General features: G+C 40.5%; 4 protein-coding genes across 6 annotated transcripts in view; 3 read left to right on the forward strand and 1 right to left on the reverse strand.

Moving 5' to 3' along the window:
* Ccng1 (cyclin G1) overlaps nt 1–5,515 on the forward strand; it is a 7,064-nt gene extending 1,549 nt beyond the window's left edge. The window contains exons 3-6 of the mRNA XM_052758506.1: nt 1,565–1,818; nt 2,350–2,428; nt 2,695–2,793; nt 2,985–5,515. Of these exons, the coding sequence (XP_052614466.1) occupies nt 1,565–1,818; nt 2,350–2,428; nt 2,695–2,793; nt 2,985–3,176 (624 nt within the window). The 3' untranslated portion in view covers nt 3,177–5,515. The remainder of the gene's footprint in view (nt 1–1,564; nt 1,819–2,349; nt 2,429–2,694; nt 2,794–2,984) is intronic.
* An 8,502-nt stretch (nt 5,516–14,017) lies between these two features.
* Nucleotides 14,018–21,614, reverse strand: Nudcd2 (NudC domain containing 2). Its single transcript, XM_052758509.1, has 4 exons — nt 21,123–21,614; nt 19,522–19,570; nt 18,953–19,104; nt 14,018–14,665 (listed from the first exon to the last, which is right to left on the reverse strand). The coding sequence occupies exons 1-4, from the start codon at nt 21,309–21,311 to the stop codon at nt 14,582–14,584; spliced, it is 474 nt and encodes a 157-aa protein (XP_052614469.1). The 5' UTR covers nt 21,312–21,614; the 3' UTR covers nt 14,018–14,581.
* Nucleotides 21,615–21,842: 228 nt separating this feature from the next.
* On the forward strand, nt 21,843–51,070 carry Hmmr (hyaluronan mediated motility receptor). 2 transcript variants are annotated; one of them, XM_052758507.1, is made up of 18 exons: nt 21,843–21,948; nt 26,178–26,276; nt 27,106–27,185; nt 29,649–29,696; nt 30,955–31,143; nt 32,375–32,461; nt 32,551–32,651; nt 34,834–34,908; nt 35,676–35,851; nt 36,250–36,398; nt 37,488–37,702; nt 42,688–42,804; nt 44,334–44,480; nt 44,784–44,936; nt 45,034–45,133; nt 48,098–48,274; nt 49,238–49,400; nt 50,108–51,070. In XM_052758507.1, exons 1-18 carry the CDS (start codon nt 21,903–21,905, stop codon nt 50,125–50,127), a joined length of 2,142 nt encoding a protein of 713 aa, XP_052614467.1. In that variant the 5' UTR covers nt 21,843–21,902; the 3' UTR covers nt 50,128–51,070. The 2 variants fall into 2 exon arrangements, with proteins under 2 accessions (XP_052614467.1, XP_052614468.1); XM_052758508.1 differs by lacking the exon at nt 48,098–48,274.
* Nucleotides 51,071–57,286: 6,216 nt separating this feature from the next.
* The window catches only part of Mat2b (methionine adenosyltransferase 2B), a 17,555-nt gene continuing 3,651 nt past the window's right edge, over nt 57,287–71,190 (forward strand). The window contains exons 1-4 of one of the 2 annotated variants that reach the window (XM_052758511.1): nt 57,287–57,479; nt 65,475–65,669; nt 68,321–68,435; nt 69,130–69,282. In XM_052758511.1, coding sequence (XP_052614471.1) covers nt 57,450–57,479; nt 65,475–65,669; nt 68,321–68,435; nt 69,130–69,282 — 493 coding nt within the window. In that variant the 5' untranslated portion in view covers nt 57,287–57,449. Of the gene's footprint in view, nt 57,480–59,627; nt 59,801–65,474; nt 65,670–68,320; nt 68,436–69,129; nt 69,283–71,190 lie in introns of those variants that run through there. The other variant, XM_052758510.1, reaches the window with a different exon arrangement.

Below are 71,190 nucleotides of genomic sequence, written 5' to 3' on the forward strand. Positions count from 1 at the left end.
GCAGAGGGCCGGAGATGGCTCAGGGGTTAGAAGTGCTTGCTGGTCTTCCAGAGGACCTGAGTTCAGTTCCAAGCACCCAAGTGGGCAGCTGGGATCTGATGCAAACACCACCCATATACACATGGATACACATTAAAATCAATACTAATAAAAAAAAAAAGCTGTCAAATTGCTGGTTTAGAACTGGTATTCAAAAGCCATGTTCGAATGTTCTGGTACAAACACCACCCATATACACATGGATACACATTAAAATCAATACTAATTTAAAAAAAGCTGTCAAATTGCTGGTTTAGAACTGGTATTCAAAAGCCATGTTCAAATGTGGTAATACTTCTTTCTCATAATCAAGAGTAGTAATATATCACTTACTAGTTGTATACGGAAAGAGGAAATTGTCTAACATCAAACAATTAATTGTAGTACTCCAGTAGGAAAATATGGCTGTATTTAAAAACCTTCCTTGAGCCAGCAAAACGGTTCACCAGGTAAAAGCACCTGCTGCACATGCCTCAGATAGTCAAATCTGAGTCCTATCCCTGGAACACTCAGTGAAAAGAGGGAACCAACTCCCAAAAGTTGTTCTCTGACCTCACACATGTGCCATGGCACACACCTCTCCTCTCATCCACCTCTCCCTCACACACACACACACACACATACACACACACACACACACACACACACACACACACACACACACACACACAGTAATAACAGTAAAAAATGAAGGGCCTGGTATAATGGTGCACACCATTAATCCTAGCACTTGGGAGTCAGAGACAGGTAGGTCTTTTTTTAGTTTGAGGCCAGCCTGGTCTACATAGTGAGTTATAGGCCAGCCAAGTCTACACAGTGAGACCATTTCAAAAACTAAAATTTTAAAAAAAATTAGAAATCTTTCTAAAAACTACTTTATGGATTTTATATATTTGCGTGTGTATGGGCACACTCATGCTACATCATGTGAGGACCACTGCAGAAATTAGGTCCTGGGGATTGAACTCAGGTCAGGGTTGGTGACCAGCAACCTTACCACTGAGCCATCTCATTAGCCCTAATCAAAGCCTTTTTTGATGGACTGAATATTTCTATTCACCTACACATGTTCATAGATTTAAAGATGTTTGTTAAAGTCAGAATGTTAGGTTGTGGTTAAGAATTACGATGTATTTCTTAATCACTACCCATATGTAAAAATCCTAATTCCTTTAGCCAATTGGCATTTCCAGCTTCAGTTTGCATGCAATAGAAAAGGAAGCATCGTCTGAAGGAGGATCATCTGTAGAGTTATTCCCCAATAACTGACGAAATACTTTTGTGGCTTTCAAAGTTTAACTGTTAAAACTGAAGCTATCTACCCTATCTACTAAGTCACTGATTTCAAGGAGGGCATATAAGACTGACAGGCTCCTGTCCAAGTAGGGTAGATGTTAAATCCCTTGTAGCTAAGATATGTGTTGCAGATACACTTTCATAATGGTGGCTCTGAGTCCTAGATTTCCCTTTGTGTTCTGTTTATTGAGACATGGTAAAGACACACTGCTGTTGTTTGTGTTTGTAGGTACAGGCGAAGCATCTTGGGTGTGTTGGACTGAGCTGCTTTTACTTGGCTGTCAAATCGATAGAAGAGGAAAGGAATGTCCCATTGGCTACTGATTTGATCCGAATAAGTCAGTATAGGTTCACGGTTTCCGACTTGATGAGAATGGAAAAGATTGTGTTGGAGAAAGTATGTTGGAAAGTCAAAGCTACTACTGCCTTTCAATTTCTGCAACTCTATTACTCACTCATTCAAGAGAACTTGCCATTTGAAAGGTATGTGAACTTGGTTTTGAACAAAAACAGGTTTGGAAATCAAAAGGGTACTGTTCAGCTGTTGCATACAGTTGGTATCCTCATAGAATTCTTATTATCAAAATAAGTGTATGGCACCTGTGGTCCCTTGGACTTTGCTGCCTAACAGAAGTGAGAAGACAGCTGTCAATAGTTTATTAAAGGCCCTTTCTTAAGATTAAAGGACACTTCAACTTCATACAACCAGAAAATAAACATCTCACACAAATTTTAGAAAGACATTCATAAGATGCAGAAATTTTTATTGAAATATATAATCATATTTGTGATATACTACTGTTCCCTTAATGATTTTTTTTTACCAGACTAATTTAAAACTCATGCTTAAGAAGTTTCTATCACTAATAGAAAAGAAATTCCTTTTCTGAAAATAATTTTCTATAAGTGTATATGAGTTTCATTTTTAAAACTGACTTTAATACATTTCTAAAACTGTCTGCCAACTAGATATAATATTGTCTACATAAAATCAATCCCATTTTCTTTTTAAAGGAGGAACGATATTAATTTTGAAAGACTAGAAGCCCAACTTAAGGCATGCCACTGCAGGATCATATTTTCTAAGGCAAAGGTAAATATTTTATAAGATTAAGTATAGTTACAGAGACCTATTTTTATGGTCGACATTTACTTTTTTTTTTTTTTTTTTTTTTTTCTGGTTTTTCGAGACAGGGTTTCTCTGTGTAGCTTTGCACCTTTCCTGGGACTCACTTGGTAGCCCAGGCTGGCCTCGAACTCACAGAGATCCGCCTGGCTCTGCCTCCCGAGTGCTGGGATTAAAGGCGTGCGCCACCACCGCCCGGCGGTCGACATTTACTTTATATTTATCTTTTTCAGCCTTCTGTGCTGGCATTGTCTATCATTGCTTTGGAGATCCAAGCACTAAAGGATATAGAGTTAACAGAAGGAATCGAATGTATTCAGAAACATTCCAAGGTATGTCAAAGTTGTAGCATCAATCCACTGTATCCACTGTACTCTTAAAGCAAAGTAAGATGCCATGTATTGATGGGAAGCTTAAGTGGTCCTCCCCTGGTTCTCTTTGGATGAGGAAACACGTTAATGGGATTACATCTATTACTATAAATACAGTGAGACTCTTAATAATTCTTTGTATTTATGTACAGATAAATGGCCGAGATTTGACCTTCTGGCAAGAGCTGGTATCCAAGTGTTTAACTGAGTATTCATCAAACAAGTGTTCTAAGCCAAATGTTCAGAAGTTGAAGTGGATCGTGTCTGGGCGCACTGCCCGGCAACTGAGGCACAGTTACTACAGAATAACTCACCTCCCAACAATTCCGGAAACGGCTTCTTAGCTGGCAAATCTGGTTGTTATCTTCGCTATACAGAAAATTTTCCATTGTGATAATTTCCTTCTACAACTGAAGAATTGAAATACTGTCTTCAATATAAACAATATGGGATTAAAATAGTAAGGGGAAAAATGACTGTTGATCTAGTTAGTGAATATCGAAAGGCATTTACCATGTACAATGCACAGCAGTCTCAAGAGAAAGGACTTAGCAAACCTCCATATGTTAACACTTTCGTCAAATTATTAGCTTAGGAAAGAGAAATCTCCAAACCTGAATTAATAAAAGTAGTTAATGAAATAATATTTTTTAAATTACATATCACCTCACTGTAGCTTATTTAAAGTTACGTAAACCCAAGCAGAAGGATGAAACAAAAAGTTTGACCCACAGATGAACAAATTCATGTCCTTTTGTTGATTAAGAAAACATAGTATGCACTTGGGTGATGTACTTACAAAGTGATACAGGGCAGAGAGTCTCCACATTAGGTTTCTGGAAATTGCTGAGGTGTCTCAATTCTATATTTAATATTTTATCTTTAAGCAGTTGGTCCATTACAAAATAATTATATGCTTAAAATATATAAACTTGATCCCTGATACATATACATTTTTGCCATCTAAATTTCTTAATCATAGCAAAGATTTATCTTTTTTATGATTAAAGCTAAATGTTGCCAGGCGTTGTGGTGCACACCTTTAATCCCAGCACTCAGGAGGCAGAGGTATGTGGAAGGTGGATCTCCGTGAGTTCAAGGCCAGCCTGATCTACACAGTGAGTTCCAGGACAACTAGAGACTGATATAATAGAGACAGCCTGTCTCAAAAACACCAAAAAAAGAAAAAAAAAGTAAATGTTGCTGGAAAGATGGTTCAGCAGGTAACGGTGCTTGCCCCCAAGCCTAACAACCTGACTTCATTCCCTAGGACCCACATGATGGAAGGAGAGAGTAAACTTCCATAAGTTCTTCTCTGACATATGCACATGCCTCACACACACACACCTCATTGCAACACAATACATATATGATCATGCATCTTAGATAACATCAGTTCACCTTTAGTAGCTCCAAGTATGTAGGCAGATTTCTGTTAAATTGGGTTTATGTTGTTTGCTTAGGCAGTAGGATTGCAGTAGCAACAACAACAACAAAACGTTCCTGAAGTCTATCTCTGCCACTCTGACCATGAGTTTCCTACGGTACAGAATTTAAGCTATGAAACCTCAGCACATCAGCACGTTAGCAGAATGGTCTCAGTGTTAGGAAAACTGATTCCAGGTTTGGTAGAGCTATGCTTAGATTTGAATTCACCCACGAAACATTCAAATCAAGGCTAAAGATATAAATGTGAAGTAAAACTGTGAACATTCATTTTAACATTGATCTAACTTCCTAGATTGGATCAATATATATTTAGGTGGTATTGAAAATGGTAAACTACTTAATTTAAATCTCAAAATTTAAATTACAAGGTTTACATCAAAACCAACATTTCACAAATGCACTTTTACGGTATTATAAAGGGGTAATTTAAGCAGTAAATGGTTTCTTGGCACCCATAACCAAGTAATAGCTAATTTAGAGGTGGGATTTTTATTGCTATATGAGAATTACATTTAAACTTGTGGTTGTTTTATATAAAGCAGATCTCACAAGTTTTGAAAATTCAGTATTTCTTTTAGAGAATAGGTTGTTTGTATCCATAATAAAAGAATAATTCTAGAGAATTGCTGCTTCAATCTAGTCCCATTTGAAAAAATTTGTTTCTACTGTATTAATAACTGGATGAATGATCACTCTGAAAATGTATTTATTGCACTGAAATTAGTTCAGTCTTGATAAAGCACTCCAGAAGTTGTTTTTTTTTAAAACCACAGACAGTTTTTATAAAACTGCCTCTACTTCTAATGTATTTTGTTTTAAAAGAAAGAGAGTAATTTGCAAAACTTCTACTGTGTCTTAAGGGAAGTAAGGAGGCACTCCATAAGACCACCGAGGTTGTGTTCAGATTCTCAATGCTGGCCTTGAATGTATCATCTCCACTGTTAAATTGTAGGCTGCTCCTCAGTGCACTGTGCAGCCTGAGTCCACCCAGAGTGGCTGTAACTGTTTTGACATGTAATGGATAGTGACTACTGAAAAATAAACCAAAGAACAGGAGTATTTCATCCTTAACCTTTGTAAACCATGTTTCATGGATAACTTTTCAGTTCTTTCTGAAGGCTGATATGTCTCCATTTGAAAACAATGTTGATTTTGAGTGACTGAAGTAAACTAACCAACTACCATTATGTTTTGACTAAGGAATATACCTTTCAATAAAGTTGTTGAAATGCAATCCTTCCCTGGGTGTTTCTGTTTCTTTTGTAAGTACTTTAGCAATATTATACAATAAGCTTTCTTTATATTGTTTATTAATTTTACTAAAGTAAGATGCACAGAAGCAGAAAGGGGTTGGGGATTTAGCTCAGTGGTAGAGCGCTTGCAAAGGCCCTGGGTTCGGTCCTCAGCTCCAGAAAAAGAAAAGAAAAAAAAAAAGAATAAGCAGAAAGAAAATTTCTTTTAAGAGTGTAGCTATCAAGTTGGGCATGGTGGCACATGCCTTTAATTCCAGCACTGGGAAGGCTGAGACTGGTGGATCTCCAGAAGTTCAATGCCAGCCAAGGCTTCATGGTGAGACCCTATCTCAAAAAATACAGTCCCACTATCACCTGGTTTCCTTTTGTTTCTTTTTTTTCTTTTTCTTTTTGGTTTTTTATGACAGAGTTTCTCTATGTAGCCCTGGCTGTCCTGGAACTCTGTAGACAGGCTGGTCTTGAACTCACAGAGATCCACCTGCCTCTGCTTCCTGAGTGCTCAGATTAAAGGATTAAAGGCTTGTGCTACCACGCCTGGCTAATTACTTTCTAATTTAAACACACACACACACACACACACACACACACACACACACACACACACACACACAGAGGATAAGTATTAAAGGTATACTAAAAAGCTGTATTTATGCATTATTGTTAATCAGGTTTTTAATTTAGATACACCACTGCTATGGATATTATTCACCATAAAAATTTACCCTTAGATCCCACCCACCTGAGGTTTTAAACAAACCATTTTACCCAATTAAATAATATCCAAGCATGGTGGATGCTACTGATGCTATTATGTTAACCTGCTTGGATCAAGTGGTATTGAAGAGAAACTATAATTTTGAACTCCATATTTGAAAATTTTTTATTCTTTGACCGTTTCATACATGTAATATAATGAATTTTAGTCACTTTCACCACCATTCCCATTACACTCTTTGCATCCCCTCTTCCTGGTAAAATCCCTCCTACTACTTCCCGTGTGTGTGTGTGTGTGTGTGTGTGTGTGTGTGTGTGTGTGTGTGTGTGTGTGAGTGTGTGTGTGTGTGTGTGTGTGTGTGTGTGTGTGTGTACACCCACGCACATTGCTTACAAGAGCATGTCCGAGAAGAGCATGCCCTGACTCCCTTCTATGATGAACTGTGATGTGGAATTGTAAGCAAAATAAACCCTTTCCTCCACAACTTGCCTTTGGTGTTTATCACAGCAATAGAAACCCTAAGTAAGACACACCCCTCCCCCTAGTCACCACTGTCAACAGTCCCTTAGGGATGGGTGGGGCCTCATGAACCCTTTCCTTTTCCAAGATAAAAAGTTTATGGACCCAGTTCTTACAGCACTTAGAGTTATAAAGTGGGCACTGTGAGGAAATCACATTAGCTCCCCTTTCCAAGTATCTGAACTTTGTGTATTTCCAAATATAAGATCGTGAGTCTTTGGTATTACTATAACTCACCTCATGTAAGTCCTGAACTGAATGAATGTAACAGTTAACAAATGCATCAGAAACACAAAAAGTCAAGTGATTTGTACCCAGTAGTACATACATGTATGGTGATATTTTATTTGTACTGAAATGTGATTTTATTTGTGTGTTAATAAATAAAGTTGCCTACGGGTCAGAGCTAATAGCAAGCCATAGCAGAAGCCAGGTAGTGGTGGTGCACACCTTTAATCCAGATCACATGACAGACAGATCTCTGTGTGTTCAAGGATACAGCCAGCATGGAGACACATGCCTTTAATCTCAATACCAACCACAGAAGACCTGGAGGTCTGTATAGACAGGCAGTGACAAGGAGGACATGTGGTTGGGTTTACAACCAATGAGAAGGCAGAACAGAAAGTCAATAAAAAGACAGACACACAGGAAGTAGGTCTCTTTCTGAGGGGAAGGACGATAGCTGCAGCAAAGGGTAAGTTTTAAGTCTCAGCTCTTAGCTACTGCTCTGACCTCTTGGGCTTTTAACTCTGTATTTGGCTCTGTGTTTCTTATTTAATAAGATGGTTACATCTACATACATGGTTTTAGGGGGTAACATTAAAATTCAAGAGCTTCTGACTCCAGAGCCTTTTGCTCTTAGGATTCTCATATTCTGTCCCAAAGTGAAGAATTAACTCACGTGAAACTGTATGATCCCCATAATCCAAATCATATTCTGTGCACTGCCATGATAGAATAATATAGGACTTTCCCTCTTTTATAATAACAAAATGGTTTTTAATCAAATATGCCATTACAAAACAACCTAGCAAAAATGTGTCAAGTTTTATATAGCCTTAAATGCGAAACTTACAATTTTCCTAATCCAAAACCAGATGAGATGATTTTTTTCCCTTTAGTTCAATAAATAGACTTGGGAGCAATCAAAACTGCTGAAGGAGGATAGTTCACAACCAAAGAATCACTAAATTCAGGATATTCACCAAATATCAAAAACATATGAAACAAATGCCCAGCAATGAGAGGAGAAATCTTCAACTATAGTTGGAAAACTAGACATTACTCTTGGAAATCCATGGAACCACTAGAAAATTAGTGGTGATATAAAGCTGAATACCAGTAAATGACTAATTGACTAAGCACTACATCCTAAAACAGCATGTGAACCTTCTCAGGTGAGTAAGGAACATTCCTCAAGACAGACTAGACCTTGTGCTGCAGGCCGCAAGAAGATGAAATAGAGATTCAGCTGTATATGATAAAGCTATACCTTGAAGGATCAAGGAATCCTTCTAGAGGAGAAGTCAAATACCAATGAACATTTGATGTTATTCGGCTTTTAATATATCAGCTGTTTCCTGCTATCAATATTCTTGTGTGCTCATACTCCTAGGCCATAAAGGCAAACAGTATAAGCTTCTCAGACCTTCTGCTGATCTGAACTAGGTAACACCCCTACAGAGACAATGCCTGTCTCCTAGGAGACAGGCAGATGTATAAATGCATAGCTTTGTTTCTTGTGCAAATGAAACTCACACCATCCCTTTCCTTCAGGCCTAATGGCATTGCAGAGCTACTGACTCAGGACAAAAGGGGTTTTTGCACAACCAGGTGAAGACTGGGGCAGAATTCCTGACTTGGCTGGCTGAGGAAAGAGCAGCAAGGAAAAGGTTTTGCAGATTGTAGGTAGATTTGAGTCAAGAGAGTAGGAGAGGAAGGAAAGATGGAGGATGGAGAAATGGAGGACAAGGATGAGGTTGAGAGCATAAGAGCTTAGTTATTACTAGGACTATGAGGGGGCAGGAAAAGAAGGGACAGAGAGAAGCTGCGTGTGAGTACGGAACTGAAGCTGTGTAGACAGAATTTTGTCTTACAGAAATAGAGTGAACAGATGAAGGAGCATGGTGTACAGATTCGTTTCCCTCAGATTACCCCCACGCCAGCCATAGTCTCTTCCCCAGGACTCTGGGAGAAATCTTCTCACGGCAGGCCCCTGGGAAAATTTCGATATCCTTGGGTCTTAAAGACTAAAAAACTGAAAGCATACAAAGCATGTTTGCAGAAAAACAGTAGAGTAACAGGCAAAATTCTAAGAACTTAAAAATGAAACTGCAGACTTCCAAACAATTTGTGGTTCTAAGGATAAGCCTCAAAATAGAAAGTAATTTAAACAGAGTGAAAATGAAGTAGCACCATGTGTGGAATGTGCTAAATCAGTACTTGAACAGCAAATTCCAGTCACTGCACTATTGACTATGATGGTCTTGAGAGCCAACAAAGCTTCTACTTTAAGAAACCGCGGTGGGAGTCTGAGTGAAACCCAAGCGAGCAGAAAGAAGCAAGTTGTGGAAAAGAAGGGGTGATGAAATTAAAAACAAATTAACATAGAGAAAAATCAAAACCCAAAACTGGTTCTTTGAAAAGAGCAATAGCTCGTACTCTAGATTAACGCCGGTATTAGAGAGAAGAGATACTACTACAGACCCTGGAAGACATTAAAAGGGATCGAGGGCTGGTGAGGTGGCTCTGAGAGCAAAGGTGCTTGCTGACAAGCATGATGACCTGAGTTCAAGCCTCAGGACCCACACGAGCGGAAGAGAGAACAGATGTCCTCTGACGTCCACAAGTGCTGTGAAACGTGTCTGAATGCACATTCAAAATAAATGAGTTCAAAAAGGAAAAGGGGCATAAAGAAGATACAGTGAATAACTCTACCTACAGAGTTATATTAAATAAGTTGTTGTGGAATATTTGATCACACTGTATGAAGATGTCTCTTTTACCTCACCTGCCTCAAGCACCTTCTGATTAGTTTAATAAAGAGCTAAACAGCCAATAGCTAGGCCAGAGAGGATAGGCGGAACTTCCAGGGAGAGAGAAGAACTCAGGGTAAGAATCTGAGAGCAGGGAGATGCGCCATCCAGATGCAGAGGCGGATGTATGGTATGGAGGAGAGGTAACAAGCCACTTGGCAGAACATGGATTTATATAAACGGGTTAATTTAAGTTTTAAGAGCTAGTTGGGAACAAGCCTAAGCTAAAGGCTAAGCTTTCACACTTACTAAGAAGTCTTTGTGTCATTATTCGGAGCTGGCGGTCGGTCCATAGGAAGTACGGCTACCGTCAGTTCAAATTACACATGTCCAAAGACACAGAAGCCACCTAGACTGCCAAAATTTATGGGGCTGGAGACATGGCTGAGTGAGTGGTTAAGAGAACTTGCTGCTCTCTTGCAGAAGACTCGGATTCGGTTTCCAGCACCCACATGGCAGCTTACAACTGTCTACAACTCTCGTTTCAGAGCATCCAATACTGTTATGGCCTCTGTGAGCACTATACATATGTGGTACACATACACACAGACAAAATACTCATACACATAAAATGAAAAAAAATGCTTAAAAAAAAAGAACTGCCAAAATTTAACTGAATTACATAATTTGAATAATTTCTGATATTTTAAAAACTCAATTTTTAAAAACTTAAAGGGAAAACTCATTAAGATTTTAAAGGGTTCACAAGACTTTAATAAAAGCTCTCTTCTAGAAAGAACTGTTTCACAGTTCAGTTTTATCAGGCCAGAATTAGCACATTAAGCCAAGAGGAAGATAATATATTAGATGAAGAAAAATTATCAGTATCCCAAATGAACACAAATCTGAAATGAATGTAAATATATAAACTGGATGATACTCACGACGCAGGGTTGGGGCATGCACGTTACAGAGAAGGCAAGGAGGTCAGTTTTCTGTTATCACCATGTAGGTCTCAGGGATCAAACTTGGGTCACCCCTCTTGGTGACAAGTTCTTTTACCACTGAATTATCTCATAGTCTCTTTGTGTTTTGGGTTTGCTTTTCTGTGAAGGCAAGTTACAGCTAGAATTCTTGTGTTTATTGAGCATTTGTGTATCATCCTTAAAGATAAAGAAATGTTTATTTGCTGAGCGGTGGCTCCATGTCTTTAGTCCCAGCACTTGTGAGGCAAAGACAAGCAGTTCTCTGTGAGTTTGAGGCCAGTCTGGTCTATGGAGCAAGTTCCAAAAAGAAATGTTTATCAAATCTGTGTAACATGAGTGCCCCAACTTCCCACTCACTCATCCCCCACATACAATGGACAAATGTACAACATAAATAACTACATATATATGTATATATATCCACAAAGATACCAGTCACTTATCACTAGAATGATTAGCAAATGATCAAAATGCCAGCTAAGAACAGCTAAGTGTAGGCACCAATGTGGAGAAACTGACACCCTAAACAACATAGGTAAATGTGCAGCTGCTTTGGAAAACAGCCTGGCAGTTCTTCAAATGATTAAATTAAGGCACATGTGGTAGTTTGAAAGAAAATGGCCCCCAAAGGGAAAGGAACTATTAGGAGATGTGGCCTTAATGGAGTAGATGAGATCTTATTGGAGGAAGTACCACTGTGAAGATGGGCTTTGAGGTCTCATACAGGCTCAAGCCACACCCAGTGTCTCAGACCACTATCTGTTGTCTACAGGTCAAGATGTAGGAATCTCAGGTTCTTCTCTAGCACCATGTCTGCCTGCATGCAGCCATGTTCCTCCATGACAATGGACTGAACCTCTGAACTGTAAGCCACCCAATTAAATGTTTTCCTTTATAAGAGTTGCCATGGTCGTGGTGTCTCTTCACAGCAATAGAAACCCTAAGACAGCATATAACATAAATGATCTACTATGTAAGTGTCTTACGATTAATACTGCAATGACAAAACACCATGACCAAAAGCAACCTGGAAAGGAAAGGCTTATTTGACTTACATAACCTGAATCACAGTTCACTAAGGGGAGCCAGGGTAGGAACTCAAATCCAGCTGGAACCTGGAGGCAGAAGTTGATGCAGAGGCCATGGACAATGTTGCTTACTGGCTTGCTCCCCATGGCTTGCTAAGCCTGCTTTCTTATATACCCAGGACCATGACCCCAGGGATGGCACCACCCACAATGGGCTAGGCCTTCGCCCATTAATAACTAATTTAAAAAAAGCCTTAATGGCTTGACTATAGCCAGATCTTAAAAAGGCTTTTTTTTCAATTAAGGTTCCCTCTTGTAAGATGTCTCTAGCTCAAGTCAAGTTAAAATAGAAGTGGCCAGAACAGTAAGAAAATACCTTAAGCACATAAAAGCCAATAGCACAAACATTTATAGCAGCATTATTCAGCAGAACCAAAACAGGGAAATATCTAAACATACATCTTAAAAACAGACTAACAGTATAAGGCCATATAAGAGGATAGCATTCAGACATAAAACAAGCATGGGTGAATTTTCCAAAGACCACAAATTCTATGGTGCCGTGTACATGAAACGTCTTGGACGACGAGATCTGTGCAGAAGAGCTGGCTGGGGCAAGAAGGCACGACAACTGAAGTATGCAAGACTTTTATTTGGGATGACGAAACTGCTTGAAAATTCACTAAGCCGATGGCTGTGTACTCTGGGCATGTTTAATTATATACTTAGTAAGGGTGAGCCTATAATATGTAAACTGTCTCAGCAAACACCTTTAAAAGGTTGCATATGATTTTGTTTACATTCTTTATTCTAAAAGAAACAAAATTATAGAGAAGAGCTATAAGCAGAGACAGTGGTTTCTAGAGATGAATGCCAATAGTGTGACTACAAAGAAAAAATTTCAGTACTACTCAGGTAACTGCACTATTTTAGGGTAAATGAGGAGGTGTTTTCAAATCTATACATGTGCTAAAATCCACCAAATTATACATTAAAAAATGATAATTTTACCTGTAAGTTTATTCAAAGTATTATTTAAAAGTATTATATCAAAGAGAACAAATTAAAGAAAAGAAAGCCTCTTCCTCCAAGAATTCGTACTTCAAGATAGTAAGGAATGTAAGCAAAATGGAAGGCATACAGTAGGCCAGCTGCTGAAGTTCAGTGCTGGGGCTCGGTCACTGAAGACAACTCTGCTCAGCACAGCCTCACACATGGAGGCGCTCACGTGGAGATGGCCTCTAGCAGGTTGTCAAGTACAGTAAGAGTGATGGAAACCAGACTATCAAAGTAAGTTCTAAATATACCAAGAGAGAACTAAAATAAATCCCATGGGATATTGTGAACCCATGGTTTCCAATATACATGTGAAGGTTTGACGTGTGCATGGTAAACACACTCCAGCACGCACACCTTGTTTTTAAAAACATTTACTCACTAAAGGGAACTGGATTTTTTTTGATTCTTGGACTGGGGCAGGGAGTACCTAAGTCTGGTGAGTAAGAAATTGCTCAAATAATGATGGAAACATGTCAAAGGACACAGAAGCCACCTAGACTGCTTTTCACTAGCCAAATTATACAATTTTTAAGCATCAAAGTAATGAGAATACTTTTTACCCACTGCTTAAAACAGTAAATAAATAAAAGGTCTGGTTAGAACACAAGAGGTGTTTTAAAACTACTCTCTCACAAAACACCTAAAAATAAGTATTACAGTGAAGAAACCTAGCAAATACTCCCTTATTGGCTGACCATCACTCACCATCAGCAATAGGGTGGAATTCTTAATTCATGAGAGGAGACAGTATTGAGGACCATTCCAGACAAACCTCATTCTGAAGAATCAACAGACAAAATTCCTGTCATTTTCAAAAGCACAGCAGCTAAGGCAGGCACAGGTGCATACCCATAATCATAGTAGCTGGAGGACCAAGGCCAAAGGATCACCATGAGTTAGAGGCCAGGCTGCCCAGCAAGATTCTCTTGTGGAAAAATGTCAAAGCAGTAAAAGACAAAGAAAAACTGGGATCTTGTTTCAGACTGCAGTGAGCTCCAGACCCAACTGCCGGGCTTTCGTACTTAAAGGACACTGCTGGGTCAGTTCAACACGAACGGCGGCGTCAGGTCTGACGACTAGGCAGCAGTGCCACGCCCAGGCTGATTTTTTTTAACTTGAATGACTGCACTGTTGAGAAAACATACTTCTGGGAATCAAAACAAACCACCACCACCACCACCAAGGAAAAACCAGAAGATTGAGGTGACAGCATCATGTCGATTTATTAAAAAACAGTACAAGATTTTTAAACTGTTAATACTTGTAAGCTTTCTACACATTAGCCAAAGCTCTTCTGTATACTTTTGTCCTTCCTTAAACTTTCTCCAGCACACTGTACTTCCCTGTATGGACTAGTATATTTAGACAAAGGGGTGCATAATTCTTACTTAGAAGTTTACTGAACATCATTCCTGCATCACACCAAAAAAAGGAAAAAAAAATCCCTGAAGGCACTTTTTCATTTCATATGATTTATAATCCAATGCTTTTGTAGTAAAAATACAATTAAATATGAAATTAGTAAAATGTAGCATATAAAACTTAACGCAGAACCAGAAAAGTTACCATCTAGCCACAGGACAGCTGCTATAGCTCCTATGTAAATCATCTCTCAATGGAATCTTTTAGAACCATACTGAAATACATTGTGCAATATGCTAACTGTAGACATCCGTATTTTTCATCCTTCATATCATCTGCTGCATTAAGTTGTCAGCACCTACTGGGATCCACAAGATGGAACAAAACTAAAGAATAGCAGTCATTTCTCAAGGTTTGAGAAATCTGGTCCACCCTTTGTGTAGTTCCCTGAGATTTCTGCTCCACTGAAGTCAAAACCAGGATTCTGAAAGACAGAAAATAATAATAAGTTGTTGAATTCACAATTGACACAAAAAAAAAGATACCAAACTTCACTGTAAGCACCTAAGGGGAAATGAAAACTAAAAGGCGCCTTTCAACGTTCAGATCTGTAAATATTGACAAGAGTGGTGTAGATGTGACAATACCAGTGGCTGTACAGTGAAACATGTATTTCAATTTGCTATCTGCATAAAAAGATTCCAAAAGCTTTTTTTTCTGGGGGACAGGAGGTATTACAGATTGAACACAGGCCCAGGCCTCCTTCAAGCTAGGCAAGTACTCTACACTGAAGTATACCCATTTTAAATTTAATTTTTTTTCTTCTTCTGAAACATGGTAGAGCTATGTTGCCCAGGCTGACCTTGAACTTGCAGTTCTCTAGCCTCATCCTCCTAAGCAGCTGGAATTAAGGGGAATGTCACCAAACACAGCTAATAGCTGGCAATTTTTTGAAGCTTACTATAAGGCATGGAGAATTCTAAGAGCTATATGTATATTAGCATATTGATGCACGTTATATATTATGAAGTACTACTTCAAGCTTTAGACTTCTCTGGGAACAATTTCATTTGTTTAATGGACATTTACTGAGCCCCTAATACTTGGAAAATACCATTAAACAAATGCGGATTTCAAAAGTAAACAAATTAAAGACCTCTGTTCTAGGAGCTTATACTGTAGCAGGAAAACACAAACAGCAAACCATAAGTAACAAACACAGAGCTCAGCAAGCTTGACTTGTACAGAAGCAGGCAGTGATCACTTTACACTATGCAGACTACATGACTCCTGTCATAAACACTTGATTATAAGAAACTGCTGGGGTTGGGGATTTAGCTCAGTGGTAGAGTGCTTGCCTAGCAAGCGCAAAGCCCTGGGTTCGGTCCTCAGGTCCAGACAAAAAAAAAAAAGAAACTGCTATACAGCACTATTCGTAATAGCCAGAACCTGGAAACCTCCTAGATGCCCGTCAATGGATAAAGAAAATGTGGCACATATACACAATGGAGTACTCAGCAGAGAAAAACAATGACAGCATGAAATTTGCAGGCAAATGGATGGAACTAGAAAATATCATCCTGAGTGAGGTAACCCAAACCCAGAAGGACAAACAAGGTATGTACTTACTCATAACTGGATACTAGATATAAAGCAAAGAACAATCAGACTGCAACCCACAGAACCAGGAAAGCTACATAGCAGGGGGGACCCTAGGATGACTGTGGCTTATAGTAAGTTTTGTTTTTACTCAATCACTGGGCAAGCCTCAGTGAAACATTTCACTATTAGGATAAGAATTTGTACTGTATCAAGCTGGTAATAGAAAAAAAAAATAGTTACTGTAGCCAGGTGGTGGTAGTCTACATTTTTAATCCCAGCAGTGGAGGCAGAGGCAGGCAGATCTCTATGAGTTCAAAGCCAGTGCTGTTCTACAGAGCAAGTTCTAGAACAGCCAGGGATACGCAGAGAAACGCTATCTCAAAACAAAACAAAAAACCAACCAATGAAACAACAAAAAAGTTACTGTGGCTGAAAAGATGGCTCAGCAGTTAAGAGCACTGGCTACTCTTGCAGAGGACCCTGATTCAATTCCCAGCAACCACATGGTGTCTATAATGCCAGTTCCAGGGGATTCATCAGCCTCTTTTGGCCTCCTCAGGCACCAAGAAGACTCATGGTGTACACACACACACACATACACACGCATGTGGGCAAAACACTCACACATATAAACTAAATAAATCTAAATTTTAAATATTTAAATGAATTTTTAAAGTATGCTTCTCCTGTTAACTTAGTGGCAGGGAGAGAAACTGTCCTGAATATGTAAGCGGCTTAGACCAGGGCTGTTGAGGGTGTCAATTAAGGCAAGGGTCCTGGACAGATGAATAGAGTGATACAATTAAAAACATTTGAAAGTATTTGGTGACTTGCAAGTTTGGGGCAAAGGACAAGAAGCAACTTCTAATAGATGAGAGGGATCTACCAGTCAAGTGGGGTATCTAAAAGGGAACAAATAGGTTTGGGAAGCAATATGGCATACAATGATTTAGAAACAAAATGAATTTGATGAATCCCTTTCTGAGGAAAGAAGGACTTAGGAATACTGGTGTGTGCAGCTCTCAACGTGGACTCGGAGGACAAGGATGACAAGGGTAGAGCACCCAAGCGAGAGCTCTCTTTGTAGTGGTCAGCCTTTTACTATGTTGTTTCCCTCTACACACCTTGTATGCCATCATCCTAATAATGAAATCTGAACCCAATATATCACACCTGAAAGGAGATAAAGGCTTAGATAAAAAAAAAAAAAAGAAAGAAAGAAACTGCTATATATAACATACTACTAAGTGAACAAAGGTATGTCTCTGTAAAAACTTTACCTGCAGAGACATACAGCAGACTGAATTTCCCCAGGCTACATTTTGCCAACCCTTGGCTTAGTGTGTTAAAGCTTGTAAGTGCTACAAAAAAGATAAACAGGAAGTACGGCAGCAGAAAGAGAGAGAAGATTATAGACTTAAGTGGGATAGTTAAAATGTGATGAGCTGAAAGCTACAAGAAAATAAACATGCCAGTCAGAATCAGCAGAGCCAGGTATGTTGGTGCACACCTTCAATTCCACTAGTTGGGCAGCAGAACGCTGTTCAAGGCCAGCCTGATAAATATATAAAGTTCTAGCCTAGCCAGACCTACACAGGTAGACATTGTCTCAAGAAAACGAAACAAAATTACAATGAGAGAGAGAGAGAGAGAGAGAGAGAGAGAGAGAGAGAGAGAGAGAGAGAGAGAGAGAGAGAGAGAGAGAAACAAAAAAACAAAGGAGGGGTAAGTGAGAAAGTAACTGACCAATTATCCCATTAAGCGAAGGAAGAACTTGGAGAATTCTGAGAAGAAAAACGCATTGGTCTGACTTTCACTATTCAAAGACTTCTTTAATGACTACTTTAAGATGACTGCTTGGGTAAGAGTCTAGGAGGCTAGTTAGCAATTTACTGAAGTAATCCAGACCAAGTACTATCAGATCCAGCGGTGTGAAGTGGTAAAACTCTGAATGTAAGTAGAAGACAATGCTAATAAGATTTCCTAGGAGTTGTCAGTAACCTGCCTGGTGGGCGGAAGGGCCTGTGTGTATCTACCTATGTGTGTCTGTGTAGGACTAAAGTCAGTATTAGGTGTTTTCTTCAATTGCTTCCTAATTCTAGGTAGTCTAGAGAGTCAGCTTGCCCCAGGGATCCTTTGTCTCTGCCTCACGAGTGTTGGATCAATGGTAGCCACCACACCTGCCTACCTTTTGCATGGATTCTGGAGATCCTCCAGTAGGTCTCTGGTCCTCATGCTTGCATCTCAAGTGCCATATCCACTGAGCCATCTCCAAGCCCCCACCACACACACCTTTAATCTTAAACAACTAATTTGCATTAACTAATATGAAAAGTAGAATAAGTTTGGGAGTGAAATTAGTTTGTTCACTTTGGACATGGAGTCTGACAGATAGCTAAATGGAGATGTTCAAAAAGTAACTGGAAATGCAGGTTGAAAGTTTACAAGGCAAAGTCTAGGTTATAGACATATTCTTGGAAATGAGCATGATATAGATAGAAATTATCCACTAAACTTTTAAAAGTCCAGTGGTTAAGTAATTAGAAGTCCAGTAGTTAAGTAATTCCTCTCCCAAATATCTATCTTGGAACATTTAAGCAGTTTCAGAGATGTATATATAGGTTTGTTTAAAACAGAGAAAAACAAGGATACAGTATCAAAGGAAAGAGAGAGTTTTATACATGCAAATGAGAGAAATAAAGCAGTTAGAGGGGAGGAGTTTTAGCCGTAGGTACAATTGGGAGAAGAGGCCAAAGTTACACTATTAAAGGAAAAAGCACCACGAAAACAAGCAAGGTAGGAATCCCCACCTTTGTTACAAATTAAACAGACAAAAAGGCCAAGAGATGAGAATGAGGCAGAGGTATGAGGTGGGGGAACAGCAACGCAGGGATCTCTCATCTTTTTATACTATGTACACTACAGTGGTCCAGTTATTTAGATTTATTATTCATGAATTATTGATGTGCATTCAGCAATCTTAAGTCTCACAGCAATGAATATATTTGTGAAATTTAAAACCCACACACTAGGCTATTTTCTTGCCATTCACTTTAAACTTCACCCAGAAGGTTTTTTTTAAGTACTTTGTATACTACAATATGAGGGAAAACCTGTGATTTTGGGTCATGTAACTGTACGTACTCACACCAGCATCCATCTGACTTACTTCTTTCTGGAACCGCTCTAATGTAAGTTTTCTCTGCATTTGGTCTTGCACCCAGGGATCAGCTGCATATTCAGATTCTAGAAGAGAAGTCCAACAGTTTGCAGCGTCTCTCTTGGTCTTTGTCAGGACAATGCGGACCATTTTTCTATCCTCTTAAGATAAAAATAAGAAACAAGTTACAGAGTCATTACAGAAAGAGTTAATCCTTGTATTTTCTAAAGACTGTTAGGTAATTCTGATATACAGTTGTTCCCAACACTTTTCTCCATCTTCCACAGCTACAAGGACAAGAAGATTTAAAAAAAGAAGAAACGTTATCACAATCTAAATTTTTTTTAAATGATTTATTTTTTTATTTTATGTGCATTGGTTTTTTGCCTGCATTTATGTCTGTATGAGGGTGTCGAATCACTCTGAGTTGGATAACAGTTGTGAGCTGTCATGTGGGTGCTGGGAATTGAACTGGGGGCCTCTAGAAGTAGAGCCAGTGCTCTTAACCACTGAGCCATCTCTCCAGCCCCCATAATCTAACTTTTTAAAGTTAATGTATCATAATAGATTATTCTTACCCAAAGTCCATGTTCCTTCATCAGCGATTGTAGAATCAAATAATTTTCCCTGGAAAATAAATATAAGGTACTAAAGATACAACATTAAATTTTATACATTCTCATAATGAAGATTTAGCTGATTTCAAGCTAAGCCACATCTTGGACTAGTTCAGCTTAATTATAGGTACTCAACCTTGAACTTCCTCCCACTGAATGAAAGGGACTCCAGTTTAAAAATTTGACATATTTAGCATGCAAAAGAACACAGGACCTTCTAAACAAAACGGATGAAGACATACTACTCGTTGCTGATAGAATAAATGTGAAATTAATGTATAAAATGTTTTACCAATCAAAATGAACTCCTGCTGAAACTAGAAGAAATGTTCTATTTTTGTTTTCCTTGAGGCAGGGTCTCTATGTCAGTGGTTCTCAACCTATGGGTTGTGACCCCCATAGGATATCTACATTATGATTCACAACAGTAGCAAAAAAAAAACAAAAAACCCACAAAAACACCCTATTATTTATGAAGTAGCAACAAAAACAATTTTATATTGGGAGTTACCCCAACATGAGGAACTGTATTAAAGGGTTGCAGCATTTGGGAAGTTTAAGAACCACTGTTCTATGTAGTCCTGGAGGTCGCTATGTAGACCTGACTGGTCTCAAACTCGAAGAAATCCACCTGCCTCTGATCTCAAATGCTGAGATTAAAGGTATGTGCCCCAATGCCTGCCTGGAAAATGCTATCTTTTAAAGTGAATGCTATTAAAAGCCAGTTCAATCTCTTTTGAGAAGCTAGCACTAGAAAAAGCCAATTTCTTAAGGAGATTTAATCACATATTGCAGATTTGATGTCGAATTAGCTGTGACTAATTTTTCATCTTCTTCTGTCAAGGTTACAAAACATAGTACCACATCTCCCTTCACCACTACACTGTATGGCCAGCCAACAGGCAAGCCATCTAATCAAGGGGCAAAATATAATCTCACATTGCTATGTGAAAATTCTTCCCCGCCCCCACCCCCACCCCAGGCAGAGTTTCTCTGTGAAACAGCCCTTGGCTATCCTGGAACTTGCTCTGTAGACCAGCCTGACCTCCAACTCACAAAAATCTGCCTGCCTCGGGCCTCCTCGGAGTGTTGGGATTAAAGGCGTAGCCAGATTCAAAAATATATTGATGAACCAAATAAAAGAGGCACTATTTTCTTCACACACCTCTTCATTATTCTTTGCCTACACATCACAAAGAGTTTAGGAACCTTTTGTCTACAGTCTCCGGGGCTGAGATCAGTACCTAGAAGATGCACATTTGTTCTTTTTATCTAGTCAGCCTTTCTGTCAGCAGAGGAACCCCAGAGGAATTAGAAGTAGCACAAATCTATTTTAGACACAAAGACGGACACCAAATCTTTACATTACACCTACGCAAGGTCTGCCCTGGGAGTGGGTGCTGCAATGAGACCCCCCTTGCCACATCAGTTTACTGCTTTCTTTCTGCCAGCCAGGAACTGACCTTTCCACCCAGCAGTCATCCCTCTGAAACCGTGAATTTTAGGACTCGGGGTGCGGGGAGGCCAGAAGAAGGAACTCGGGACAAGCCCTGGCTTGCTACCTTGAGGATCTCACGGCCACCCACGGCCAGAGCCACATGCCGGCTCTGCAGGCGGCACTGGATGTCCTGCGCGCGAGTGCCCGGGGGCACCTGGACTTCAATGAACACCTCCTCCAGGGTCTGGTACCACTGGCCCCACGGCGTGACGCACGGAACCACCCCACTACGCTCCTCAAACGGGGCAGACATCCTCCGGACGCCACGCAGGGGCAGGGACAACGCTCCGAGAGAGCACTGCACACGCGGGATGCGGCTCAGGAGCTTGCCCTCCGCGCCTTGGGGTCACTGCACATGCGCAAGAGTCCAAGCCGGCGTGTCCGAGCGTGCAAATTTTCCCCTTTCAGGGCCCATTTAGGACCCTCGCGAGACCTGGTGTGGAAGAACCGAAGCCCAGAGAGGTTGGCATCCCAAGAACGATGACAATGGAACAGAGACCGGCGTTCGCGAACTATTAACCTGTAAGACGCCAGAATACGGAGTCGCCTACCGGCACCGGTGAAGTGCGCTTGCGCGAACCGTGAGTCAACTTGAGCAACACCAAACGTGATTGGATAGAGCAGGGGCGGCGGCGAACAGAACCAGTCTCTCATTGGCTATCAGCTTAAACTTACAGCCTTCCCCATTGGACGCGGTACAAATCTAGTGCGCATGCTCCTCAGTCTATTTAGGATTGGTCAGTTCGGTTTAGGCTTTCTGGTTGGCTGACGCGGGGAGGATTTGAATTCAGCGAGCAGACAGTTGCCGAGGCGTTCGGTGGCCGTCGTGGATCCAGCTGTCAGCATGTCTTTTCCTAAGGCGCCCCTGAAAAGATTCAATGACCCCTCGGGTGCGTACGGGTGGTGCGGGAGCAGGGTGGGAAGGGGACGCGCCCTCGACCCCTCCTCCCTCAGTGGACCCCGAGCCAGATTAGGGCTGGGATGGTATTTGTCTTTCTCAAAATACATCATGCAGTAAACACTCAGCAAGTGCTGTCTAGGATGATAGGGATGTGTCTCCGAGGGAAATAGGGTCCTCCCCCGACACGGCGAGCCTTCAAGCCGGAAATTATACCAGTAAGCCATTAACGCCGTGGTGAAACTAAAATTGGTTCAAGGGGTTTAGAATTGGCAGGCATTACGTTCTTCTTCTTCTTTTTTTTTTTTAAGTTACTTTCGTTTGAATTTTCTTTCTTTCTTTCTTTTTTTTAAACGTTACATTCAGGCATAGAAGCATGGAGCTTGAGAAATCAGTTAAGTAATAACAGCTGCTCCAAACAAATTTTTTTTCCACTCTCGAAACAATCCTGAAGTAATAGTCAGTGTTCTAGTGATTAGACACTGGAACTTGGTGTGTCGATGGCACAGTAAATTAATTGAGTGTAGATGGTGGTAGTGTCCAAAAAGTTAGGGTAAAGGAATTTTTAATGTTTCCACCATTAAGAAATAGATGCTTCCAGGTCTAGTGGCCTGAGCTACATAGAAAGATTGCCAGTGACTCACCCCTCCCAACACATAAAGTTTTAAGTAAAAGAAGAGAAAAATGAGACTGAAATCTGCTCAGTGTTATAAAACTGAACTGACAAAACTGGGATGTGAACCCAGGCTTTCATTAATATAGCCTGTGCTCTTAACCACAATAACTAGAGAGCCTTAGGTATGATTTGACAGGTGCTAGCTGTACAACTGAACTGTCCTAAGGTCTGGAACTTATTCCCTTAAGCAGCCAGATGAACAAAGTACCAAAGCTGTACTCTTTACAAATGAGAAATTTGAGGGAGTTTCTGACTATACTGAAAAGCCAGCAAGTCAGTGATAGAGCCCACCATCAAAGGCCATTCTATATCCACTGTAACATACTATTTAATAGTCAGTACTACGTCTGTGATTTCTGTCAACCCCACTCTATTTACAAGGTCAAGTGAGTGGTCAGATTAATCCAGCTCCTGGGCCACACCATTTCCAAGATACTCAAACAATTTAGGTCCTGCAGATCAGGGCAGATTTTTTTTCCCCCTTCAAGACAGGGTTTCTCTGTGTAGTTTTTGTGCCTGTCCTGGATCTCGCTCTGTAGACCAAGCTGTCTTCGAACTCAGAGATCCACCTGGCTCTGCCTCCCGAGTGCTGGGATTAAAGGCATATGCTACTGCCGCCCAGTGATTTTTTGTTTGTTTGTTTGTTTTTGTTTTGAGATAGGGTTTCATGTAGCCCAGGCTAGCCTTGAACTCGTGCTGCCATCTCCCATCTGTTCTGAAACTTAGAAACCCACACCACCACATATGGCTCAGCTGCTGTTTGGTTTTAAGGAGTGGTAGTTCAGGCTTTACAGTTTCAAGAATAACATTTACCTGACATTTAATAGTCGTGAGTCAGTGGCAGTTTCTTTTAACCCAGTTATCTTCAAAACCAGAAGTTTTTTTTTGTTTCATTTTGTTTTTTCCACCTCAAGAAAAATCATCCTGGGGCTGGAGAGATGGCTCAGAGGTTAAGAGCACTGTTTGTTCTTCCAGAGGTCCTGAGTTCAATTCCCAGCAACCACATGGTGGCTCACAACCATCTGTAATGAGATCTGGCACCCTCTTCTGGCCTGCAGGGATATGTGCAGACAGAACACTGTATATATAATAAATAAATAAATCTTTAAAAAAAAAAAAAAAAAAAAAAGAAAAATCATCCTGGGGAAAAGGAGGGAATCTAATGTTTTTATTCAGTGTGTTCTCTGTATGTGCACAAAGTATCTGGCACAGTGTTTTCTGTAGCTTGTCAGACAGAGCTGGATATGAATCATCCATCACCTGGCTGATTACGAAAGCCGAGTCCATTCCCACACCCCAAACCAGTATGTTTTACATACCGCTCAACACAACCATGAGCTAAATACTAGAGCAGTAGACATGCTGGCTCTCCTCCCTGATTGCAAGCAGTTTTGTCTGATGTGGAGATGGAGCAAATAAGTCCTCAGGAAAGTGTGGAAGTTCTTTGGAGGAAAGATAGAAGAGGCTGTGAGGATTTGCTAGCCTAATTTGGGGACTCTGCCAAAGCTAGAAGCAATATCCAGATTGACATCTGGAAGGTAAAGGAGGATCGGCTGGACAAAATTGACAGTGGACAGTGAATTCTAAATGGCCAACTAGAAAATACAGAAGTTTGGAAGCTTGAAGGCATTAGTGTAATAAAAACCCCATACAGAAACCCATTACTTCATTAGCTGATTTGATTGTTTTAAGTTAGAAGAGACCAACATGGGTAAGAAATACATGAAAAAATAATAATAATCAAACCAGCAATTGGAGCCACTTTGTGATTAATAAATAACAGGGTTTACAAATGAATTGTACCTATAACAGCAGAGGATGATAACTTCATGGAAATCCTCTGTTGTCTCTGTGACTTTTCTAGTAATGGTCTCATTGTCCTAATCTTTTCAGAATACATATTTAGAATTTTAAATAGAATAGTAACAGATGAAAACTTCTAAAATAATCGAGAACACAAGAGGAATCAGTGGTCTGCATCATAAGAAAAGTTGATAGAATAACAGGTACTTAGTATGAAGAAGAAAAAAATCCATGATAATGAAATAGTTATCTCTAAATACTTTGAAGTCCATAATGAATAAAAAGTGAGCCGGGCGGTGGTGGCGCACGCCTTTAATCCCAGCACTCGGGAGGCAGAGCCAGGCGGATCTCTGTGAGTTCGAGGCCAGCCTGGTCTCCAAAGCGAGTTCCAGGAAAGGCGCAAAGCTACACAGAGAAACCCTGTCTCGAAAAACCAAAAAAAAAAAAAAAAAAAAAGTGATTATTTGGTGAGATTCTAGAAAGTGAGTGAAAAACAAGTATATTATTTACAAGCAGGTACATTTCTAAGAGTAAATATCTACTGCTATAATAAGCTTGCTTGGAGCTTTATAGATTTTTATGTCTTAAGAGATTCAAACACGTGGGACCAAAATAAATGTAGACACCAGAGAGATGAAATGGACATGCTTCAAAGTCCCTTCCAACACAGTTGTCTACATTAGCTGCAGCTGTGTTGTAACTTGGCGGATTTTCAGTGCTCAAGGCTAGATCTGCATGCATAAGGAAGCCATGAACTCTGTTTCTTTAAAGCCCATAGTTTCTTGTATTTATAAAATGATAAAATTATGAAGTCCAAAATTGTATTTCCTCTGATTCTTTCCTTGTGGCTGACATGAAATGGGAGAAACTGTCTCATGCAGCTTGACTTTACTGCACTGACAGGCTCTTATTGACATTACGGTTTTCCACTCTGAATACAGAAAACAGGGCTATTCTCCTTTGCTCTCTGCTTCTACGACATGCCTCTGGAAAAGCTCGAGTCATACTGCTTTTGATTTGGCAAGCAGCCAGTGGAGGGGGCGGGGTTAAAAAAAAAAACTCTTCAAGCATGTTGAGTCCTAGTAGCCTAGGCTACCACCTGGCCCATACTTTCAGAGAGGACAAAGAGCGAGGTAAAGGAAGGTACACTGAAGCGAGCCATCATGCCACATGCGATCTAAGCACCCTGGAAGCTAAAGTAAGAGACTGATGGATTCAAGATGAGCCTAGAGTATTGTGAGTTCTGGGTGAGCCTGACTTACATAGTGGACCACTGGAGAGATCAAGACCAGGGAAGAAAGACTATTAAGCAAAAGCATCATAGTACATTAGTATATCTTGGGAAATACAAGTTTTTTTAAACCATTTATATTAATTCATTGACAGACTGAAAACAACTCAGCCAGACAGTATTTGCATGTGTGGGGAACAGAGTGGAAGGGTTTATTTGGTTTCCAGGTTGCAGTCTATCCTTGGCAAACCAAGGCAGGAAGTGAAGCACAGGGGGAGGACTTCTGCTTACTGGCTTGCTTTCATGGCATGCTTTGTTAACCCAGGACCACTTACCTAGGGGTAGAATATCACTGGAACTTCTGATGAAGTCAGTTCCTTGATTGAGATCGCCTCTTCCTGTGTTTATAACTTAAGATCATAGATACTTATTATAGGTATTGCTAACATGCGAATAGTAGTAATCAAACAATAAGTTTAAATGATACATTGCTGTTTTTTGTTTTCTATAGGTTGTGCTCCATCTCCAGGTGCTTATGATGTTAAAACTTCTGAAGTATCTAAAGGACCAGTGTCTTTTCAGAAATCACAAAGATTTAAAAACCAAAGAGGTAATGGGTCCTTAAACAAACAATGGTTATACAGCCTTATAACCTAATGTAAGCAATACTATTGAAATTTTTTTTTTTTTTTGGTTTTTCGAGACAGGGTTTCTCTGTGTAGCTTTGCGCCACTCTTGGAACTCACTCTGTAGCCCAGGCTGGCCTCGAACTCACAGAGATCCGCCTGGCTCTGCCTCCCGAGTGCTGGGATTAAAGGCGTGCGCCACCACCGCCCGGCTGAAATTTTAAAATGCTTCTGCACTTCTAGAGTTTTTATGACCAGAAGTGTATTTAGATATCATTATTTGGTATATTTATTAAAGAATCAAGTACAGAATGATTTTTTTCATAGTTACACTGTATGTAACAAGAGAAATTATGCAAGACCTTTGCAGATAGGTAGTTTCCCTTTTGATAATTGCTTTTCTTTTCTGTCGGAATATTGGGACTGCCAATAAGGAGTTGGAGAGCTAGCTAAGTGATTAAAAAGCACATACTGCTCTTGCTGAGGACCTCAGTTGGGTTACAAGCACTCAAGTACACATACCCCCACACAGATATGAACAAGTTTATTTTTAAAAAAAATAATAAAACTTTTTTATAAGTTTTATATTTTCATCTAAAAATAAAAAAGGTTTATTTAAAAAAAAAAAAAGACTATCAAGAAGGTTTTAGGTCTATAACAAATAATTGTGCAAGTAATTATTTGAAATGTACAACCCAAAGGAAAGCTTATCTTGCTTCAATTACTGTCTGCAGTAAGAAATTTGGAAATTTTATTGTATGTGGTTAAAACATGCAAACATCAACCATGGTCATATTAATTTATTTTTTCCAGAATCTCAACAAAATCTTAATGTTGACAAAGATACTACCTTGCTTGCTTCATCTAAAAAGGCAAAGACTTCGGTGTCAAAGGTGAGAAACATTTATAAGACTATTGGTATATTCATTATATCATTGACTACATGCCTACAAGATACTGTATTTGATTAAAATGGCTAAGTGTATAAATCAAATTTATTTGTAAGTTGATGCTAGAGAGTTAGCTCAATAAGAACACTTAGTGCTCTTCAGAGGACCTGAGTTCAGGTCCCCACCCCTGGAATTGGAGTTCCAGGGGATCTGATAACTTCACAGGCCTCCAAGGGCGCTCATAGTCACAAGGCATGCACACACACAGACATATACATAAATGAGAGTGAATCTTTTTTTTTTTTCTTTAATCTATTAGTAATGTAAGTATCATTAGAACTCTAGCAGGTTTCACATTCTGCCTAATTTATTAGTAAGTCTTTGAATGGGCTCTTTGTTTATAATTACAAAGCCATTTCTTTATAGAGATAAATCTGATAATTAATTACCTTGTAAGCCTTTACAAGTGTGTCATGCTTTGATTTGTTAGTATCATCTGAGTTGCTTTATTCTATTTACTTGTTTGTTTGTTTGCTTGTCTGCTTTTTTTGTGGAGAAGGATATGTATTGCTGAAGAAAAGAGAAAAATAAAAATCTCAATGACCGAAAGAGGTTGTTAACTCAAATTGCTGAACAGTAGATTAAATTCTTCCTAATAGAGCTGGCTGTATAACATGTGCCTTTGATGCTGGCACTTGAGTAGCGGAGTCAGGAGAATTAGGACTTTAAGACTTCAGGCCCAACCTTGGCTACACAGAGAGCTCAAAGCTAGCCTGGGTTACATGAGACCCTGTCTCGGAAAGTTTAAAAACAAAAACAAAAAACCTAAATAAACTCTTAAGAACTTTATAATATTGTTTAAGCAAGACCCTACTGTTTTTCATTAGTTCCTAAGAATGTCACTTTGTTTAGGAGTTGTGAAGATTAACAGATATTATCATGTGACTGATACATTTGATTTATTTGGTAGCTACTAAGGTCTCTTATTCTGTAATGTAGAGCTGTGCTGTCCATTGTGGAAGTAAACAACATATATGGCTACTGAGTACTTGAAATGCAACTAGTGCTAATGAAAAACTAAGTTTTGTTTTAAAAAGTGGGGGGGGGTCAAACCCCCCCCCCCCCCCCCCCCCCCCCCCCCCCCCCCCCGCCAGCTGACTGGTTTTTATGCAGCTTGATACAATCTAGAGTCATCTGAGAGGAGACAACCTCCATAAGACTGGCCTTTAGGAAGCCTGTAGGGCATTCTCTTAGTGATTGATGTAAGAGGGCTCAGCCCATTTGTAGATGGTACCATCATCCCTGAGTTGGTTGGCCTGGTGTTATATGAAAGCAGTCTAAGTAAGCCATGAGGAGCAAGCCAGTAAGCAGCACTCCTCCATGGCCTCTGCATCAGTTCCTGCTTCCAGAGTTCCTACCCTGATTTCCTTCAGTGATGGACTGTGATGTGGAAGTGTAAGCAAAATAGACCCTTTCCTTGCTTTTGGTCATGGTGTCTTATCACAGCAATACTAACCATAAGGCAGTGTGTGTGAGCACATGTATATGTATGTGTGTGTGTGTGTGTGTGTGTGTGTGTGTGTGTGTGTACATGTCAGTAAGGATATTTATATTTCCTTCCATTGTGTCAGAATGGCTGCTATATACAACATTATGTGAATGTTATGTCTTACGTAAATTAAATGCCAATTAAATGCCATGAAGAAAACCAGAATCACAAGTTTTAGTTACAGACCTCTAATTTTATTGTAAAGGAAAGGAAAAGCTATTTTTCTAATGGGTTGAAATTTAGAAAAGTGAAATCTTTTCAGGTTTTAAGAATGTTTTTGGCCAGGCAGTGGTATCACGTGCATTTAATCTCAGCACACAGGAGCCAGAGGCAGGTAGATCTCTGTGAGTTTGAGACCAGCCTGGTCTGGGAGCGTGTTCCCATGGAGAAACCCTGTCTTGGAAAAATGGGGGATAGGGGTGAGGTGGGTGGCATTTTATTTATCAGAGAAATTGCCAATAAAATATTTAATAGCCCTCTACAGTGTTTAAGAGACACATGAAGATAGGTGTATTAGTATGTGATTTCAATCCCAGCACTTGAAAGTTGGATTGGGAATTCAAGGCCAATGTGTACTACATAGTGAGTTGTTGACTCAAAAGACTAAAAATTAGAGGCTAGAGAAATGGTTCAGTGGCTGCACTTTGAGAGTACCCAGGTTCAATTCCCAGCACCCATTTGGCAATTCACAACAGTTTATAACTCCAGTTATAAAGGATTCCCAAGGATTCAGTGCCCCTTTCTGGCCTCTGCAGGCACCAGGCACACACAGTTCACAAACATTTATGCAGGCAAAACACCCATACACATAAATTCTTTTTACTTTGGAAAAGACCAAAAATAAATAATTGAGTATCAGATTGGGCTGTGATGTTTGTGGCATGTAAGTTCATAATTGTTTTTTGACTTTTATACAGAAGGACTCTCAGAAGAATGATAAAGATTTGAAGAGATTAGAAAAAGAGGTAAACCATATTCTTTCAACTTACGGGGGAATAAATACTATAATGGAAAGAGAATTACACAGATTTGCAGGCCGAGATCCTATAACATTTTGAGTAGTTCTGCAGTGAGGTAAATATGTCATTCCTATCAGAACCTCTAGGGAATAGTTCCTTGGCTTAGTCACTGTTCTCATTTAATTTAGTATTAACTGCTTTATTGAGGATCCATGACAATGAGGAGGAGGTTGTGAGTGACACACATGTAATGATTGAGTTAGTGACATTGCTGATGGGTGAGTGGCACTGCCAAGATTAGGACTGATTATTTGCATCAGATTTTAGATTGGCAAGTTTTTACCCAGACTTTTTTTCTCCCCCCCATGGGTGTGTGGTGTACATACTTTATGTATGCATGTTCACCTGTGCATAGATGTGGAAAACAGTGTCTTCTTAAATTGCTCTCCACCTTCAGTATTGAGGCAGAGTTTCACAGAACCTGAACTCTCCATTTCAGCTAGTCTGCCCAGCTAGCTCGCTCTAGAGATCTGTTTCTACCCTAAGTACTGGGATTACAAATGGGCCACAACACCTTCCTGGTATCTACATGGATCCTGGGGCTCCAAACTCCAATCCTCATGTTTGAGCAGCAAACCCTTTACCTACTGAGTCATCTCCCTGGTCCTCCCTAGACATTTTCAATGTGTTGTTTCTTTGTTTACTATTGACAAATACTAGCTTCTTTGTTTTGCTCTTGTTTAGTTAACTAGTAGAGACGACAAAACTGATGGCTCACTGCAGCCTGTTAAATTCTACTGAGGACTCTGTTTTCTTCAAATAAGAAACATAGAGCCCTTCAAACTGTAATTTAAATTTGTGAAATTAGGACCAGAGAAAGCAAGAGTTCTTACAACCTTTAAGGGAATAAATAGCTAGCTATCTTACACTTGTAAGTTTATGGCAAGTAAGAACCATTGTGTTTTGTTGTGTATGTGTGTGTTTGAGACAGGGTCTCAGTATGTAGCTCTAACTTGCCTGGAACTCTATGTAGACCAGCCTGGCTGAAAAATCACAAATCTGTCTGCTTCTGCTTCTCAAAACTAATCGTTCTGTATTTATAATGCATATCTTTAACATGTGTCATAAGGTAAATGTGATTATTCAAATAGCAAGTAAAATAAGAATGTCTGAACACCATATCAAATTATAAGTTTCTTAGAACATTTGAGACTTCTGGTACCAATCGGATCAATCCTGCATTTATCCTCTCATTTTCTTCCAGATTCGTGTGCTTTTGCAGGAGCGAGGTGCTCAGGACAAACGAATCCAGGATATGGAATCTGAGTTGGAGAAGACAGAAGCAAAGCTGAGCGTAGCAGTCAGAGAGAAAACATCTCTTTCTGCAAGTAATGCTTCACTGGAAAAAAGGCTTATTGAACTAACCAGAGCCAACGAGCTGCTAAAATCTAAGGTAGTTGAACCTCCTGAGAGCATTACAGTGGAATGGTCCTTACCTTTAAATTCAAGTTGTTTGGCAGTTTAAGCTTATGAAACTTAGAAGTGGGGTTGAGGCTCTTTATACTCTTACACCATAGGGTAGGAGTTCTTGCTTTCACTGGTCCTAATCACACAAACTAGAGTGATGGTGGAATGCTAAGTACTGGTCTATTTCAAGAAGGCAAGTAAGGGTCTGAAAAGAATGTAGTAGACATTGGCAAGCCGTTAGTCTCTCTGTGACTATTAACTACTTTAATATTAGCCTACTTCTGTAGGATTATTTTTACCTATTTTTTTAATTAAAGAGCTTAGAAATAATTAATGGAGTGAATATACTCATTACATAAATTGTGTTTGTAAGTAAATAATGTACTAGTAGATTCTAACGAATATAATATGATTCCATTAACTAATGGCAGAAATGGAGGGAAGAGGCAAGTCACTGTTCAGTTGAATTCATCATTTATTCAGGGCCTGTGATAGGCTCTACTCGTTATGTAGGGAGTAAAAGGTGTATTAGAGCCCAAGGGAGATTCTGACCTAGAAGGCCTGGACTAGGCCTCACATCCTGTATATTTCGGGTGTCCCAGGCAGCTGAGACTACTTTAGCAAACATAGTTCCACAAGTCTTTTCTGGGGTTTGTCTTAAACCCTACAGTGGCCTTTCTAGCATGTACTAGTAAATGACCACTTAGACCAGCGGTTCTCAACCTGTGTGTTGCAACTCCTTTGGCAAACCTCTGTCTCTAAAAATATTTACATTATGATTCATAACAGTAGCAAAAGTACAGTTATGAAGGAACAACAAAAATAATTTTATGGTTGGGGGTCAGCACAGCACAAGGAACTTCATTAAAGGGTCGTAGCATTAGGAAGGTTAAGAACCACTGAGAAATCAAGGGGGAAAGGGGAAAAGAGTACTGGCACACAGTCAGTTCCTGTTGTCGTCAAAGCTGTTTTCTCTGCCAAAGTACATTGCGCACAGTTAATAGCTCCGGTGACAGGCCCAGTGATCAGTATCTCAGTAAGTCTTTGTCTTTTGTTTTGTTGAGACAGGGTCTTAGGAAGCCCAGGCTGACCATGACCTCTCGATCACCTTGCCTCTGCCTCAAGTGCTGAGATAACGGGCATCTGATGCCATACCAGACTTTAAGTAAGTGTACATACGACTTGGCAGAAAATATTTCTGAATTTTTATGTTATAGTTTTCTGAAGATGGTAACCATAAGAATATGAGAACTCTAAGCCTGGAGTTGATGAAACTTAGAAATAAAAGAGAAACGAAGATGAGGGTGAGTGCTGCCTTTGGTGTGTATACGGCTCTTGACTCTGGGGACCTAAGAATTTCTCATTTCCTAAAATAGTTATCTCTGTTGTGCAGAGTATGATGGCTAAACATGAAGGCATGGAGCTGAAGCTGCAGGCCACACAGAAGGACCTTGAAGAATCTCAGGGGAAAATAGTCCAACTGGAGGGAAAACTGTAAGTGGTAAAAGGAAAAGGTTAAGTGTGACGATTTTTTAATTTTTTTCCTTCACTTTAACTGCTCTATTAAACTATACATAACTATACATTAACAGAATTCTCTAATGTTTTAATGTACATATACATTGTCTAGTGAAGAAATCAAATTATATATAAGAATCTTCTCACTTCCTTATAGTGAAAAATATGACACACTTCCTCTTGATCAACCATTCCCATGCTGGCCTTCCCCTGTTTTTCCAAGATTCAGTACCGTGTTCTATCCTCAGCGTCTATGATAACCAATTTTTAATTCTACTCTTTTGGGAAATGTGGTATTTGTCTCTGTGCCTCGCTTTTTTCACCTGACGTAATGAACTCTAATTCCGTCCATGATGTAACAAATGTAAGGATTTTGCTTGCTTTATATGCTTAAGTACTATTCCGCCGTATGTCTTTGCTACATTTTCCTTACCCACTCATCTCTTGACTAGGTGTCAGTGGCTTCTGTGTCGTGGCTGTGTGTGTAGTGCTGAGGCTAGCATGGGAGTGTAGCTATTACTTCCATATAGTGTGACTTTGTTTCCTTTGGCTGTATACCCACCAATCGGGTGTTTTAGACAGGCAGAGTAACACGGCTTCACAGAGGTAAACAAATGTAACATAAAAGAATGCAGCACATCTTTGCATCATTAAACAAATGTTCCACAGCATAAATGAACATAACAGATCTTAAAATAGTATTCTACAATACTATTCAGAGTAAAAGACTTGTTCATCACAGTTCATGTATACTGTCATGTGTAGTATAATTTTTTTCATTTTCATTGCTTAGTTTAATTTCACTAAATGACTATTTCTCAATTTATTACTGTTCTTGATCATTATTTGAGCTGTTTTTAGTTTTTTTGACTACTGAATAAGACAGCTGTGCACATCTGTATGTCTTCATGAATATGTTTTTATTTCTCTTTAGTAAGCATATAGGAGTGGGAATCTCAGACCAGAATAATGTGTATTAAACATCTTTTCTAGCTCAGAGTTAAGGGCTGGGAGATGACTCGGTGAACAAAGTGCCTGCTGCACAAACCAGAGGACCTGAGTGCCCACATAGAATCCCTAGGACCTGCATAAAATGTTGGGCCTGGGGGCTTGTGTATCATTTCAACAATGGTGAATAGAGACAGGCAGATGCTGACTGCCTGCTCATCAGCCGGCTAGCCAAACCAATGAGCTCCACATTGAGAGACCCTGCCTCTGAAAAATGAGGTCAAGCATAACAGGAGGCCACCTGATGACTTCCCAGGCTCCACAAGCACACACATTGTGTGTATACCTGCATACATAAACATATCTCACACATGTCACAGACTTCCACATGCACACACAAAGCTGTTTGTTCATGAATTACCCATGTACAGAAACACATCTACACACACACCACATGCATGCATAGCTGTGCTGTTTTACAACCCTGCAGCCAAGTGGTCTTTGGAGTCGTTCTATAATCATAGTGTTTGATATTACGGTCTGTTTCAGCCTTTCTAATGATGCCATATACTAATTTCTCATTTGTCTTTGTTCCTGTTTGAAGCAAGGTTGTGTGTCTCAAGTAGCCCAGGAAGTCTTCAGAGTCTGGATCCTCCAGCCTCAGCCTCCCAGGTTGCTAGGATTTACAAGCCTGTACCATATGACCTGGCAGTAATTTATTATTTTAATGTCTTATTAATGTTGAGTGCTGTTATGTGTGTTTATAGACTTTATGTATCTTCTATTGTGATGTGTCTGTTTAAATCTCATTCATCCCTCAAACTACATCATCTTGAAGAACTTAAATCACATAAGTAATCAAATACTGTACAGCCTGGGATGGAAGCCTCTTAGCACACAAAATGTGATTTGGGTTGATAAGAAAACTAGGAAAGCTGCAAAATAAGACCATTTCTAATTTATACTGTGGCTCTCATCGTACCTCTTTCATCAGAGCATGTTTGGAAAGCTTTATCATGTAAATAAAATCTAGTCACCTGTGTTGATCTAAGTTGTTAACCTGAAAAATCACATGAAATTATAGGTAAGAATTTGACCTCTGGAGTTACCTTACCTGACATAATAGTATTTAGCATCTAGTAAGTACTATCTATGCATGATTATTAAATAAATGAACCATATGTATATACTTCCTTTTGTTTCTTTTCAGAGTTTCCATAGAGAAAGAAAAGACTGATGAAAAATCTGAAACAGAAAAACTCTTAGAATACATCGAAGAAATTAGGTAATATAAATAGTAGCTTTAAAATTAACTTCCAAGCTGGAGAAGTTGCTCAGTGGTTAAGAGCACTGGTTGCTCTTCTGTGGCAGACCAGCCACCACTTTTACGTCCCAGGGTTCTCTTGAGTAGGGAGAAGGGAGAAATATTAGCTAGAAAGAGATACCTAGATGACGAGAGGAAAGACAGAAACACAGGATAGCCTCAGGAGGGCCTGGATCTTCATCCACCAGCCCAGAACTTTATTCCAAAGGGCTTTTATGACAATGCCAAGGGGAGGAGCAAAGGACCTCCCCCTGCTCGATACAGCCAAGTGTAGACCCTTCCAAACACCTGGTACTCAGGTCTGTGGTCCAGTCATCCTCTTTATGCAGACCTGCTGGGCAAAGCTACCAGGAAATCCAGATGGGCTACAACACTCTTCCAGAAGGCCCAGTTCAATTCCCAGCACCCATAACCATATGTAACTCCATCCCCCAGGGGAATCTTAGCTGGTGGCCTCTGTGGGCATTGCACACTGTGTGGTGCACAGACATTCAGGCAGGTAAAACTCATACATGTTGAATAAGAAAATAATTGAAAAGTTATTAAGTAAAATGGACCTTACCGGCTGGGGATATAACTTTGTTGGTAGAGTACTTGCCTGGCATTTGGGAAGTCCTGGATTCAGTATCAAAATTGTTTTGCTCATACAAAACAAGAGCACCTTATTTTGTTGAACATGTTTTTTCAGTACCTAAAGAGGAATTCTCTTCATAATATTTTTAATGCAGTTGTGCATCTGAGCAAGTGGAAAAATACAAACTTGATATTGCCCAGTTAGAAGAAGATTTGAAAAAGAAGGACCACGAGATTGTAAGTCTTCAGCGATCTCTTGAGGAAACCCTCACATTTTCTAAGCAAATAGAAGACCTGACTGTTAAATGTCAGCTGCTTGAAACGGAAAGAGGTATTGTGCTATTCATATGACTTTACTTCAGTAAAGCTTAGGTACTATCTATAAAAAGTGCACGGCTGTATGACATTTTTCATAATTATGTGAATACCAAAAGCCCATGTGCTGTATTTGGGAAGTTTTATAATGCTATAATGTTTGTTTTTATTTCAACACATTATATTCTTTGATTGGAAGTAGTTATAGTAGCTGATGACTTCTACTGTGGGTGGCCATTTCGTAATTAGTGCAGACTCAACACTAACGTATCTGTGTAGCATATGTGATAAGGTAATGACTATAATCTTCCCCCTCTCTGTGTAGTGTGCTAAAGCAGTGGGGTGAAATTCGGTAAACTGAGTCCCTTAGCATTAGTATTTGGTTCTGGAATGTCTCATGCTTTCCTTTTATAGACGATCTTGTCAACAAGGACAGAGAAAGGGCTGAAAGTCTCAGTGCTGAGATCCAGATTGTAACAGAGAAGCTTGTTCTGGAAAAACAAGAATATGAAAAGCTGCAACAAAAAGAATTGCAAATTGAGTCACTTCTGCAACAAGAGAAGGTAGTCAATTACATTTATTTTTGTTTTTTAAAAAAGCTACTTATTTAAGTATCATTTTTCCTTTATGTCAGAAAACCTCTGTGGTTTTACTTTGAACATTTAGCCACAGATACTGGTGTACATTTCTTTCAAGTAGACAGGCTAGGTATTTATAATTATCTTAAAAAGAATGTCTAGCAATAGGAAAAAAGCAAAGCAATTTGAACATGCAAGTTACATAAAGAACATTTTACATATCAGTGAGGGGAGAAAAGCCCACTGGAAAATACCAACAAAAAAAACATGGTCATGGGATAGAAGTAGATAATTTTAACAACATTCTGATAGTTTGTAAACCTGAAAAGAGGATTTCTCTGCAGTAATCAGTGGATTAGAGATCTTTATTAACAAGGTGTCCAGAAACTAAACCATTTCACCATTAGACTTTGGTGAAGGTTGACTCAGTAGGAATGGACATGGCAGTAATGTGATACTGTATTTTGGGGCAACAGGCAATGAAAGGGGTTCAGTAAGTTAATATATACTGACCTAGAAAGATCTCAACTAATTCTATGATTTTAAAAATATTTTTACATTTACAGATAATATAGCATAGACTCCTCCCCAATGTATACATGTATGAAAATATATGGGCAATATGTACTCTAACCCAAAATTTATCTCTGGAAAGGAAAAACAAATTGGGATAGGGACTAGTGAAAACTAATACTCACTTCACTTAAAATCTAGATTTTTTTTTCTCAATGATAATGTTTTATAAAACTTTGAAATGTGTATTTTATGTAACAGTGAGATCATAATATCCTTTTATAATTTGAATAGAGTAGATTGAAGTATGCACATAAGCCAATTGTAAAGCAGATATAAAGAAATCGGTGTGATGGTTTACACTAAAAAAGCTAGAGATTGCATTTTCCACACTGCTAAATTATAAAATATGGAGCAAGTGAATGTGGAATGTATGTTTTGTGTGTCCTTTCAGCTTTCTAACTTAGTTGCCATACTTCATTATCCGTATGGCATTTCTTGTCTCCAAGAGAGGTCCTGAGGCCTCGTCTAATCAGCTTGTGCTTGCCTGTCTGAATGCAGGAATTGTCTGCTCGTCTTCAGCAGCAGCTCTGCTCTTTTCAAGAGGAAATGGCTTCTGAGAAGAACGTCCTTAGAGAAGAGTTAAAGCTTGCCCTGGAGGAGCTGGATGCGGTGCAGCAGAAGGAGGACCAGAGTGAAAGGCTGGTTAAACAGCTGGAGGAGGAGGCAAGGTCAACCGCTGAGCAACTAAAACGGCTGGACGAACTGCTGAGAGAGTGCGTATTAACAGGGTCTTGTTACATGGGACTTGAACTGTAAACTGTTTGCTTAGAATTCTCATGTCACCTCTGTATGTGCATAGGAGGCTGGGATTCTCTTACAAGTTAAGGAAGGATACAGAGGAAGGCATGGTAAGAGTATACATATGCTCACACACTTAACACTACACACATACATATGTAAGCAGGTATGGCAGTCAAAGTAAGTGTTGCCTAGCACACTTTTATTTCCCAGGACCTAAGAGGTTAAGGCAGGAGGATGATGAGTTTGAAGTTCATCTGATTGCACATTGAGTTCATGGTATTGGGCCATAATAGTGAAACTTTGCCTCAAAAAAGAAAAAAAAAAAGAACAAAAGGGAGTTTTTTTTGTTTTTTTGTTTTTTGGGTTTTTTTTTTTTTTTTGGTTTTTTCGAGACAGGGTTTCTCTGTGTAGCTTTGGAGCCTGTCCTGGATCTCACTTGGTAGAACAGGCTGGACTCAAACTCACAAAGATTCACCTGGCTCTGCATCCCGAGTGCTGGGATTAAAGGCGTGCGCCCGGCGGGAGCCCTTTTTCTAAAGCCAAAAACTTAGTTTGCGTGCTTCTTTGCTACTCCATTTTCCAAAAGTCTTTGGACACTAGCAGTAAAGCAGTGTTTTAGATTTGAAAACATCTAAGCCTTTTAATTTTTTAAATAGCTTTTTTTTTTTTTTGAGCGACTACAAACACTTCATTGATTCATGCATGTGTACACATACACATAGACAGGCACACATGACTGCATACATGTAGAGGTCAGAGGACAACTTTTTTTTTTTTGGTTTTTCGAGACAGGGTTTCTCTATGTAGCTTTGCGCCTTTCCTGGATCTTGCTCTGTAGACCAGGCTGGCCTCGAACTCACAAAGATCCTCCTGCCTCTGCCTCCTGAGTGCTGGGATTAAAGGCGTGCACCACCACCGCCTGGCTGAGGACAACTTTCAGGAGCTGCTTCTCTTCCACCATGTGGGGGTCCACAGGATGTAACTCAGATCACCAAGGTTGACAAGTGCTTTTACCCCCTCGGCCGGTCTTGCCTCATAGAACAATCAGAAAATAAAATGGGGCCAAGTCATAGTGGCTCATGAATGTAATCCCAACACTTCTGAGGCTGAGGCAAGAAGACGGTCCTGAGCTTGAGGCCAGCCAATGTTGTAGAATGGACCGCTCTCAAAAAAAAAAAAAAAAAATTAGAACAATCATAATTTGCTGGTAAGTGTTCAAAAACAACATTCTTATTAAAAGAAAAACTAATGTCTCACAATTTTATATCAATTTCATATCACTTCAGTACTATTATAGCTTTATTTTCCAACACATGCATTTGAACTAAAATTTAGCAATTTTATTCTTTTATTTTTAATTTTTATTATTTACATATTTTTAAATGTATAAAAATATTTTTAAATATATTACTGTGGGCAGGTATATGTGGTATGTGTATCTGTGAGTCAGGCATGGGTAGAGATCAGAGGACAAATCTCAGGAGTCAGTCCTCTCTACCATGGCTTTCAGGGACAGACACAGGTCATAAGGCTACACAGCAGATTCTTTATCTGGTCCTGGCAATTTGATTCTTGAATTTAAACTACAAATAAGTCTTATCATTTAAGTTCCTGAAATCCCATCAAGGTAGCAAGCTGCTGTGGATGGGATATGAACCTGTGTCTTACGCCTGCCCCTGTTGAGTGCTCAATAATCTCTTCTGGGATTTTTTGTGATTCATGAAAAAGAGGCACCCCAGGGTTTTGTGTACCCTCTTTCGGGGAGCAGTACAATGGTGTTGTGGGCATTGTTCTAAATTGCAACTGGTTTTGAAGAATGGGAGCCTGGAAAAGTTGAGTAGATAACCCATTTTCTAAAGGGGGTTCTGATTTCACAAGAGCTTTACTTGCTAGCTTGACTAGTTAGCTGTGCAATTCCGAGAGAAGTGGCTTTGATGCCTTCATATTCTCTTCATTAGGTGCCGTGTGAGCTGCTGTCCTCTAAGGTCCTTCTTAGACTAGACATTTTAGGCTTACATTAAAAAACAAAAACTGAAAGTCACTCTTCTCAGGGACAAGGAAAAATATTTTTATTACAAACCACATAGTAGCATTTGGTTGTTTGTGCTGTGGTCTCCTCACTGTGCAGTGACCTGCTCTGTCTTATTTGACTGTGGTCTCCTCACTGTGCAGTGACCTGCTCTGTCTTATTTGACTGTGGCCCTCCTCACTGTGCAGTGACCTGCTCTGTCTTATTTGACTGTGGCCCTCCTCACTGTGCAGTGACCTGCTCTGTCTTACTTGACTGTGGCCCTCACTGTGCAGTGACCTGCTCTGTCTTATTTGACTGTGGTCTCCTCACTGTGCAGTGACCTGCTCTGTCTTATTTGACTATGGTCTCCTCACTGTGCAGTGACCTGCTCTGTCTTACTTGACTGTGGTCTCCTCACTGTGCAGTGACCTGCTCTGTCTTACTTGACTGTGGCCCTCACTGTGCAGTGACCTGCTCTGTCTTATTTGACTGTTCCACTTAGAGTTGAGCAGTGCTTACTTTTACTTCACTATATTTTAAAGACCCTTCATAAACTCATATCCTATCCAAACATGGTAGAGCATTTTTTTATTTAACTTCTTTATTAACTCTGGGAGTTTCACATCATCACCCAGTTCTGCTCAGCTCTCGATTCCCCCCACATCCTCTCCTCATCCTTGCTATGCCCCCCACAAAAGAAATCAAAATAAAGCAAGCAAACAAAAGCAAAAACAAAAACAACCACTAAAAAATCTCTTTGCTTCTTCTTTGCTGCCTCTCCAACACCTCTTCATTTGTCCTGGTGGCATTGGAGGATTTGGTGTGTCATATAGTATACCTGTTTGTCCCATCAGCTATACTGGCAAATGTTCATTGCAATGAGTCACTGGTCTGGTTCAAGGCCTCTGGTTTCTGGTACACCATCATCACTGGATCCTCACTGAAACTCTTCTGGGATATCCTATGTCCACCCCAAGTCTTAGAGGTCTTACGGGTATCACAGGACTGGTCCCCTTTACAAATTCCAGCAGGTCCTAGATGGGGTAGATGATAGGATGGGACAACCCAAGGCCCAGTTGTGGGCCTGTGTGATAGCCAAACTAGTCAGTCCAGGCCATTGGGGCCACCTACCTCCAATGAGGGGGTGGAGTCAGCTCCCCTACATGTATACCTTCAGGGTAGGTCTACCCTCACCTTTGTTGAGGGGTTGGGCCATCTCTCCTGAATGCAGGGGCCAGCTCTCTTGCTGTAGTGTACAGTAAGAGGCAAGGCTAGCTTTCCCAGGGCCAGTGAAGGGCAGGGCTGGCTCAGCATGGCCCTCTAACTTCATCTCACATGGTTCCTAAGGCCTCCTGAGGTGACATGGGGCCACAGACATCAACATATACCCCAGCTGCAGCTGGACCTGGACCCAGACATGGCCCTGTGCAGCAGCTTGGGCTCAGAGGACATCCTGGCTCTGGGTAGAAGGAATGGCCACACAGGTAGTGATGGTTCAGGCGGCCACATGGCTGCTGGACACCACCAAGACCTCAGGTTGCGGCTCCAGCTCTAGGCCTCTTTATGACCGTTGGTGGCAATCAGGACCCAGATTTCAGCAGACCCCAGCCGTGGTAGAACCATGGACCCAGTTATGGTCCTCAGCAGCAGTGTGGGTCTGGTTGTCCCCATGGCCCATTGTGGTGACAAAGGTCTCCCAGATCGGTTCAGCCCCAGTGGCAATGTGGTTTATGGGCTCAAATACAGCCCCAGGAAGCACCCCAGTCCACTAGAATTAGCATGGTATTTGATGGCCAATAGGAGCCACGGACAGCAAAACAGACCCTGGCTACTGTAGGACCAGGGACCCAGACATGGCCCTTGGCAGCTGCCCAGCCTGGACATGACCATGGCCCCAGGTAGCAAGCAGGCCTCCCTCCTCAGTCTACTCCTCACCACCTTCACCATGGCCTCAGGTAGCAGCAGGCCTCCAGCATCTGCCCACGCCTCACCTTCATTTCTTCTTTCTGCATCTTTCCACAGTGCATGAGCCACTCCCCCACTTCTACCTCTCCCATTTCTCCACCACGTATTTCTTTATCATAACAAGGCCCAAATGCCCCTTGAGAACCCCGGCTGGCTAGACCTTACAGCATTTTAATAATATGCAATATTGAAAAAGATACTTAAAATCTGTAGTATACATTTAGAAAAAACGACTTAAAACCTATTTTGTTACTGTACAAACTGAAGATTTTGTGAGTGTTGGGCATGTGCTATCTTTTCACTTGGTGGGCTGAGAGGATCCTGAGCTCAAGGCCAGCTTGGGCTAAATATAGCAAGATCTTATCTCAAACAAAATTGAATAATAATGGCATATATGGATTAATCATATAATCAAAAATACACATTAGTACTATAACTACCTTTTAAAGGAGTTTTTAATGTGAAGTGTCTTTAACTTTATGTAGTATTTATTATCTCAATACAGGGAATTAAACTTCATTAAGTCTAGGTGCTTTTAGCTGGCATTGCATTCAGTCTTTATTTATTTTAATGTGCATTGGTGTTTTTGCCATGGGTGTCGGGGTCCCCTGAAACTGGCATTATAGACAGCTGCCATGTGGGTGCTGGGAATTAAACTCGGGTCCTCTGGAAGAGCAGTCAGTGCTCTTAACCTCTCAGCCATCTCTCCAGCCCCACATTCAACCTTTAGACCTGACTATTCTGTAACATTGGTTTTTGTTGTTCTTTCCTCTAAATTGCCTGCATACTGCAGGAGATATGAAAGGAAATCCAGTAGAAAGTATATATAGAAGAAGCCAGTAAATAAGTTAGTAAAACCATCATGCTATGAGATTAAGTCATAAATGTATGTCTTTAAATTACATGCCAGCTATTGTGAAGGATTGTATGAGATATATGGTGCACAATTTCTGATCTTTTGTCATTTTTTCTTGTTCTTAGGAAAGAAGTTGAGCTGGAGAAAACTAATGCTGCTCACATCCATGACACCTTGACTTTACAGGAGAGGTATAATGATACAGTGCAAGATCTTAGAGACATTACTGCTCAATTGGAAAGGTATCTTTCTTTGTAGTGTTCACTATGGAATATATGAGTGGGGAGAAGTGTTTACCTACAGAAATCTAAGAACAAAGCAATCCATAGAGATGACTGCCATTACCTTAAATTCCGTGATGACCAGCTGTAAATGGGCACTTAGTGTCATCTGGTAATCTTCCTGTACTTATGTAAATGTTCCTTTTCCTACCATCCCGTTCAAACTAAAACCAACCATTAGCACCACTATCTTACTTTCCTGATAGCATCTTTTGAGAAAAACATCAAAGGCTTTTCTGTCTTCATCTGACTTAGGAGCACGTAAACTTATCCTATCTCCCTGACTATTTAATAATTTCTTAGTCTTAAGTTTCTTTGTTGCTTTTCTTTCCCTCTCCTGCAACCGTTACCCCTCTTCCTTAGATACTCTTGCTATGATAGCACTGGTTAGCCTGGTACTACCTTTATAGCCCAGGCTGGCCTCAAACACATGGCAGTCCTGCCTTAGCTTTGAGTGTTGGTATTGCAGGAGTGCTCCTCTGTGTGTGGAAGCTAGTATTTTAGTCTTTTTAGCCTTCAGTGACCATATAGTATCATTTCTTCCTTGTCTCTTAATTTTTGTTGGCTAGGGTTGGTGGCTCACACCTGTACTCTTTCCCTTGAGAATTTTAAAGCAGAATTACAGTAAGTTTGAGGCCAGACCAAGCTACACAGTGATTTCTAGTCCAATATAGTGTGATCCTATGTTGGAATGAAAAAGAGAAAATTAGAAATGTTTTCAGTCAATATGAATATATTTTGATGTGCAATCATTTTTAAATGCAAAAATTGAAAAAGAAAACAAGTCCATTGCCTGTCACCTTGTTTACCTCCCCAAGAGCACTCATTCCCAGCACTTTCCTAGCATAACATTCTATTCTTCTCACAGTCCATCTTCTTGGAATAATCTTGGGATAATGTAATTTTCATATAGTTATTTCATATTGTACTCCTACCGCATCTACTTCCTATTTTCCTTTTGGCGGAGGGTGGGGGGGGTGGGGAGTGGGGGGGGGATGGAGGCAGAGTCTCTCTGTGTAGTTCTGACTGTCCTGGAATTATCTATGTAGGCCAAACTAGCCTTCAACTCACAGAGATCCACCTGCCTCTGCCTCCCAAGTGCTGGGATTGAAGGTGTATGCTACCACATCCTGGCCCTATTTTCTTTTTTCACAAAAGGTCAAGGGTGCTAGAGAGATGGCTCAGTGGTTAAGGGCACCAAGTGCTCCTCCAAAGGACCCAGGTTCAATTCCCAACGTCACATGGTGTCTCAGCCGTATGTGTGGTTTAAGGGTATCAGATGTCATATTCTGGATCTTTGGACACTGCACATATGTCGAATAGAAAATATTATGTAAACATTATTATTTAACCTCAGAGTACTGAATTCTTACCTGTGTGAGTACATGAATATATTATAAAGTTTTTTCTTCTGCCAAGAAGTATATAAAATCTAAACTTCGTTATGTATACAGTAGTAAGAAAAAGTGTTCACTTTTTTTTCTAATAAGCTATAAAGCATCAACACTTAAAGAAATAGAAGATCTTAAGCTGGAGAAATTGACTCTACAAGAAAAAGTAGCCATGGCTGAAAAAGGTGTAGAAGATGTTCAACACCAGCTATTGACAGCTGAGAGCACAAATCAAGAATATGCAAGGTGAGTAACACAAATGCTCTGTTAAAGAAAAAAATTACAACTTTTCGTTTTGTTTTGAGACGGGGTCTCACTATGTAGTCTTGGCTGGAACCTGCCATATAGTGCAGGCTGGCCTCAAATGGAGAATCTGCCTGACTCTGCCTCCCAAGTGCTGCAATTAAAGGCAAATCCTGCCACATCCAGTCAGGATTATAATTTTTAAGAATTTCTTCTATTGCTTTGTATTTTTTTTTCCGAAAAGAAAGGGATAAAAATTGAAATGTCTATCAGATGTTTAGTGGATTCTTTTTTCTCAAATCCAAGGATGCTTCTAGATCTGCAGAACAGATCAACATTGAAAGAAGCAGAAATTAAAGAAATCACATCTTCGTCTCTTAAGAAAATAACTGATTTGCAAAATCAACTCAGACAACAGGATGAAGATTTTAAGAAGCAACTTGAAGAGGAGGAAGCGAGGTAATTCTGGCTTAGACCTTGAGTGCCATATAATGCATTGGGTTTTTTCTAATAAATTGAAAAAGATGATTTTTTTTAATTTAATTTCCCCATACAGAAAAGCAGAGAAAGAAAATGCAGTGACAGAATTAACTGTGGAAAGTAACAAGTGGCGTCTCCTTTACGAAGAGCTGTATAACAAGACTAAACCTTTTCAGGTTTGTTCTTATAATTAAACCTTTGTTTTTTAGAAGCATAAATACCTATTTGTAACAAAGGAGTTTGTGTACAGTGTTGAAAATCTGCAACTTCTTGTTTTTGTTTTTTTTTTTTTTTTTTTTTTTTTTTTGGTTTTTCGAGACAGGGTTTCTCTGTGTAGCTTTGCGCCTTTCCTGGATCTCGTGCTGTAGACCAGGCTGGCCTCGAACTCACAGAGATCCGCCTGCCTCTGCCTCCCGAGTGCTGGGATTAAAGGCGTGCACCACCACCGCCCGGCTGCACTTCCCCTTTTTAAACAAGCATTTATAATCATTACTTTATACAGATAGAGATATGTAAATACATCGAGTTGGAGAGGTCTGTTATTTTAGTTTATCATAAAGAACCCAAAGATATGCCACGAAAATACTGACTAGAATGGATCCTTAGTAGAAAATGCCTATTTTGAACAAGTTACATGTGTGTATGAAAACTGAAGCCTTTATTTTGTAACACATAGCAGTGTTTCTTTTTTTGGAGGCAGTGTTGAGACAGGGTTTCTCTGTGTAACATCCCTGACTGTCCTAGAATTCACTCTGTAGCCCAGGCTGGCCTCAAACTCACAGACATCCACCTGCCTCTGTCTCCCGAGTGCTGGGACCAAAGGTGTGTGCACGACTGCTCCTGGCAGAAGTGTAAGCTAAAGTCATCTCCAAGGAAACAGATATGTTTTGAAATGTTTTACCTTTTTTATTAGTGTGTGTGTGTGTGTGTGTACATGATTATTATTTTTGTGGAGGTCAGGAGACAAATGGCAGGAATTCATTCTCTCTGTCTACACTGTGGGTTCTGGTAAAGGAGCTCAGGTCATCAGACTTGACAGTGGGCCTTTACCTCCTGAGCCATTTCTCTGCCCAGCTTCAATGTTGAAACTCATATCAGATACAGGGCACCAGATTTAAAGCTCAGAGGAAGCTCTTCCCAGGAACCTAGAGATCTGTTTCACACTCACATCTCTCCTTTCCTTTTCAATTTATTTATTTTCTGACAGTACTGGCCTTTGAGTCCAGGTCCTCATATATACTGTGTTCTTCCACTGAGCTACTTCTCTGCTCCCAGCCTATTCTTAATTTTTTTTTTTTTAAAAAGAAAGTATAATTAAACTTTTTGCAGGCTGGAGAGATGTCTCAGTGGTAGAGTACTACCTGCTCTTCCAGAGGACCCAGGTTCAGTTTTTAACACCCACATGGTAGCTCCCAACTGGCTGTAACTCCAGTTACGGGGGAATCCAACACCTTCTTCGGTCTCCGTGGGCATGGTGGTGCAGAGACATACATGCAGACAAAATCCCCATGTACATGAAATAAAGTAAAAATAAAGAAATAAGCTTACTTGGATCTTTTTTAAGAATGCATTTCTTCCCTGTTAGTCTTGACTGTGACTGGTCCTTCTGCGGTATCTCTTCACTATGTAGTCATGCTTACAACTTAACTGCATATTAACAGTTTTCAAATTTTATCTGGTACCCAGCACTTGGGAGGCAGAGGGAGGCAGATCTCTGAGTTAAGAGGCCAACCTGGTCTACAGATTGAGTTCCAGAACAGCCAGGACTACACAGAAAAATCCTGTCTTGAAATTTTAAAAAAAAAAAAAATTGTCTGGGATGAACTCAAGTAGAGTGTGCTTGGCACGTACAAGGCCCAGAGTTCAATTCCCAGCACTACATAAAAACAATGAAACCGAAAGTAACAGGCTAAATATTGTGATTTATAATTTCTCTAGCTTTATTGAAATACAATTGACAAATTTAGTAGACATAAGTGCTTTCTAATAAACAACTTGAAATTAATAGTCCTGAAGGCTCTCCTGGTAGGAACATCAATCATTCACCTGACTTTGTGGTGTGTATTTTGATATGCTCTATCTCAGTATTTCTCAAGTTACTGTCCTGATTTTTGTACTGTAGTTCATCCTTTGGGTTTTTTTTTGGTTTTTTTTTTTTTTATTTATTATGTATACAGCATGTATGACTGCAGGCCAGAAGAGGGCACCAGATCTTGTTACAGATGGTTGTGAGCCACCATGTGGTTGCTGGGAATTGAACTCAGGACCCCTGGAAGAGCAGTCAGTGCTCTTAGCCTCTGAGCCATCTCTCCAGCCCCATCCTTTGGTTTTTAGATGGAGTCTTGCTCTATAACCCAAGCTGACCTTGTACTCAATGTGCCAAGCAGCCTGGCCTGGGATCTGAAGTGCTCCTCCTACTTCCCAAGTTCTAGCATTATGAGTATCAGCCTCATGTCTGACTGTCTTTGTTTTCTTTAGACCCTAGGCTGGCCTGGAACTTTCTGTGTAGCTGGACATGGCCTTGAATTCCTGATCCTCCTGCTTCTGCCTTCTGAATGCTGAATTTATAGCGATAGACCACTACATTGGCAATACCCTGATCTTTTTATAAAGAAAAGGTAGTGGGCATGGTATCATATGCTTTAATCCCAGCACCCAGGAGGCAGAGGCAGATAGATAAAGTTCAAGGCCACCCTGATAGTGTGTTCCAGGATAGTCAGGACTACATAGACCTTATCTGAAAAACAATAACAAAAAAGCCTACAAACAAGAAAAAGGGAATGGAAGCAGATATTGGTTATAAAGTTGATATTTTGCTGATAGATTAAGAAAGCTGCTGACTCTATTGCTTTTCTTTTGATGATACTTAAGATAAAAAAAATGCAAAGCTTAAAAGATTTTCTTGAATTTATACAGCCTTCAAGAAAAGTGGGAGTTCTGCTTGTTATATTATTTTTATTTATGCTTTATATGAACTTAATAAGATTTAAAAGTTTTAGGCCCAACATGGTTGCAAATGCTTTTAATTACTAGTGTTGGTGCAGAAGCAGAAGGATGCACAAGTTCAACAATTTTAAGTCTTAGTTTCATTAAAAACATAAATATATATATATATATATATATATATATATCTTTTCCAGCAACAACTGGATGCATTTGAAGCAGAGAAGCAGGCATTGTTGAATGAACATGGTGCAACTCAGGAACAGCTAAATAAAATCAGAGATTCATATGCTGAGCTGCTGGGTCACCAGAACCTAAAGCAAAAAATCAAGCATGTTGTGAAATTGAAAGATGAAAATAGCCAACTCAAATCGGTTTGTAAAATAACACTTATATTCAGATATACTAACAACCAAAAAAATTAACAATTTATTGGGGAGAATTCACTTGAGAATGAATGGACTTACTCAGTGTTGACCAGATGGATATTCAGTTTTGCTTGGCTTTATAATTGCCGCTAGAGTTGGAAGACTGTATCAAGTTTTACATGTTTCTTCCTTTGTTATTATACTTTCAGGAGGACAATTTCTAGATGAAGAACATAATTGGTTGCCTTTTTATACTCTTTGGTTTTACTAGGAAGCCTGTTACTCTGTCAAGCTGAAAGTTGATTTGGAGACAAATTATTTTCAGTTCACTTTTGATCAGAAAAGTATACTCATAACTGTAGAAGAAAAGAAAGTTTAAAATGCTTTGTTTGCTATGTATGGGCTGTTCCAAATCACTTTGTAATTCAGTCTTAGTGAATATGTAATAGTTATTTTTGCCATTAGCTATCATACATAAGCAACATTTTGGATATGTCTGTATGGTGATATATTGTGTACCCCTATAAAGCTTGCTTGAGAATCAGAGGACAGAACCAGCCACTAAATTAGACATAGAGGTCAGGCAGTGGTGGCAAACGCCTTTAATCCTGTCAATCAGGAGGCAGAGATCCGTCTGGATCTCTGTGAGTTCAAGGCCACACTGAGCTACATGAGAGAAACAGCCAGGCAGTGGTGACACACGCCTTTAATCCAAGGAAGTAATATGGCATGGCAGAGAAAGGTATATAAGGCAAGAGGAAACAGGAACTCATTCTCTTTAGACTGAAGATTTTGTAGAGGTAAGAACTAGTGGCTGGCTGTTCTCCACTCTTTCAGCTTTCACCCTGATAATCTGGCTCTGGGTTTTTTATTATAAGACCATTGAAGATTCGAACAACATGTTTGCAACAATGATGACACATTTTACCACTGTGTGCTTTAGTGATTATTTATATTTTTCTTACTTAGGAGGTATCAAAACTCCGATCTCAGCTTGTTAAAAGGAAACAAAATGAGCTCAGACTTCAGGGAGAATTGAATAAAGCTCTGGGCATCAAACACTTCGACCCTTCCAAGGCTTTTCAGCATGAATGTAAAGAGAATTTTGTCCCCAAAACCCCATTAAAAGAAGGTAAAATAATAATAATAATAAAATAAAAAAGTATATTTATGTACCTGTCATTCTCTCTCTGTGTCTGTCTCTTTTGCTTTCACAGCAGTTGGTGATTTAACTTTTTTATAAACTGAAACTTTGTTGGTATTTTCTAATATAGAAGATATATCAATGCCGCTTTCCTCCTTTCCTCTGCTTCTGTCTATCTAGATCCCCTGTCCTTCAAGCCCCATTCAGACTACATCTTCCTTGAAGTCTTTATTGCTCCTACTAGCATCCCTCCTTATCTCCTCTGGACTGCATGTGGCTTGCCAAAGGCCAATCCCTCTACACAGCTCGCAGTGTAACCTAACTGTCTTAGCTCCATAAAAATTTTTTAAATTTCAATTTTAGAGAAATAATTTTTCTCTATATTTCAGTTAAGCCTTAATTGCTTGCAATAGTGTATATGTGTGTGTGTGTGTGTGTGTGTATTCATATAATACATGTATATGTATTATAGTATGGTACAGAATATAAACATTGATTCCTCTGTCTTCAAGAACATAGGTCTGGTTTTAGTTTAAATGACTTAGGAGTTTGGTTTGGTTTGATTTTCAAGGATTTGAATCTTGGCCCTTCAACATGCTAGGCAAGTGTTGTACCTGAGCTACAGCCATAGCCTGGATCATTGGTTAGTAGTTTTAATATAGACTACTTATAGCTCTTTGTGATTTTCTTTTCAGGCAACACAAACTGCTGCTGAATTCTGATGCAACATCAAGGATCATGGAAGTATATGTCTGAAATACCTGTTGAAGATTATTTTCTTCATTATTCCTGATATTATGTTTATAGTATATATTATATAATATATTCAATTTCTACTGCCTATTCTTAGGTATATGAAAGGACATTCAGCATTTGTTATGGAAATGTCTTTTGACATTTTATTTTCATTATGTATCTCCTTAATCTTTACCTTTATCATCTCGTTCTGAACCACCTTATTTGCTTTCCAGCTTACATTGAACTACCATAAAAATCAACATTTTTTTTTTAAAGATCAGTATTAAAAATTTCCCCCTCTTCCCCCAATGTTTTTAGCTTGATTTTAGAGTTCTTTGAATTCTGATGAAGAGTGGAAAGGCTCAAGCACTTTGCCTTGCTCCTGCGTCTGCTGTGATTGGCTCATCATGCTCATTCTGGTCTCCTTGTCACTTCCCATAGGAATAAGAGCACCTTTAACTCAGTAAAAGTAACCTTGTGTTTTTAAATCAAAGTCACTGGGTTATTTAATCGTTTCCAGATTCCTTGGCTGTACCCCAGTTCTAGTTCTAAACTAAAACATGTATCTTGGCCTATAAACCTACATTTTTTAAAGATTAGTCTGTTAATTTTTAGATAGAATGGAAATAATTTTTTTTGTTTGTTTTTTGTTTTTGTTTTTGTTTTTTTGTCTGAGACAGGGTTTCACTGTGCAGCTCTGGCTGTCCTGGAACTCACTCTGTAAATGAGGCTGGCCTTGAACTCAGAGATCCACCTGCCTCTGCCTTCCAATTGCTAGGATTAAAGGCAAAGTACCCCATGCCCAGGCTCAAGGAAATCTGAAAAACTGTACATACTAGACTTTTAGAGAATGTGTCACCTGCATGTTCTCTGAATGTGTGTGTAATATAGAATAAAGTCATGGAAACTCATAACACCCATACAGTGATTCAACTTTCATTTAATGAAGTTACAGTATTGCTTCTATTTAAGATGTATTTAATTGTGTCTATCTCCCCTCCGAATTTGTCCCCAGAATCATAAATGATACCTCTTATTTATTTCTTTTCAAGGTTTATTTATGCCAGGGTTAGTGACACACACCTTTAATCCTAGCACTCTGGAGGCAGAGGCAGACGGATAAGTTAGTTCAAGGCTAGCCTGGTCTAAACATTGAAAATTTATATTAGTCGTCTTTCCTCTAGTATTCTGTGGAGATTTATAACCTTTAATCATAGCAAATATGCACAAAGAAAACATAATAGATCTTTGGTAGACTACTAGCTTTGTGCTGACACTATCTACAGAGTATCATTTGTGAGACTGAAGATAGGGCTCAGTGATGAAGAGTCCTTACAGCACAATCATGAGGACCAGAGTTTGAGTCTCAGTTCCCATGCAACAAGCTAGGCATCTGGTCATGCCTGACACCTCAGGTCTGAGACAGGTGGAGACAGGAGATCACTAGGACTCACTGGCTCCTGGCCTAGTGACAGAGACAGCAAGCCCCCGGTTCAGGGGCCCTACCTTAAACAATCAGATGAAGAGTGATAGAGGATCACACCCAGTTCCCCCACCCACATTCACACAGAGAGAGAGAGAGAGAGAGAGGCAGGGAGGGAGGGGGGGGAGAGAGAGAGAGAGAGAGAGAGAGAGAGAGAGAGAGATACGCACGGAATAAATTCTTGGGCTCATATTTAGGTTAAGTGAAAATTCAATAGGGTTCCTGTCTGACTCATGAGCAAGTTTTAACTACCTAAGCACATGTGAGTTTACAGTCATACTATTTTGATTGTTTTTTGACTCTGTTGTCTTTTGTGAAAATTACATCTTGCCTTTAGCAGTTGATTTTATCCCTGGGCCCTGCCATCCTGGGATCTGTTATTCCCATTGCATTTAAGTTTCTAGGTTCACAGCTCTCAGTGTGAGGTCTGGCCTCCAGAGAAGATTGGTCAGTTTTGGATCTCTGATAAGGATTCTGGGATACTGTATGATTTGGATCTTAGTGGCAGGTCTCTAAAAGACCATGTGAAGTTTGTGGTGTGGAGGGGAAGTAGAATCCTTTGAAGTTGGCCTCCTGGAAAGAAATGAGGGCCCTAGGGGCATACCATTTGTGGTGGTTTGAATGAGTCTTATGGGCTAATGTATTTGAATCTCACCCGTTGGTGGAACTGTTATGGAAGGTTTAAAAGGTGTGACTTTGTTGGAGGATCTTTGTCACTGGGGGTGGTCTTTGAGGTGTCAAAAGCCCATGCAATTCCCAGTATTCTAAGCATTCCCTGGCTGGCCTTCAAGGTAAAGCTGAATAGCTTGCTTACACATATAGGTAGAGGAAGGAATGTTCATACCAACCAAGGCACAGTTCTCATGCACTGTTGTGATTGATTGCTGCCTCCATGTTTAAGCTTAAGGTCCAGTAAGAGGCTTCTCTTGAATGGCACTTCCTTGCTACTTTTAAGCATTAGAGTGGACTGAGCTGGTACTAGAAAAGGAGAGGATGATGGCAAAGGCAGCAGTGACAGTGGCAATAGCATCAGGACAGCAGCAGACAGAAGGGACAGATCAGCAGCGATGAGAGCAGGAAGGGCTGAAGAGATGCCTCTGTGGTTAAGAGCATCAGCTGCTCTTCTAGAGGGCTGGGTCCAATTCCCATCACCTGCATGGGAGCTAACAACTGTCTAGCTCAGTTCCAGGGGATCCCATGGCCACTTCTGGCTTCACAGGCACTACACACTTATGGTGCACAGACAAAGATGCAGGAAAAACATCCATAAAATTAGAGTTGAGCAGACACTGTGGACTCTGATGGCCAGAAGAGTACCAGAGAGCAACCAAGACTTAAGGGCCTTATAAGGAATCCAGCACTGTCAGTGCAAATCCTGTGACACTTCACTATAGGGCTAAGGATCCCAACACCCTGAACTATGAAGGTTGTAACAACAGAAGGCGCCATGGCCTGTTGCTGTCTGCTGCCAGAAGCCATTTATAGAATCTGCCAAGGACCAGGGCTGCTGGTAGCTAAAGCACGGAATGATGAGCCTTCAGAGTGAGATCCTAGCTCCCCAAGTCTCTGGTTAAGCTTCTGGGTTCATTAGTTCTCCCCTTGGACACTCGCCTAAAATTGCCAGCGGCAGCATTCAGCAGGATTCATATTCAAAGAGAGTGAACACTTCTAGCCAGCATATTGGTGGTAAGATCACTAAAGCAATAGGTGCATGTACCATGGCACACTTTTGGAGACCAGTGGACAATTTGTAGGGGTGGGTTCTCCAGGGATCTAACTTATGGTGTCACCTCGGTGGCAAATACCTTTACCCATTGAACTCACCTCATTAACCCTTGTTTGGTTTTTCAGTGAGAGCTACTATATAGAGATTCAAAGAGGTTTTGTTAGATTTCACTCATTTCATTTGTACATCTTTGTGGAGGCACAACAATTTTAAAAAGAAAGGAAAACATTGATTTTTGCCCCAAGAGTATCATAACAGTATAAAGATATATTTTTTTAAAAATAACAGTTTTATTTATTTTTACAATTTATTTAGCTATTACATATACAATGCTCTGTCTGCATGTATGCCTGCAGGCCAGAAGAGGGCACCAGATCTCATTATAGATGGTTCTGAGCCACTATGTGGTTGCTGGGAATTGAACTCAAGACCTCTGGTAGAACAGCAAGTGCTCTTAACCTCTGAGCCATCTCTCCAGCCCCAAGATATTTTTTTAAACCTGCAAAATATACACATACTCTATATAGGAAAACAGATTTTTGACATCTTTTCAGATCCAAATGAGTTTAGAAATTGGTTATCTATTATTTTACCACTCGATTATCAATGCAATGGCTCTCACTACATCAAACTAATATCCCAGAAAATGTTGACTGAATTCAAAGTTGTGACTTAAAGGATCCAAAATATAATTGTACTATTGTTTTAAAATGCAGGTGTAGCCACATATGGTACATGCCTATAATTCCAGCACTTTGGGAGGCTGAGGCAGGAAGATGTAAGTTCTGGCCAGCCTGGGATTCATAGGGAGACCCTACCGTATAAATAATTTGGATATAAGCTACATATAGCAATAGAGTGAAATAAACAGCTCTTACGTGTTTTAACATAAGTTCGGGGAAACGTGTCCACTCTTGGAATTCACACTCTGTTGATACAAAGAATAGGTTCATTCCCCAGAAAGTAGGCCTTCACTGCCAATCCTTACTTTTCTACAAACACAAGGTTATGCCTTCCACAAAGATGAAAATTTCACCTGTTTTAGAATTTCACATACATGGAATCATCCTCTGTGCCTAGTTTCATTTACTCAAAGTCAGCGAAATGACAGATTCATTCCTGTAGTTTATTTCTTTATATTCCTAAGTAATATTCCCCAGTATGGATGAGCCAGAATTTATCTATTCATCTGTTGACAGTTGTTTAGTTTATTTCAAGTTCCGTGCCATTTTGAATTAAGCGATGGGGCCGATGAGGTGGTTCAGTGGGTCAAAGTGCTTGGCACCTAGCCTAAGGACCCGAGTCCAATCACCTAGTCCCCCATAGCAGGAGAGAACCGACTCCTACAAGTTAACCTCTGCCCCTGCCCCATAGCACCATGACCCTCCCCCACAGGAACATGCACAAAAAGAATAAACATTTAAAAAAAGTGGAATTAAGCAGCTATGAATACTCATGTATAAATCTTCATGGACGGGATATATGCTTTTATTCTTCATGCGTCCATGCCTGTAACTGGGATTACTCTTTGATGGGGCAGCATACATTTAAGAATGCCAACAGTTTTTTTTCAAATGGTTTCATCATTTTTGGACTCCCACTAGTGTAGAGTGAGTATTCCAACTGTTGAAAACTCAAGGAGTTACAAAAGAACCACATTAACATATCCACTGTTTTGAGTTAAAGACACTTAAAAAAAAACAGGTGCAAAAAGATGACTGATCTTTCTGTTTCTTGAAGGTAGGAGATGAAGTTGCTAGAGATGCACTGCTTTGCTAGAAGCAAAGCCACCCTCCTATTAACATGAAAGAGAGTTCAGCCCAAGAGTTGTGCAAACCTTACCAAAATTACTCCCAACTGCCAATCTCACCATGTAATTTTTTTTTTTTTGCTGCTCATAGCTTATTATTCTTTGTCTAATTCAATGTATAATTGTTGAACTATTGGATCCTTATTGTTTGGATCTTTATTAGGGCTTATTACCTTTATTTATTTATCTTTATTGCCTTATTAGGGCTGCTATGCCATGTAAAACATGTTTTTAATAAGCTTATTTGTCTTATGATAATTTAATTCTCAGCTCTAGCTGAAGAGCATTAAGAAGACAGAGGTGAACATTGCTTTTTAGCATTTAAATTTTGGTAAATCTCTTCAATTTTAGCCCATCTATGTAGGTGTACAGTGATATCTCAATGTGCTTTTAATTTGCATATCCCCATGCGCAATGTGTTTCGTGCTTATTGACCATTCCTGTGTTTTCCTTGGAGATGTCTAGTAAAATTTTTGTCCATTAAAAAACATTCAGGAGCCGGGCGGTGGTGGCGCACGCCTTTAATCCCAGCACTTGGGAGGCAGAGCCAGGAGGATCTCTGTGAGTTCAAGGCCAGCCTGGGCTACCAAGTGAGTTCCAGGAAAGGCGCAAAGCTACACAGAGAAACCCTGTCTCAAAAAACCAAAAAAAAAAAAAAAAAAATTCAGGGCTGGAGAGATGGCTCAGCAGTTAAGAGCACTGGCTGTTCTCCCTGAGAACCCCACTTCAATTGCCAGCACCCACATGGCAGCTCCCAACTGTCTGTAACTGCAAGATCTGACACTCACACACAGACACACATGCAGACAAAGCACCAATGAGCATAAAAATAAATAAATCATAAAAATGGCCTTTTCAAATCATTGAGTTATAGTTCTTTAAATATTCTGAATATACCCTTCTGGGGTATATATATTGAAATTATTTTTCCCAGTCTGTAGTTTATTTGAATTTGTTTTATTAATAGTCTCTTTTACTAAGCAGGAGTGTTTCACCTTGAGGAATTTCAATTTATCAATTAGAAAAATTGGTTGGTTTTAATTTTACTGTTGTATCTGAGATGCCTGAAGATATCACCCTATATTATAATTCCTTGATACTGTAGTTCTTGCATTTTGACAGAGCTGATCTTTAAGATATATATTTAAAGTCAACACCTCCCACTTCCCCACCCCTCCACTGATTTCTTGACCATTTGTGGATCCTCTGACTGCCTCCTACAGTTTGCTATCTGCCATCTGCCCTCTGGGTAGACTATGAAGCTGAGAGATATTTCAAAGTTCAATTTCAATACCAGCTTCTGTTGATTTTAAAGTTAAAATACTGGGACGCCATAAACTCAAAGAGCGGCTCAAAGCTGAACTAAGCTTAAATCGTCCTTGAAACTTAAAAATAGCTGGCTGAACTTCACTCCTAGAAATTGGTTCTTACCCTGTTGGTGTTGTTAGGGGCAGGTCTGGGAAGGACTGAGCAGTAGTATTTAATGCTTGGCTAAATATAAACAGAACATAGTTCATGGAAATGACCAGACGCACTCTATATTTGTGTGTTGCTACCACTAGGGTTTTTAAATTGCCCTTTGAAATGGTCGAATTTAAAAAAGCCCTGGGATGGGGCAGGAGAGATGGCTCAGTGGTTAAGATCATTGGTTTCTCTTTCAAAGCATCCGGCTTCGATTCCCAGCACCCACATAATGGCTCCCAACCAATCCTTAACGTCAGTTCCAGGGAATCCAACAGGTACACATGGTGCACATACATGCATACGAACAAAATATTCATACGCACAAAATAAATTTTTTGAAAAGCACTGAGGAATTTTACTGAAGGTTGTTACTGTTGTGTGAAATGTGTGGAATATTTCACAACAGGAATCAATGGCAGCGTGCGTCCCACCACTGACTCATTCTCTCTACAAGAGACATCAAAAAGTTCTACCGGGAAAATTGCAGGGCTTTTGTTTGTTTGTTTTTGTTTAATAGTTCTGCCATATGGATTTTGGTAACGGATCCTCGCTTGACTTGCAATTAAACATGAAACTTCTCATTGGGTAGTTTCGAAACTAGCAGGAGGAATCAGCTGCCAGTTTACTGCACGGTGGAAAGCTGCACGAGATTCCTGGATTGGAATGGAAATGCTAATTTAAAAGGTCAAGCGGAGCTGCGCCTCACGTTTTTGGCGTCCGTGTGCTCGGTACGGGCGGAGCAAACAAAGACCCGGCCAGCGAAGCCAGACGCCGAGATTCCTCTCGCCGCTGTTTCCCCAAAATAGTTCTGGAATCATGCCTGAAATGCCGGAGGACATGGAACAGGTAAGAGCTAGCAATTCAAGACCCAGTCTCGCCTCAGGGTCTCCTTAAACGCGATTCAAAATGACTGGTAAGAGCAGAATGGATATAAAGAAAATACTAGCCGGTGCCATTTATTTCCTTAAGAAACATACGCTTGAGACACAGAATAAACTACCTTGGGTTTCTGACCCAGGAAATCAAACTCAGTTCGACAGAAATAAAATGTGAAGCAGAACGGTAGTTTCACTCTCCACATTCAGTGCAGTGGTGGTGCAGGTTCTGTGTGGTATAAGATTTAATCCGTGGTGCATGCCCAGCTTTTGTCTTGTAGGGCTTGAATCTGCTAATGGGACTTTCAGTTCCAGTTTGCACTCTCAAGACGTGACCCCCGTCGGAAGTCGGACATTGACTGTAAACATAGAACTTCTTCTTATTAAGCAAAATGACTAAATATTGCACTTAAATATGTGCCCCTAGAGCTATGCCCAACTTTTGCCCGACAAGTGTCAAACCGTATTCTTAAGCGTAGGCAAGCAAATATTTCCTCACTCACTCACAAGGTTGTACCGGAAATCAAACCGCTAATTGCAGAAATGTTTGAATCTTCCTATTGAGTACATTTTATAATCTCCCTTAGAAAGAGACTCCTTCACACACTCCAACTAGAAACTTCAGACATTCTCACTTTTAAGGAGGATGAGAGATCTTAAATCTGTTCTCTCCTTCGGACTTTTTCTTATTATTCTTGTAATTTAGTGTTTGGTAGCCCTTTCTTTTAGTAAAGGCTTTCTTAAGCCTTTGCCTGGATTAGAAAAAAAAAATGGAAAAGTGGCGGGCCTCAGGCTGTCTTTGTTTTCTCTTACAAAGAATTACGTGAGTGAGGAATAAATTCTTTAGTGTTATGGAGGAAGCCGACGAAAACTTTTCCTAAAGGACAGCTTAATCGTTAGTTTAAAAAGAAACCAGAATTGTGAAAAATAAGGCCTTTGGGGGAAATCCAGGCAGTGGTCACGTTTTGGGGCGAGTTTTGAAATATCTTGTGGTTGTCTGGATGAGAGCAGACTGCTGGGTAGGTAGAAAGTGGGCCAGTCCTTTCCTGGGTGCGGGCTTTTTCAGTGTAAGTTTCACAGGCTTGGCTGGCGCTGTCCTTTGGAGTTTTTAACCTGCAGGTAATTCAGTTGAATGCTGAGTCAGACACTAGGGGCCGTTGTTCCTCATTAGCTTTTAAACAGCCACACAGGTTTGGAAGAGTGCCCGGCATTGCGCCCTTCCTTGGCTCGATTTTATGTTTTTGCAGCTCCTCCAAGACTTGGACCGAGCAGCCCCTGGCAGCGTCCCCTAAGTGATTGTCCACTTAGGGCAGTCAGGACACCTGTTAAATCTACTTAAAAGTAGACCGGGCTCGTTAACAGTTCAGTTTCTCGTTCTGTAATTCTGAGGAAAAAAAAAAAGAATCTGCCTTTTAAAAAGTACCCAGATAATATTCTCTCCCACACCTTTTTATTTTTAATTAGCTAAAAATAATTAAACTTTTAAAAAAACTTCCCAGCAATTTTTTTTTCAGCATTCCAGAAAAACGTAGGTTCCAGAGATGTTAATGACTCAGAGGACAGCACCTATTTTTATTCTTTCTCCTTGCCTTAAAACAATCGACCAACCACACCTTGCCTGGGTTGGTCGTCCACTCCTGTGAACCCAGCTCTTAGGAGGGGAAGCTAGAAGATCAGAAGTTCAAGATCATTCCCTGAGCTTGAGACTGCCTAAAACCAACCCAAACCAGCCTTATCGCTGTGTTGATGGGAACACCCTTAGCTGTTGCCACGCCTAACGTTACAGATGTTGGAATCTGTTTTGTATAATACATGCACAGGTGGCTCTTAGGCATTTCGCAGTCTGCAAACCTAGAACTCTAGGCCACTCGATTCTTTTCACCTTTCACTAAGAAGGAAGAAGCAGACGGAGTGATTTTAAAAGACATTACACCCTCAAACCCAAGGAAGCCTGCAGTCAATGCTTGGCGTCGCTGCCTGTGCTTGCTCTGTCTCTTTAAGAACTGGCACGTGGGCTGAGAGCGTCCCCTGAGGTCCCGCCCCTTTTTGAATGCGTGGCGGGAGGCGTCCAATCAACAGCCGCAGCCATGGCGGCGGAAGCCGGAAGCGGCGGCCCGGGTCGGCCAGGGCCTAGGGGAGGAGGGCCAAGGGCGCGGGCGCTGTGGCCCCCGGCTGTGCTGCGCAGGAGGAGGCTGCGGTCGCGACTGCGGCGGCGCGAAGACGGCTGGCATGGTGGGCCGGGAGAAAGAGCTCTCTATCCACTTCGTTCCCGGCAGCTGCCGGCTGGTGGAGGTGAGGTGTGGGGCGTGGAGCCCTGGGCGGCGCCTCTGAGTTTGTTTACCTCGCTCCCCGCAGGGTTCCCGGTCGCCGCTGCAGCCAGGAAGCTGGGAGGTGGAGGCCCCCCGCCGCCGCCGCCGAGGGCTTGTTGCCATTTGAGTTCTGGGTTCATCATCTTTGTTCTGTGTTCCTGGGTCTTTAAGGAGAAGGGAGGGTGGCTTTTCATAAATGACGGCGTTGGGGGCTGTCACCGTGGTGAATTCAGAGTTTGCACGGGGCACATTACTTCGGGCACTTGTGTGGATGTCGGTATTTCCCAGTATGCGATTACTGTTGACGCTCAGTCTCACGGGGTGAGAAAACAGGCATAAGGGGTCACTCGAGTTTATTTTAGTAAGGTTTGAGCAGGAATTCCAGTACAGATCTGTTTGGCCCTTGGCCCCCTAGGGCTTCAAGCGTGCCTTGTTGGAAGACTACTGAGATTTGGGAGTGTCTGGTAAACTTCCCCTGCCTCTTCCCAAATCCGACCCACCCTTCAGTTTCCAGCCCCTTAGCATTCGCTGACCTACAGTATGTATCCAGCACAGTTGATAAGATTGTTAGAATTCCCAAACCAATTTGTCTTGTAGATAGAAGAAAGGATAGGAGGTGGTCAGTTTTGTTAATGCCAAAAAATATTTATTTATTTGAGACAGGGTCTTTGCTGGCTAGTTTTATGTCAATTTGATACAAGCTAGAGTCACTGCAGAGGAGGGTGCCTCAGTTGAGAAAATGCCTCCATAGGATTGGGCTTCAGGCAAGCCTGTAGGGCTTTTTTTGGTTTTTCGGGACAGGGTTTGTCTGTGTAGCTTTGGCGCCTTTCCTGGGATTCACTCTATAGCCCAGGCTGGCCTTGAACTCAGAGATCCACCTGGCTCTGCCTCCCGGGTGCTGGGATTAAAGGCGTGTGCCACCAACGCCCGTGGCATTTTCTTAATTAGTGATTGATGTGAGAGGGACCACCCCATTATGGGTAGGACCTTCCCTAGGAGGTGGTCCTGAGCTGTATTAGAAAGCAGGCTGAGCAGGCCAGCAATGGGGAGCAAGCCAGTACGCAACACTTCTCCATAGCCTGTGTGGGCTCCTGCCCCCAGGTTCCTGTCCTGACTTTCTCCAGTGATGAGCAGTGATGTGAGAATGTAAGGCAAATAAACTCCTTCCTCCTCAGCTTGCTTTGGTTGTGTTTTCTCACAGAAATAGTAACCCTAACTAGAACAGGTTCTGTCTGTTTAACCCTTACCGTCCTGAAACTCACTATGTAGAGTGGGCTGACCTTGGGCTCAACAGAGATTCCCCTGCCTCTACATCCCAGAGTGCTGGGATTAAAGACAGGGGCCACCACGTCCAGCTGTTGATGCAAAATTTTTATATTTGGGTGACAGTACATTCAGTATTGTCTCCAAATGACTGGGCCTTAGCTAACTTTCAAATTTATTTATAGTTCCAGACTGCTGACAGCATGTGACCGTTTTCTGCATGCATACATGTATGTACACATGTAAGCTTAATGTGTTAAAAGGAAAGTGGTATGCTGGGTGTAACTGACTGGAATGCTTATAATCTCAGCACTCAGGAAATTAGTAGTGATGGGTAGATATGATTGCTTTTCAGCATGATGGGGTATATGGGTGGCTTTTCATGTTTTGTTTTGTTTTTGAAACGGGGTCTCACACTGTATTCATGACTGGCCTCAAACCAATGGAGATCTGCCTGCCTCTGCCTCCACCTCTGGTGGACTGAGATTAATGGTGCCACCACACCCAGCAATGTTTTCCATTAAAAAATAGTACAGTAGCTGGGCATGGTGGCTTATGCTTTAAGCCCAGCACTCTGAAAGCTGAGGCTGGAGGATTTCCAGGTAAGCAAGGCTGCATAGTGAGACCCTGTCTCAAAGCAAAACAGCAACAGAATGGTACAGACAGCTGTGGTTTGCACACAGTTGGTGCTGTCTCAACCTGTACAATTGACATTTACTCTGGTCACTCTGAGGGTTGGCTTAGTTAATGCTAGAGAGGCAACCCTTATTAGTTCCTGTGAAGAGTACTGCCTGTGAGTATAATGGGGAGACAGCAAGATGGGCTAGTCCCATCTGAATTCCTTTCCCACTTAAGCAGTCTGGACATCTTTTCTTTTCTTTTTTTGGTTTTTCAAGGCAGGGTGTCTCTGTGTAGCTTTGGAGCCTATCCTGGAACTCGCTTTGTAGACCAGAGACACACCTGCCTCTGCCTCCCGAGTGCTGTGATTAAAGGTGTTTGCCACCACTGCCCGACTGGACATCTTTTCTTAAATCTCAAGGATATTCAGGGATGTTACAGAGGTGGAAAGTGAGTGTGAAACTTTCAGGTTTTCTGTCTTTTTTTTTTTTTGGAGGCCAGTCTTTGTATCTGGGCCTTGTCTTGAACTCAGGATCCTCCTGCCTGGAATGACCAGTACTAGTGCTAGATTACAGGAGCACACCACACATGTAGACTTCCCAGTTTTCTTTCTTTTTAAAACATTTGTATGTGTGTGTGCTAACCATATAGATATGTACCCAATATGTACTGAGTGTGTGTGTCCAATTCCACTAGAGCTGGAGGTACAGAGGTACAAGCTGCCCAGTGTGGATGCTGAGAACCCAATTCTGATTCTCCACAAGAGCAACATTTTTAGATTTATTTTTTATTTTATGTGTATGGTGTTTAGCCTGCATGTATGTTTGCTCACCACATGCGTGCAGTACTCTTGGACGTCCAAAGAGGGTGCTAGTGTCCCAGGTGTTAGCCCCCATGTGAAATCAAGCCAGGGTCCCCCAGAGGAGTAGCCAGTGCTCTTAACCTCTGGGCCTCCTCCAGCCCCATGTGTTTTCTTGTATGGTGTTTCCCCGGGCATCTTCATGGTATTTATTACATGTACAGTGTTTTCTAAATCTACTAGACTTGACATGTTTTGACCCATTTCATTTCAGCTGTGTGTGTGTGTGTGTGTGTGTGTGTGTGTGTGTGTGTGTGTGTGTGTACACAAATGTGGTTCTTGAGCCAGGGTCTTGCTATATGGTCCTGAATTGCCTGAAATTTCCTCTTTAGACCAGACTATTCTTAGTTGGCTGATAGTCTCCTGCTTCTGTCCCCTGGGTGCTGGGATTAAAGATCATCTCCACACCTGTTTTATAGTTATTTTCTTGACAAAGTTCAAAGAAAATATTTTGCCAGCTTGAGTCTTCATTTTCATAAATTGCCTGGCTTAAAGTGGTATTACAGCTGCCACATGAAATTTCTTTAACTTTTAAAAAAATGTTTTGAAATTGGTTGAATTAAAAGCCTCGGTATTTTTTATATACTGCCTTCCTACTCCCCTAGCCCCCCCCCCAGCCATCCTCTTTTGATTTCAGCTTTTATATACGTTAGAAACACCTGGTTTTGGTGTCCTTAAGTAATGTATGTATATTTACTAAATCATTTAGCGTACGTAAAATTAGGGCTCAAAATGTCTTTGGCTGTTGCTTTTGTAAAAGTTTTTTTGCTAGTTGAGAGTTAGGTGACTTTAACAGAAATAAGTCCTCATGATAAACTTTAATGAAATTTCCAGCTGTGGAGCTCATACTGGGCTTACAGGTGTGTGACACCATGCCAGCTTAAAACATTATTTTTTTTTTTTTTTTTTGGTTTTTTCGAGACAGGGTTTCTCTGTGTAGCTTTGCGCCTCTCCTGGAACTCACTTGGTAGCCCAGGCTGGCCTCGAACTCACAGAGATCCGCCTGGCTCTGCCTCCCGAGTGCTGGGATTAAAGGCGTGCGCCACCACCGCCCCGCTTTTAAAACATTATTTTTAAAAAAGGAAAAGTTGGCTTTACTTGAGAATTTGGCAGGAAAATGTTGCTTGATTTTGGAACTTTGCCTCGAACATACAGAATTTAAATTATTTCTTAAGCTTTTTAAAATTTCTTGGAACACGAATATTTTTCTCAATAGCAACACAGATCAATTTAAAATTTTCTTTACTGTCTGTATATTAGTCATAAGGATTCTGTATAAGTAAATTTAGTACTGACTGAGGGACATACGTTAGTTTATTCAAATTTAGAATATATGCTTTAAGGGTCAAATCAATTTTAATTTAAATAAACTCTTTTGAAATGTTGACCGATTTCAAACCCATCAAAATGAGACATATCATCTGAATCTTGTGCATTTTCGTAATATCTTTGAAGATGTGAAATTCTTGTTGACTACTCGTCAAGGTGATAGGATCACTTCATCAGTCAAAAAAGCAAAATAACTCCCATTATTAACATGAAATCTAAATCAAATGGGGAGGTTACTTATGATTTCTCTTAGGTTCTTTTTCTTGATTATTAATACTTTGTTCCTTTAATTTTTCTTTCTTTTTTTACTAGTCTGGGAGATTTTAGTTTTTATTAACTTATTCATTAAAAAAATTAAACTTATTTTACATTCATGAGTGTTTCATCTGTGTGTATATGTCTGTGTACCACATGCATGCCTGGTGCCCACAGAGGCCAGAAGAGGGCATCGGATCCTCTGAATCAGGAGTTACAGATAGTTTTTAGCAGTCATGTGGGTTCTGGGAATCAAGAAGAGCACCCAGTGTTCTTAACCACAGAGCCATCTCTCCTGCCTCTTATTTTTTTTTTTTTTTATTTATTTTTTTATTTTTTTATTTTTTTTTTTTTTTTTGGTTTTTCGAGACAGGGTTTCTCTGTGTAGCTTTGCGCCTTTTCTGGGACTCACTTGGTAGCCCAGGCTGGCCTCGAACTCACAGAGATCCGCCTGGCTCTGCCTCCCGAGTGCTGGGATTAAAGGCGTGCGCCACCACCGCCCGGCCCTATTTTTTATTTTTAATAGAGAGAAAGGGTGTGTCTACTTATGGGAATGCAGTTGCTCTCAGAGGCCAGATCTGGAACTTTAGTTATAGATAGTTGTAAGCCACTCATTGTCTATCTTCTGCAAAAGCAGTGTGTGTTCTTAACCACTAAGCCACCTCTCTAGTCCCAATGAGACTGATTATTAAAACTTATCAAGTCGGGGCTGGAAAGATGGCTCTATGGCTAAGAGTACTTTGTTGATTTGCAAAGACCCAGGCTCAGTTTCCAGCATCTACCTGTTAGCCCACTGCCTGTGCTCAAGTTCCAGGAGATTTTATACCCTCTTCTGAACTCCCCAGGCAGCACAGGTGGTGCACACACATGCATGCAGGTAAAACACTCAGACACATAAAATAAAATAATTAAAAAACAAACTCATTAACTCATACAGTTGTTGATGCAGTTTGATTAATCTAGCTTTGAAACTGACTTTTTAGGTATGACATTAATGTCACAATAATGACACATTAATGACACAAAAACCTAAAGATTTCAGGTATTTGGTACACAATAATGGTACCTCATTTCTTTTCTTTCTTTTTTGTTTTTAAGGTTTATGTATTTATTATGTATACAGTATTCTGCCTGCATGTATCCCTGCATGCCAGAAGAGGGCACCAGATCTTACTACAGATGGCTGTGAGCCACCATATGGTTGCTGGGAATTGAACTCAGGACCTTTGGAAGAGCAGCCAGTGCTTTTACCCTCTGAGACATCTCTCCAGCCCAGCACTTCATTTCTTTAGGAGAATTATTTTCAAACTGTGGCTACCCTTTCTGCTTTCAGGAGGAAGTAAACATCCCTAGCCGGCGTGTTCTAGTTACTGGTGCCACAGGGCTTCTTGGCAGAGCGGTTTACAAAGAATTTCAGCAAAGTAACTGGCACACCATTGGCAGTGGCTTTCGAAGAGCCAGACCAAAATTTGAACAAGTGAACCTGTTGGATTCTGAAGCAGTTCATCACCTCATTCATGATTTTCAGGTATGACTTTGTATATTGAAGTTGTATATGCATTTTACTAAGAGTTCTCTGGATTATACAGAAAGTGTGCATGCTGACTGGAAGTTGTGCTTGAAACTGTAACCTGTTGAGCAGCAACAGTACAGCTCACACTTCTTTTTGTTTGTTTGTTTGTTTGTTTACTTGTGCAGGTGTGGGGACCAGGGTCCCCAGCATGCTGGGCAGGTACTCTACCCCAGAGCCAGATCCTCTTCCCTGTCTGGTACAGCCTTGTAGAGTGGCACAGCTTGTATTTATGCAGTGCTTTCCAAATAATATCCCCTTATAAATGTTTGGGTGTTATCTGGAAACTGGAAAAAAACTTACTATTTTTGCTTTAGAGCCAAGAAAGTACAGTCAGGGGGATTTCAGTAACCTGTTTGTCATGATCCAAGGAAAGTTAGAGGGAAATTGAGATACTGTTCTCCTTACCAAATTTTAGCTTTGGTTCTTTCTAAAGGTCTGGGCCCAAGAGCATGGGTACTAGAAATACCAAGGAAACCCGATTTTAGGCTGCATGCCCAAAGAATGTACTGTATGAAGTCTATGATGGGCCCAGGATGCTGCATTTGAAGCATCCCAGATTCTGCGCATTTAGCTTAAAAACAATTCTTAGATTATGCCTCCTGGAGCAGTTGTTGAGGAAATTGGGTGTGTGGGCATTCATTGTCTCTCACTCTCTTTCTCTTTTTAAGATTATTTTTATTTATTTTCTATGTGTTGAGTGTAGGCAGAGTTTTTCTGTGTCCTGGCAGTCATTCTCAAATAACCACACAGAGATATTATTAATTATAAATGCTCAGCCAATAGCTCAGGCTTGTTACTAGCTAACTCATACATTTTAAATTTACCCACATTTCTTACCTACGCTCTGCCATGTGGCTTGGTACCTTTTCTCAGTACAGCAGGTTTATCTCCTTTTCTCCACATTTTGTGATTCTGAGGCTCCTCCCCTTCATGCTCTCCTTGTCTACAAGTCTTTTTGTCTGCCTAACCTCTACCTGTCCAGCTATTGGCCAGCCAGCTTCTTTATTAATCCAATCACAGTGAGACACATTCACATAGTGTAAAGTAATATTTCACATATGGGTGTTTTGCTTGCATGTATATCTGTGCAATGCGTGTGTGTGGTGCCTACAGAGGGCAGAAAAGGAAGTCTGCCTGGTGAAACTGGAGTTACAAATGGTTGTTAGCCATCGTGTGGGTTCCAGCCCCCAGCACACTGACTGTTAACACCATTCTTGGTTCTTGCTCTATTCCTTTTGCATTAAAAAAGCCTTCTCTGTTGAAGATCTCCTACATCACTCTGTTTTGGTGTATCTGGGGCTCTTTAAATGTGTCTCTTTCACTCAAGTGTGAAGACCTGTTCTTCTCACAGTACTTACTGTGTCCTGGTTAGTTGTCAGCTTGACAGGAGCTACAGTCATCTGCAGAGAGGGGATCTCAGTTGAGAGAATGCCTCCACCGTGTTGGTCCATGGGTTTTTGTTTGTTTGTTTTTTGTTTTTAAACTAATATGACTGATGTGAGTGGGCCTAAGTTGTATAAGAACGCAGACTGAACATACCAACGAGTGCAAGCCAGTAAGCAGTGCACCCTGACCTCTGTACCACTTCCTGCCGTGACTACCTTCACTGATATACTTTCGTGTGTAAGTGTAAGTGGAATAAACCCTTTCCTCCCAAGTTGTTTTGGTCCATAGTAATAGGAAACGAGCTAGAACATGATGGCTTACTGCATTTCTGGTCAGATGGACACACAGGTTCTGTAGGTAGTTGATTCTGGTTAAATGACTGGTCGAAAGTCTTGAACTTATACATTTCACTTGCAACTGATGTCATGAAGTCATTAAACACTAGGGTTGGAGTGGCAGAGCACTTAGTGTGTGTGAGGACTGGGGTCTGATGAGTAAATAAGTCGTAGTCATGTACGTGATAACCCTTTTCCACCACATTGGGAGAGCAGTCTTATTTTGATTATAGATATAGTTACTAATAGTTTTTTCTGCATTTTTAAAAAATAATCTTTTTTTTTTAATTTATATTTTATGTATGAGTGTTCTGCATGCCAGAAGAGGGCACCATATCCTCTTATAGATGGTTGTAAGCCATCATGTGGTTGCTGGGAATTGAACTCAGGACCTCTGGAAGAGCAGCCGGTACTCTTAACCACTGAGTCATCTCTCCAACCCTTTTTCTGCATATTTGTCTAGGGATTACTAAGTTGTTTCTTACCTTGGCTAGGGGTGTAGCCCGGGGTTACATACCTGCCAAGTGTGTGATGTGCAAATGTACAAAGTGTACAAGGTTCTGGGATCCCTAGCACTGCCCAAAACAACCCAAAAAAACCAAATCCAACAAAATAAATTGTTCTATTCTTTGCAGACCGTGTGTGTGTGTGTGTGTGTGTGTGTGTGTGTGTGTGTGTGTGTGTGTGTGTGTGTGGTGTTTTTTTTTTTTTTTTTGAGGAAGAAAAAGGAAATATGAGAAAGCTATTAAAAATTAAATGACTTATTATTAATTGATTGAAGGAATGTTGGCCTTAGAACCTTTTCTTTCTCTGAAGTTACTCTAAGGAAGCCATAGTTCTCTGTTGCTTTTCATTTTGAGTTAAAACTCAATGTTTATCTTTCAGCCTCATGTCATAGTACATTGTGCCGCAGAGAGAAGACCAGATGTTGTTGAGAGTCAGCCAGATGCTGCTTCCCAGCTGAATGTGGGTGCCTCTGAGAATTTAGCAAAGGAGGCAGGTAATGCTACATCGTCACTGGATTTTTTAAGACTGATTATTTTATGTCTATGAATGTTTTGTCTACATGTGTGTCTGTGTGCCATATGTGTCTACATATGTGTCCCTGCGTCAGACCCCTGGAACTGGAGTTACAGATGGTTGTGAGCATCCATGTGGGTGCTAGGAACCAAACCAAACCCAGATCCTCTACAAGAGCAGCCAGTGTTTTTGGTTTTTTGAGACAGGATTTCTCTGTGTAGTTTTGGTGCCTGTCCTGGATCTCGCGCTGTAGACCAGGCTGGCCTTGAACTCATAGAGATCCACCTGGCTCTGTCTCCTGAGCGCTGAGATTAAAGGCGTGCACCACCACTGCCCGGGTTACAACCAGTGTTCTTAGCTGCTCAGCCATCTCCCCAGTCTCCTTCACTCACTGTTTTTTGTTTTGTTTTGAGACAGGGTTTCTCTCTGTTACCTTGGCTGTTCTAGAACTCGCTTTGTAGACCAGGCTGGCCTCAAAAGAAATCCCTGCACTGCCTCCAGAGTGCTGGGATTAAAGGTGTGCCATCACCATGCCCAGCTTCCTGGGGTTTTTAAGTTGAAAGTTTTGTAGCTCTCTTACATGTGTTTTTGTTTAAGAAAAAAAAAAAAAAACCACAAAACAGAAAACATTCCAAACAAAAGTAATGAAATAGACTTATCTTTTCTTTTTGTAGCTGCGATTGGAGCATTTCTCATCTACATTAGCTCAGATTATGTGTTTGATGGCACAAATCCCCCTTACACAGAAGAAGATATACCAAGTCCCCTGAATCTTTATGGCAAAACAAAATTAGATGGAGAAAAGGCAGTCCTGGAGAATAATTTAGGTAAGGTCCAGTATCTTTGGCTTCTGATCATTTTTGAAGACTGTTATGTTGTTTATGAAGAACGTATTCTTAATTTATAAAAATATCCAGAATAGCGTGTGTGTGTGTGTGTGTGTGTGTGTGTGTGTGTGTGTGTGTGTGTGTGTTACATGCCTGAACTCCTGGCACTTGGAAGCTGGGTCAGTGAGGTTCTGTCCTCCCCTCTTCTAATTAAAAAAGGAAAGAAACGGAAAATGGGGACTATAGATGACTAGTAATTAGAGTATTTGCTGGTGAGATACCTTGGTAGGTAAAAGTGCTTGCCATCAACTGATGTGTTCCATTCCTGAGACCTACATTGTGGACAGAGAGAACTGCTCCTGTAAGTTGTCCTCAGACTCTCACACTTGTGCACCCCCCCCACGCACATAAATAAATGTAATAAAATTTTTGAGGCATCCTATATACCATGGTCTTTTTCTTTTTTACCATGTGCGTTCATGTGTACATACATAAAAATAACTTCTTTAAAAAGAAAATATAACGGTGAGAGTATAAAATCTGTCCTGTGTGCTGATTCCTCAGGAAGACAAAATAAAATGTGGTTTCTTAAGAGAGATATTTTTGTATAATTTTTTCAAGTGTTTGCGTTTTGATCCATAATCTGACTTTCTTCCCACGTCTTTGCATCTCATTATATGTGGTGCCAGTTCTGAGGAGACTTCTTCCTGTCTGTGGGAGCATCATGCTCAGCTTCATTTCTTTCTGTTACAGCACCATGCTCGACATAATGATCCCTGTGGGAACTGGTGCCCTAGGTCGTCGTAGTGTGCCCCTGAAAAACAGCCACCAGCTTGTAATGCCCTCATTTACGGACATTTAGTTTGTTGGGGTTTTGTGGGTTTTTTTTTTAATATTCTAAGTTATTCTGTGTCAGTTGTAGAGTGATTGCTAAGCATGCATGATGCCCAAGGTTAAATCTCCAGCACCACCAGATAAAGTAAATACATAAAGTAAATAAAATAAGTATATAAATCAACCCTGCAAAAGTCTCCCTAGCATCAATCTCCCTTCTTGCTCTGCTTCATGTTGCTGCTACAGTACACAGAATGGTTCGCTTATAAAGAACTGGAATTTACTTCTCACAGTTCTGGAGGCTGGGAAGTGTAACATCCAAGAGCCAGCCTGTGGTAAAGGCCTCCTTTCTGCTTGTCCTCAACCAAACTAGACAGCTCCCCATTAAGCTCTTTCAGAGTGGTGTCTTCATGACCTAAACATCTTCCCAACGCACCTCCCCCAAACCAATCACACACACACACACACACACACACACACACACACACACACACACACACACACACACACTCTCTCTCTCTCTCTCTCTCTCTCTCTCTCTCTCTCTGTTGGACTGGGAATTATATAATTTTGGAGTGGGTACAACATTCAAACCACAGCGAGACCTGTTTTACTTGCTCAGTAATTATAAAAGAAAATACATGTCTACTTTGTTAAAGTGCTAATAATCTAAAGGTATCAACCCCTCACCAGGTACCAGTATAAAATCTAATATTGAATATTTCTTCAACCATGGTCGTAAGTGACCACTCAACTCTATTCCCCCACCCCCACCCCCCAGATTGATCAGTTTTTGATTGGTACTTTTGTGTGTATATACTTGGCCAGATCCAGTGGTGATTAGTTAATCAAACACTTGGTCGTGTATCTTCTAGGGACAAGAATGTTGTTTATATAATCACAAGGTATTTACCAGTCCGGGGGAAACCGTACACTGATGTATTCCTGCTATCACATACGAAGCCTGTATAGATGGTTTCCCACTTGTCCCAAAATTGTTCTTCAGTGCTGTTGTCTTTCACTTGACCTCCAGTCAGGAGTGTTCTTTTCATTTGGTTGTCCAGATAGGCTCTA

The sequence above is a fragment of the Peromyscus californicus genome, unplaced genomic scaffold (assembly GCF_007827085.1).
Source record: "Peromyscus californicus insignis strain IS unplaced genomic scaffold, ASM782708v3 Scaffold_3__1_contigs__length_106647218, whole genome shotgun sequence".
In the NCBI taxonomy this organism is placed as follows: Eukaryota; Metazoa; Chordata; class Mammalia; order Rodentia; family Cricetidae; genus Peromyscus; species Peromyscus californicus.

Bases quoted from the DNA above. Each gene is read 5' to 3' on its own strand.
- Nudcd2 (XM_052758509.1), bottom strand. From the start codon at position 21,311: ATGTCTGCCCCGTTTGAGGAGCGTAGTGGGGTGGTTCCGTGCGTCACG. The intron at 19,571-21,122 runs GTAGCAAGCCAG...TTTATTTTCCAG, and splicing joins GTGGCCGTGAGATCCTCAAG to GGAAAATTATTTGATTCTAC. The intron at 19,105-19,521 runs GTAAGAATAATC...TTTTATCTTAAG, and splicing joins TGAAGGAACATGGACTTTGG to AGGATAGAAAAATGGTCCGC.
- Hmmr (XM_052758507.1), top strand. From the start codon at position 21,903: ATGTCTTTTCCTAAGGCGCCCCTGAAAAGATTCAATGACCCCTCGG. The intron at 35,852-36,249 runs GTATTGTGCTAT...TTCCTTTTATAG, and splicing joins GCTGCTTGAAACGGAAAGAG to ACGATCTTGTCAACAAGGAC. The intron at 42,805-44,333 runs GTATCTTTCTTT...TTTTCTAATAAG, and splicing joins ATTACTGCTCAATTGGAAAG to CTATAAAGCATCAACACTTA.